We start from the raw sequence: 63523 nt of genomic DNA, 5'->3' as shown, positions 1-63523 counted from the left end.
AATAAAAAAAATAGTAATCAAATAGATATCTAAATTCAAAATAGTTAGTGTTCGTTTAGCACTGATGTTCACCTTACGAAGCCGCACTAGACTACAGGCGTCTTGTTTATCGAGACCAGACTTCCCCTTCCAAGTACTTTACAGTGTCCAGTCTATTTTCGGCTTGGGTGAAGCGCTGTCTATGGCATGTTATGAAGGACTAATATCCTCAGTAAAAAAAAGCACTTAAGAATAACAAATAGGCATTGCAACAGAGAACTGTGGATGGGAATAAATTCAGGGATCTAGATATCACGTTTAATGGACTAAACCATTTTGCTGAGCCAGTTAGGAAGGAAAACTTTGGAGGGATTCGAGAGACCGAAGTATGAAATTGGTAAACTTAACTATATCCAATGGTACAGCGTTGGATGATTCCAGCGAAATGTGCAACTGATCACTGGCTTTCTCATCGAATGAGCAATTGCACCCGTGGATGGTCGTCTTCGAACTCCCTATGACACGAGAGGTTTTAAACTTTTGCGTAAAGAGATTCTTGGACGAACGAGGTATGGTTTGGAAGTAGAGGAGAAATTAAACCACATTCTTTGATAATTACCTTTTTGAGTCTGAGAAGGTTCTACCTTTTATTTGACCGATTTGAAGGCTGTAAGAGTGATGGATTTATCAAGCAGCTTGGTGAATGAAAGGAACAAGCAAAGCTAATTGTTAGCGAAGACAAAAAAGGAGTAATGACCTTCAATGAAAAAGCTGCAGAGTGTTTGCAAGTGAAATCGACAACTATGGCTATTGGAATTCGTTTGGAATTAGCCAGCAATAAATACAGAAAGTCACCTGTTTATTTCGACAGTAACTATTGAAACTGTTTAACTGTTGTTTTTAGTTTATGCAATTGAAATGATCATCACAATTACAAATACTGCTGATAATGTAAGGAAAGAAGTATGCATCTTCAATGACATGCATGCTTATTGAATTTATTTTAAACAACAAACATTCAGGCCCAGGGAATTTGGATAATGGTGAGCTCTGTCGTCACATTTTGTTTTCTTGTTTACAAGGGTAATTGGAGGATTTTTTTTTGTATTCAGAATGCATTTAAATTGTTTTTATTTTGGTATCAATATCTCCCACTTTTATCCCGAGATACTAATATATATACTTTAATCAAAATACAGAGTCCCACTCCCTTTGGCCAAACCTGAAATTGTTGCTGTTGGATGGAAATGATGTTACCTCGACAAACACAAAATAAATAAATGGCTCAACACATCAGTCTTACCCAAGTTTTAGACACCACATTTGTAAAGTAGATATTAAATATTCTTATTCAATCAAGCAATTCATAGTGATTTAATGTTCATATTACATATAGCCTCTGGATGTTTTGCCTCCGCATTTTGTCTCGCCATTTTTGGAAATAAAAAACTAAGCAAACCACTATTGAAAGCACTGAAACTGAGCTATATGGCTATGAGCAATAGAAATGGACACAGTGGCCCAGTTGTGAGACAAAATAAATACGAGCATGTGTAAAATCACTGATATTTATGTTATGCTTTATATTTCTCTTTAGCATCTAGAGTTGAAGAAAATATAACCAAATTATCTGAAACTGTAAACATTGTAACCCAAGGTTTCTCCACATACCTCATGACAAATATTTCAGGCAGTCATTTGTGGGCTTTCTCTCCTTAACTGACTTTGACATGTCAGCCATGAATGGATGACCACACTAGTAGCACTTTACATTGCTTTCAGATTTAGGAAAACTACAGTAACAGTAATGCTCGGCTTTTTCTCTTGACAATTCACCAAGTGGAAATTGCCTTTTTGATGAACTATGAGGAGATCTCCATGTAGGTTTCTCTTTTTTGCTCTTCTTCTCCCCATACACACAGAATAAGCTGTACAGATCAGTCTCGACCCAGAATGCAGAGATTTTCTTGTTTTTAAAACAAAAATTCAAACTTGAGTGCTCCCAATTTTACGTGTGTTTTCACAAAAACAAAAGATAATAAACAATTCTAGGGAACTATGGTTTCATTGATTGGTTCATTTGATGATGGGGTCGCTGGCCGGTTACTTGAGTCTTTAGAACAGATTGGTTCATTTGAGGCAGTCGGTTCATTCCATGGATTGGGTCGTTAGAGATCGTTGGGTCACTAGAGATAACTGAGTCACTGGAACTAATTAGTTTATTTGAGACAGTCTGGTCATTTGCGTGGATTGCTTCATTAGAGATGGTGGGGTCACTAGAGATAATTGAGTCATTGGAACGGATTAGTTCATTTGAGACAATCAGGTCATTTGCGTGGATTGGTTCACAAGAAATAATTGGGTCACTGGAACAGATTGGTTCATTTGAGAGAGTCTGGTTCTTTTGCCTGGATTGGTTCATTAGGGATGGTGGGGTTACTAGAGATAATTGGGTCACTGAAACAGATTGGCTCATTTGAGAGTCCGGTCTTTTGCCTGGATTGGTTCATTAGAGATTGTGGGGTCACTAGAGATAATTGTATCATTGCAACAGATTGGTTCATTTGAGACATTTGGGTCGTTTGTGTGGATTGGGTCATCAGAGATGATGGGGTCACAAGAGATAATTGGGTCATTGAAACAAATTGTATTTGGTTCATTTGGGACAGTCGTCATTTGGGTGACAGAGTAATTATTGGAACAGATTGGTTTATTTGAGGCAGTCAGGCCATTTATGTGGGTGGGTCATTTTGTGGTAAATTAGCAGCTATAAAAAATTGGAACACATTGGGACAATGTTACACTTCAGTGACCCTATCCACCTGAGTATTACACATGAATAAAGGCTGATAGTTTCAAAAGAAACTGTTTGGGGCTGCGTCGATGGGAGTAACGAAATAATTTGGATATATCAACAAAGTTAAAATGGTAAGTTGGGCACCGTAACGATTACAAAAGCTGACATTTCGAGCGTTAGCCCTTCGTCGGAGCGAATAGAGGAGTTGTGGGTTGTGTGTGCTTTTAAAGGCAGAAAATGGAGCTATGTTATTGGTGGGAACATGGCAACGAGAAAAACACGAATAAATTAGTGGAACGAAAAGCGTTCGTTGATCCCTGTGGGATTTAGACTGCCAGTTTGAAAGATGAGCTTTTGTTAAAGAGTTTTACGGCTCTCCGTGCTACCTAAGTGTAAGGAAAGACCGCAGATTGTCATATGTTGCTTAGAATGATTGGGTAAACTAAAATGTCTAGTGACTGGTCTCGATGTGTCCTTGTCATTCTTTTCCACGTCTCGAAGGTGTAGTATTACACAGCTGCCGATTTTTCAAAAAATAATCACAACAAAGTATGATTGTTACATTTTTTCCAATGCAATTTCATTTCACTCTGTACATCACAATTTTATAGCATATCTTTTACTCTTTTGCTGTCACATGGATATTTATTGAACTTGAATAGGAGTACTTTAGCAAAAAGTGCCTAAAACAAGAAGAGAGATATCAAACAGTTTATGTTTCAGGAGCGGGAGAACCTTTATCAGATTTTAGCTATTCTGTTCAAGCTCCTATGACAGAAATTTGAAAACTGTGCCTGACTTTCTAAATATAAGATCTTAAAAGCTCCTGATGTTATCTCTTGTAGCTTTAGTACTTTTGCAGAGAAATGTTAACAAAACTGGAATTCCATTTTATAACTTTCCATTGCTTTAAACAAACCTTTAGACTCTTAAATTTCAGAAGTAAATATCCACGACGGTTTCCCTCTTAAAATTAAAGTCATAACAATAATATTTGAGAACAGGTACAAGACACCCTGTAACATAACAACATCAAACAAGTAAAATGCCACTGAACATGTACATTGTGCTTGAAAGTACAAAAGTCAAAAAGCCAACAACTTCAATTAAGAAATTAGAAATTTTTGCACTGACAGATAGCAGCCTCAAAGTGTGACCATATTAACTTTCCTAAGTATTCCCAGCATACTTAATAAAACATTATAGCAAGATTCTCCTGCAAATGGGAGACATTACAATGTACTTTTTTCCACAATAAAGTTGATTGGCATATAAAAACTTTGAGTTGATCCTCTGGACAGGCAAGAAAACTGCTGGTCCAGCATTCTCAAATTCTTTGGCAAACCAAACAGACAAGGGATTACCATAACCAAAGTCTTGCCCAGATGACTTCAACCAGTCCACAACGGCAAATGCATGAATGTTCTGCCATCCCTTGATCTCCAAACTGTGAATAATGAAATAGCGAATTATTCCAGGCCTCATCATTCCAGGGTTAATAATTCCATTGTTTTCACACCATGATGCAATTATTCAAGCATAGGGGCAAAGCCTGGAACCCGCTGTTGAACCATACCTCTCACCACCGATTGTTAAAAACTTGTACTTCTTGTAAAGCACAGACACTTTCAGTGAGGCTTCTGTCTCTTTCGGATATAAAGTGAGGTAAACTTTCAGCAATGTACTCAATTCTGATTGGCCAAGACTTGCCAGCTTGTACATGCTCTCAAAACAGATTGATGTCAAATCTGCCCATACAGATTCCTTGCCAAATAAAGGACCAGAAGATGCTAGCATTAGTTGTGGAAATAGACTAGTTTCTTCATGTCTCTCTTTGGATTCAAGCTGTGCTTTGCAGTTGGGCAGGAAGAGATCACTGTACTGTGTTGGTAAACTATATTGCATATTCGCCAGAGTTCCAGAAGTCACAAGCTTCCGCGTGATTTGTATTTCTACAGTCTTCTTGTTTGTGTGGTAAGATCCTAAAATGCCATTGTATCTTTCTAAGCTAAACAGCCAAAATCCATAAATACTGCTATAATTTTCCACACATTCCCTGAGGTGAAGGTGGAGATGCATATTGGGTGTTATGTACAGTTCTCCATTAATTTTCTCATAATCCTTGAGAAAATGTAAAAGTTTACAATCTGCTACCATCAAGTCTGTCCTATTTATGCAGGGTCTGCAGAGCAGGCGGCATGCTAATACAAAGGATTGCCAATAATGAAGGTGTTGTTCAGGAAGTACATCTTTCGAAGCATACATTGAAAATAGAACAACAAAGTTTTTCCAATGGGCAGCAGTGTAGCCTCCATAACTAGATTTGATGTTTCCAGGTAGCCTACGAATGTCTGATAAAGATGAGACTTCTTCTATCCTTGCTTCAATGGTCTGCAGTCCTTCTTTAGTGATTATGGCATCTTCAATCCATTTAGTGAAGACCCTTTTAGCTGTTCCAAGAAACAAGTTGTGCATGGGGTCAATTATACATATCTCTATACTTGCATAATAAGGGAGTTCTAACTGATTAGTGTATCTGCATCCCAGTTCGCTTGCTAGCTTATCAGAAGCATACTTAGATTTACAGTTCTTAACTCTGTTTGTATCTCTTCTGTGCTGTTCAGAAGATCTTTTTGGCCACTGATTTCGGTCGTCAAAGCCACTGTAGTTCCTCTGTTCTCCAAAACCACCTGGAAAGATCTTGTAGCAATGAGAGCAGCTCTCTTTGCACTGTGTCCAAGGAATCCACAAAGTTTCCATGCTGCTGGAATGTCAGATGCAAAACACAACACTGCTGCCTGAATTTCCACAGCAGTAGATGGACTTTGATAAGTGTTTACCTTGACTCCTTTCCAGAGGGCATTCAATTCATTAACAGCTGGCTCAAGAAAGTGATTAAGAGATTTTAGCTCATGGTCTAGGGCAGGGATGACACCAACAAGAATGACATTTTCTTTCTTAAAGGGGGGACCTCTTGGCAAATTCATTAATACCATGTAAATGACTCCAACTGAAAAGTCATTTCGATGCTTGAATGGCTGAAACAAATCTACATTCATCACCAGGCCAAATGATCAAGGCAGATTGAGGAAAGGCCTATTACCTTTCCAGTTGCCAAACTGTTTCCAGATTTTCCCATCATAAACATCTGCATACAAGTCTTCCCTGATTTTTCTTGTACGCCATTTTTCACAATCCTCCTCCATTCCTGGGCGTTTAAGTAATGACTCCAGAGAATCAATGATGCTCTTAGAGCAATATGTCCTTACAGCATAAAACTTGACACCACCATTCCTCACCACAACTTTCCGTGCAAGTTAGGAACCACAAATTCTCGGCTGTCTTGATCGTGGAAAAGCAACGTGTTCACAAGTCCTTGCAAACGTTTGGCGACCATCATTCACTACAATGTCATTCATGAGATAAAGCTTTGTACATTTTGAACACACAGCATACTGTATAAAGTTGTCCCGATCAACTTTCAACATCTTTCACGCGGAGTAGAGGGTGGTTGGCAGATTTGCTGCAAGAACTAAACACAAGTCTGTATGATCCTTGATCAGGTGACCAATGCAAAAAAATAATTGTTGTAAAAATTTCAGAACCTGCTCGATGGCATTGTCACTCACATAATTCTTGTATTGCCACACTAATACAAAATAATCAAGCCCATGTCAAAATGATCCCTGTATGCTGCTGACATGTTCTTGGTGGTAAAGGCTGTGGTAGTTCTACCTCCTCAGAATGAAGAAATTTGTTGGTATCATCACTTTGTTCTGAGTTCAAGTAATCTGTTCCACCATCTTCAAGGCAGCTACTTGGCTCATCAGAGAGGCTGTCAGACTCATCTTGCCCCTTTAAGAAAAGATGTGAGGTTTCCACTTGGTGAAGATAAAAGTAATATAAACTCAAGAAGATTCCCTAGGAACCTTTCACAAACACATACACAGTAGGAATACATCATAACAGAAATAGTGCACTGTATGACACTTAAAAGGACATTAATTTTAAATGGACAGCAGGTTTAACTTATTACAGAACTCTTGGGGGGTGCTCAATTGATGTTCTTGTTGGATACATACTCAGTGCTGTGGAAAAACGTCTGCACTCTTTACGAAATTCTCAACTTTGCAGGAAAACTCCCTAAACAGGCAGACACATGAGAAAATTATTTTTCTACATGCCCAATGTGGGCTGAATTTCCTCACTGCAAGGCTTTGTTTGTTTGACAAGGGCTCAATCTGCTGGAATTGTGTACCATAGATGTAAATTAGAAAGGGATTGATCTTCCCATGATATACTGGCTCACTCCATGGTTAAGAATGATACAGAAACGACACATGTACACTGTGCACGCAATCAAGTAAACCGTACGTGTTGACCACCATTGTGAGAGTCAGATCGACTGCAGTCATCTGCGTGTGAGGTTGAGAAAAGAAAAAGGTAAAAAAAAGTAAGTTTCTAACCCAAAAGAACACCAATGAAATGTGTAGAAAACAAAAATAAATTGTACAGAGAAAGCAGTTGAAAACAACTGTTTTTTTTTTTTATCCTGTGAGTATGAAATAATTTTAAACTGGTTTGACATAGGAAAGTAAATGAATAAGGTGAAGCATTGTTCAACACTAACCCTTGCCCACTTGCCTGGGGAAAATCAAATTATACCTTGGGCAAGTGTGTAAGCTGCACAGGTTACCCGTTTGGGCAAGTGGTTAAGGATAACACTCGAGCTGCTGGGACAAGAATAAAATCCAACAGCTGCAGTAAAATCACCTGAACCCTTTTCTTTAAATTTTAGTTAGGTGAACATAGAACGAGAATGAAAAACAAGTACAAGTATTGAAAATTCAATGAAACATCACGCAAAGTGAGCTGGTGATTTTTTTTGGGCAACCAAATAATAAACTCAGCTAGTAAAACTGGAGACATTGTTGCCTACAGGGCAAGTAAGCGGAAAAATTAGTGTCGAATACTGGTGAAGACAATCTTCACTTTCAAGAGGATGCTGAGAAATACAGGACTTGACAAAGCAAGTAGATTTTTTCGGTCAGGCCAGCAGTTAAAATTTTCTTTGCTAACTTGCCAGATGAACAGGCTGTCACTTAAGTCCAGTATACTTTCAAAACAATAATTTTGAATCACAGCTTTAAATTTTGGGCACATTTCATTTTGGTCATTAGTAATAAAATATTCAGCAAGCTTCACCAACCCTTTGGACAAGTAATCTTAAACAAATTAAATACAGTCAACATGGCTTTCAAACAGTATTAGTTTGAAAACTTTGGAACATGGAGAGAGTGCTCTGGCAAGGAAAAAATTGAGAACTACTTGCCCTGAAGGGCAAGCTGGAATTCAATAATTTAATTTTATGAAACCTGTTGATGCCAGGACATTCACATCAATTTTGTAATTATTTTTTTATGATAAAAACAAATTGATACGTGTTTATCAGAAATAAGGGTTACTATGTACGCTCAGGGACATCTTCAGTCTATTTAGAGATATAAATATTAATGCCTCAAGATGATATAGCAGATTTCTGAAACCCTATTGTCCACAAGCTGATACTTAATTTCTACTTTGACAAATCTATAATTTACTGCAGCAACGCCGTAAACTTCTGAATTGCGTATTACATGTTGTACCTCAAAGAAAATTTTAGAACTCCAGCTGTATGACACTTTCAAGAAATTTGCTCTAAGAGGCGCAAAAAACTGTGTCTGCATTCTAAATTTCCCATATATTTTTGTGTAAAAGATGAAAATATTTGAGCTTAACATCGAAATCATTTTCATGTATATGAGGAAGCTTATGAGTCTTACATTACAACAAAGTGCATAATTTGTCGTTCTCTCGGTATGCGAACGATGCAAACCTTGTATGTTAACGTACCTTCGTATTCGCTATCACTAGAACTTGATCCAGGCATGTCAGGGACACACGATCTTTTGTATCTTTTGCTGTTTTCCACTGTTCGAGAATTGAGTCATAATAAAGTCTACGGTGATGATGATACTGCGTAGTGGATAATAATTGCTGGCAATGACCACACCGCTTGCTGCCTACGTCTTTCACGCTTCTTCTTGCGATCGGTATGCAAACTTTTCCTTTTCATTCTAAATGATTCCTTTCTCTTCGTGAAGTTGGCAGACCAACAAATCGAAGCTCATCAACTAAAATGATAAGTGTCGTGTCACCACGCGCATGCGGTTAACCGACCGCTACCACTGGCAACAAATGACTCAACATCTTTTGCCAGAGAGAAATTTGTGGACAAGGAAAGTTGTCGACACGCGATCCACATCACAGTCCGTAATTTTGCTCGGATTGTTCTCCGACTGCTACGGAGCAGGGTTGACGTAGTGGTGAGAGCGCTCACCTTCTACCAATGTGTCCCGGGTTCGATTCCCGGACCCGGCGTCATAAGTGGATTGAGTTTGTTGGTTCTCTACTCTGCTCTGAGAGGTTTTCCTCCGGGTACTCCGGTTTTCCCCTCTCCTCAAAAACCACCATCAATTGAATTTATTTAATTTAGAGTTTATTTAGATTTGTACACGACCCCACGAGCCGTTCAGCTTTAAACTTTATCGTGTCTGAATAAAGGTATTATTATTATTATTATTATTATTATTATTATTATTATTATTACTATTATTATTATTATTATTATTATTATTATTATTAGCTGTCTGTCATGGATACATCAAACAGAGAATATGAAGAGATCAGAGTATTAGATTCCGAAACCCCCAGATCTTCAACGAGAAATACAGATATCGCCCCAGATATCGTGCGAAAACTACTGGCAGAAGTCTCGAATATTCGCGACGAAAATAAGCAGTTGAAGAAGGAGATGGAAGGTCTAAAGGCAAAACGAAAGAGGAGACTTTCACGGTAAGTATAGTTATTCTCTTGATTTTAGACGTATAACACAAACTCTGATTTGAATTTGCCACTCCATGAACAAACTATTATGTGTGACATTTGAGATTCGAGATTGTTGTAGTCAGATCAATCTCTAGTCTTGCCTTCCAGAGTGACTACAAACTCGTATTAAAGAAAATGTCGAGGTAATTTGAAGAGGGGCGATTTTTTAGTTCGAAAGAATTTTTATTGAAAGGAACTGCAGAATTGAACTTCAGCGTACGTGTGGTTTGCAACCCATCTCTAGAGACAGGTAACAATGGTGAAAGGAAAAATGCTGGTGGACGAACAAAAGAACCTAATGAGATATCTATTGTTTACGTCCACCAACATGGCGGCAATGACGTAACAGCTCTTTACGTTCTATCAATGTATAAGGTTTTACCGCATATAACGACGAAAAATCAATCTCTGTTGGTAAACTTTCCATACTTAGGAACGTTTTGTGGGTCAACAGCGCCAGATTTTATGGGGGCTTTCTATTTTTCTATGTAGCTAGACGAGTGCATTCTGTACAGAAAGGACGTTTACACAATAATAAGAATCTTAGTAGCCTCGATTTATATATCTTCCACAAACTCCATAGAAATAGGAGATGTAATTCAGTTTGTTTTAACACTGTCCTTCTTAATCAACCTTCAAAAAAGAACGCCGTCATGAAAGTCTACAAAGAACAGAAAATTGCTTATCAGCCACGTCAGTCTTTAATAGATCATGTTGCTCAAGATGCCTCCTTCCGATAGCAGAGTATTTGTGTTCGTTAATGTGCTGGTTTAAATGTCGGGTGCACCACCCGACATAATCTGCGTTGCACAGATTACATTCAAATTTGTAAACTACGCATATTTTCATCTTGTTATCCGTGTCTCCATCGAATTCTTTTATATTTATATTCGTTCTCATTTCACTCATTTAAGTCAAGTCAAGTCAACTTTTATTTAAACTTACACAGAAATAATAATCATTATGGACTCGATAATGACGCTAAGCGAACGTCGAAATGTCGTAGCATTTTTCTTAAACCTTTAACCAAGATGGTTTTAAATTTTTTAAACTTTTCAACTTAATCGCAATTCTTTATAGTTAAAAGTTTTCAGGGTTTTGAAGAAATTTTTCTCAACCCTAGTCTGTCTGCTTTGGGACAATTTGTTAACTGCTGCTCAAAAGCTGTCTTTATATTTTTCTTTTTTCTCTAACATGGTTGATGATTAATTTCACTCGCCTAGTTCTATGCACATGTGAATGACTGTTTCATCACGGCCTGTGCATGTTTTGGACAATCATTTCAAAAATTTATCTTTCTTGCTATCGTTTCTCTATTCTTAATCTCCTCCTTTTTTCTCTATTGTATGTGAAGTTTGGACGGTTCATCAAATCAAGCCTTGGCCAAGAAACTTTTAACTGAAGTGCGGGCAGTTTACGGCAAGAAGAAGTGGAGGAAGTCAACCATCAAAGGTAAGCCTCATAATTTCTTAACAAGAGCATTGAAACCTCCTCCAATAAGATACCAGCTGGCCATATAGAATTTATATTTATATTTTTAATTTATACTTTTACTTATTTTCTTGTTTGTTCTTATTGGCTTTCCTTAGAGCAAAAGAGAGACTGCTTGTAGGCTTACGTCAAATTAGCGTCATTACCCTACCTGTAGCGAATCTAAGTATGCTGACTAACAAGTAAAATTCATCGATTCAAATCTTGATTCGCCCCCAACTATACGTACGGTATGTCCCGGCGAGATTGCTTGTGTGATGTGTAGCTATATAAAAAAAACTTTGCATCCAAAAACGGATTTTGACGGATTGAAACGGTTGAAGCTATATTTGAACACAAGTCAATTTCTAAAGCGAATCAAAAGCTGCCAATGCTGTAATGTGCTATCGCTGAATAATGATATTGGGCGGCAACCACTTTTTCTCGGAGTAATTTCTACCAATTACTGTCGAGAGCATGCTTCGTCAACTAACATAGTCTATTTGTTTTGAATTAGCTGCGGTTCATCAGCATTGGAGATCCATAAGAGATGATAAAACAAAGAAAGCAAACAACATCTTTGAGAAGCACCGACGGCGAATCAAGCGAAGCAATCGTTTAAAGAGGGTATATAAGGCCAGATTGTTAACGTTTACTACTTTGTCTCTAATGTTTTAGGACAAGTCAGTTGAATCCATTACAACAACAGAAAATATGATTAATACCGTTATTATTTTTTCTTGGTAACAACTCTGCGCGTGTATTAAATCAGTTGCTTAATAGCAGCCTCCGCTGATTTTTAACTGCTGCAATGTCAACATGGTTTTCTTCCAAAGCTTGAGCTACTTGGCTGATTTTTGTGTCTTCTGTCTATTTCAATCTTAGCAAGCTCATAATCGAGCTTTTCGTGTCACTGAAATGGTAGTTATGGCAATTTTAGCAATTATTTGACTTCTCAAAAGTGCTCCGACAAGGTTCTCACCTGTCTCGATCTTTTATTCCCTTTAGAAACTTTCTCGACGACTGTCTACTCTGGACAACTCGACAGTGCTGTCTGATGGAGACAAGAACAGGGCACAAGAAATTCTGTCTTCCCCAGACGCATTACATTATCTGTAGTCAGAGGAAAGCTGCGAAGAAGAGGCAGTAGAACAAAGGGGTGGCCCAACACCAAGAAAAGTCAGAAAACTTTCATGGGAGAGTCAAAGTGAAACATCAAAGTGAAACTGGATGAGGCGTATTTTGCCGCACTAACTGAGAAGCAACGTCGTACAAGTGCATGTGTCAACCGGACTGAGGATGAATAATCACGCCCTCACCCAACTAACGGCCCGTGTAGGGCTGTCCGCAGCGACTAAGTCGAGACATTTTTTTCAGCACATTTGACATTCTCTATATACTAGCTACAAAATTTTTTTGATGTTCATTTGTTAAGAAAAGAATTGTAGGCATAATTTGCTCAAATAACGAGGACGACAAGCGGATATAATGTACTTTTTAAATAACAAAAATCAATTGTGCGTCACCCGTCGATCGACTGAAGAAAAGGAAAATGAAAATTGATTGTGGCTGTAAAGAAAATATAGCCCTTGTATATGTCTGATTTTGCACAGTGAAGCACACATTTCGCAAACGAACGTTAAAAGTCTGGTATGGGTTAGAGAAAAACGCACGATTTCAACATATTAACCTGTCCTGTAATAATGAAAAAGGGAGAGAAAAAACCACTACTGCACATGCTCAAACAAGAAAAAAAAGGTGTTTCTGAAACAAAACCTCGTACTTCCGTCCCCTCTAAGTCTGAGTACGTCAGCAGAAACAACTAACCTCGTATTTCCGTCGACATTCTTCCTTATTTCGTCAACGGAAACAAGAGGAAAACGTGTTTCCGAAACGTAACCTTGTATTTCCGTGAACGTTTGGTCTGACGGAAATATAAAAAATTCCTGTTTCCGGAACGTTACCTCGTGTTTCCGCACATGTAAACATGAAGTTACATATGCGGAAACATTTGTTTCCTTCAACTGAAACCTGACGGAAACATGTAAAAAAGTAGTTCGGTTCCGTTGTTACCGCAGCAACGGAAACACGAGTAAAAGTCACCAAACCGGAAGCGGAAACACGTGTTACCTGTCGTGTTTCCGCAACGGATTCACAAATTTCTTTCACGTTTCCGTTTACGGATTCTTGATATTTCGTCCTGTGTGCAGGGGGAGTAAGGGTTAAAAAAATTATGGGTTTATAAAATTCGTCACATAATACCCATGCGGTGTAAGCCGCTGGAAACATCTCACCTATGGCATGCATTATCTCGTGAATTATGGTTCCCACGAACTCACATCCCCTTGCGAGGGAGATGACTTGTTTACCCGGGGAAGCGTATCTCTTTCCCACCTTGGATGAGCATCTAAATAAAAGAGAAAGACGATAACAATGAAACTTTTTTCTTTGCATCCCCGAACATCTGATCAACCATCCAGTCATCACTTACTAAAAGTTTGAGACTCGTTGCCACCAGCCTCATTAAAAACAATAGAGACAAACAGAAAGACCTAATGATTTTACGCTTGATGTAAAGAACTCTCGGGTTAAACGTCTCATTTGTTTTTCATTTTCAGTGAGCAGTGGCTTTGTTAGGATTTTTCATAATGGGAGAGTCGTGTACAGATTTTTAGAACCTGCGCGTTTTTTCACGACCTAAATTATACGGTTTGCATGATTAAAAGGAAAAAAACAAAACAGAAAGAGGGAAGGGGGAGGAGTCAGGAATACTTCAGGATCCCCCCAGCTACGTTCCTTTTATCGTTCAATCAATCAATCCCGTCTCTTGCATCTTTCAATTAGTTAATTTGGTTAGGCAGGGGACGTTAAAGAACCCACATCACAAGATTACTGTGAGGTGGTCTGCCCTGTTTACTGGGAATTGGTGGGAGGGGGCACCTGTAAAATTTCTCCTCTGTTGATTGTAAACTGCCACTGGCAGTCTGGAAAAAGTCCCCCGCACAGTATTGCAAAGCGCATTAGATCATTACATGGTAAAAGTGCTATAGAAATTGATAAAATTGTTATTATTATTATTATTATCATCATCATCATCATCATCATCATCATCATCATCATCATTATTATTATTATTATTATTATTATTATCATCTTGAGATAACCTGGGAAAAGATTTTCATCGAGTTCGTCTATTTTTGGAAATCAATGATGCGATTATTGTGGTTAACTAATTGGTATAAGCCGTTCAAAATGAGCGTTATGCGTTACCCACCTATCTGGATTGCTATATTCAATGTAGTTTTTATGATAACCACTGATGTAATTTACAAATCGTAAACATGTCGTTCTGTGAAGCTCGTTAGTGACCTGACGGATGTTTGAAGTTATATGACCTAAAAAAAAAACAAAACAATAATAGCGGTGAAACTCTTAAAGGCTAATATTTGGTTACTGATTAGATTTCAAAAACATATCCTCTAAAACAAAGGTATCACGGATGCCGTCATTAATAAACCCGTTCACCTTCTTGGAGTAAGTTTCGCTTCATTTTTTGTTTTGCTCTCTGTTCGTTTATTTGTCTGTTATATCCATTAAAAAACAAAACAAAGCATAAAAAAAGATTAAAAGTACATTGTCATTTGCATTAATTTATCTTTGAGGTGTTTCCAGCTGGAATGGGTAAATATTCGATCTCGTGGGAACGGTATCACGACATCAGAAATTGGAACTGCGTGCATCAGTACACTGTTTCAATTAGTTCGTTGATACACATCCAATTAGCAACAGATTGGAAAGGTCATCAATCTTGTCAGCAAACTCAGTCAGTTTGCATTTGAGTCAGAAATGTCATGTAAACTTCCATGATCGAAATGAAGGGTTGCACGCCAATCAAATAGGTTTTCCAAGGCCCCCTAATAAGTTCTACTTGTCAGTCTCACCGTTCGCACGAAAAATTAAGGTTGTTCCGTTCAGTCCGTCGTTTATATATTTAGATGATGACTAATTCGTTTGAAAGGGGAAAGGAATCTGTTTTTTTTTTCCTTTTTTTTTTTTTTTTTTTTTCTCACGCAATGAAAAGTGTCAAACACTTGTGAAAGATCAGTTATAGACCACTTTCATAAATGGCTGCCGGATTAATATTCTTTTGTTTAAATTTAAATTAGCCCTACTGGCCTCGTTCTCCAGTACAAAATTCAAAAGATTACATTATCTCAAGCGAGGCCAGTAGGGCTAATTTAAATTTAAACAAAAGAATATTTATACGGCAGCCATTTATGAAAGTGGTCTATGAGAGCTGGTTTTTATACCTCCTATCGCCTTATTCAAAAAGAAAGGAGAGAGAAACCATAATATCCTTCCCCAAAACCTCCGACTTCACCCTCCTCCCTCCCTAATAAATAATAACTGCTCCCCTAGCAACATTTCCTGAATGGAAACATACTCAGGTGCGAAGCGATCCGATAAGGTATGATGCGACTGGTCCACAGCCTTTTACGACCTCTCACTGCATTTCTCGACCTGTCTCCATTTAGAATGTATTCTTTCAACTTGGGATCCACCTGAATATCACCTTGGTAGAATTGGGAAATGTTTCCTGGTGGGGTTTAAAAAGGTGTTTTGTTACTCATTAAAATTTACACTGAGTTGTTTCGAATAAGTAAATGTATGATATTGGTTTGGAATTCAATTTGCGGGCTTACTAGGTGATATGTGGAAAAACAAACACACAAACAGAAATTAAAAGAAACATAGATTGAAACAAGTGATATAAAAGAGTAAGTAAGCCATGGTGCATGGGGTAATTGCATTATAAAACAATTGGAAAAGGTAATGGAATCTTCTCCATAACAAAAAGGTCAAGGAAACCCCAACATCCTTGTGTTCCAAAGCTAATGTGTGAGTTACTTAAAAAAATTCTTGGCTAGTTTCTCGTTAATGCAAAAAAACAATTCTGCGAGCTTTCTGCGGATGTGTGACATTTAAACTTTGAAGAGATAGGAAAGATTAACTTGAGATACAATGAAATATATGAAGTTCATATATTTTGAACTATGGTATTAGATACATATGATGTACGATCCTCGCAGTAGATAGCGCTATTTAAGCAATAGCGAAAATCAGACCTGAAAAAAAAAAAAAAAATCAGGCCTGTACGGGATTCGAGCCACTGACCTCTGCGATACTAGTGCAGCGCTCTACCAATTGAGCTAACAAGCCAACTGAGAACAGGCCGTTAAGTTGATTCGTAATAAACCCGTGAAAGTGATAAATGAGATACAATGAAATATATGAAGTTCATATATTTTGAACTGCCGTATTAGATATATATCATGTACGATCCTCGCAGTAGATAGCGCTATTTAAGCAATAGCGAAAACCAGACCTGAAAAAAATGAGTTACAGGAGTGTTATTTATATAGATGTTAACTTTGGAGAGATCAATCTGTTTACGCCGTGGATGGAAGATAATGCATTTTATAGATAGCAATGACTTATCTTTGATAACTCAAAGATAAGTCATTGAGTTTTACTTTGTGGAATTCGAAAGACAATCCTGCGAGAGTAGAACCGCCGCTTTTGTCAATCAGAAATCAGGAATGGCATAAAAACACTCGCTCGCGAAGCTGGTCATATGACAATAACGACTGAGGAGGTTTATTTTTTTCTTTTGTTTTTGTAGTTTTTTACCGTTAATTACGTCACCCAATGTTGACATTGTAACTCTTTCCAGGTATGGTGTTTGTGTTATTTCCTGCCGCTGACACAGCAGCCGATGCTGTAAATAAATTCAAAAATTCCACTATGGACAACTAAGAGCTGTTTGTGAGAGTCCTACCCACTATTCATGTAAGTAGCTGCAAATTCAAGAGCAAAGGTTTTTCTCTAGAGTATTTCTGGAAGTACTTAAAAAAAAAAAGCTAAAAAAAGAAAGGATTGACCTGAATCAAAAAAGGAGTTATGCTTATCCTGTCGTTTTTGTTTCTTCCTTCTTGTAGCCTGGGCTGTTCCCCCCTGGAAGCCAACCACTTCTAGTACTTGTTAACTCCAGAAGTGGAGGTGGTCAGGGGGCCGACATGTCAGCAGCTTTCCAGAGACTGTTCAACCCTCATCAAGTGTACAGCCTCATAGAAGGAGGCCCATTATTAGGGTATGTTTAACTCCTGCCCTTCGTATCTAAAAAACTGTTTTTTGCAATTGAAGTTGAAGTTTATTCATTACTAAGTACGTAGCAGTTCGAAAACTGATTTGTGTATTTACATAACAAAAATTAAGTCACTGTGATACAAATCTAATTTTGTCGTTTAAGTTGCATCTTGATCAGTTAGAGCTATTTTATACAATGTTACGAGCCTTGTTTTCTTCTCTCATCTTTGTCCCGTGGTCTAGAATTGATTATTGTGTTTGTTTTAGATTTTACGCTTTCAGATCTATTCCTGATTTTCGTGTCTTGATCTGTGGTGGTGATGGGACAGGTGGCTGGGTGTTGTCGTGTTTGGATGATGTTGTTCAAGAGTTGAAGTGTAAGTTACCTGCATCAGCAGTACTTCCTCTTGGCACTGGTAAGTGGATTGTTACAAGTGACTCCTGTAAACTGCGAGTTGGAGAAAATTTCTTTCCAGAGTCGAACATAAAGCCTTGTGTGAAGGTGTAGTCTGATCGTCCGGGTGAGTGTAGTCCTGAGAAGGACTGTTGTCGGTGGCAGTGACTGACGTTTCGACAACCTGTGCGGAAGTCATCATCAGAGTCAAGTGAGTGATTGTTGTCAGTAGAATGTTCTTATTCCAGTTCGTGTGAAATGATCGGTTGGTTTTGCCGTGATGTTATTGGCTGTAAGACTCAAGTGACGTAAGTCGTTCGTGATTGGTCTGTTTCGGTCTGTCGGTAAAGCTAGGTTGTTCTTTTTCGGTCGTTTGTGATGTTTATGTCGTGAATGAGTCGTTTGTATGGGGCGGGTAGTTGTTGACATCTGTTTAGGGGAGTCTGTTCTAAGTTAGTAAACCAGCTTTCCAGAGTCAGTCGTTGAAAATAGTCAGTGCTGTAGGTTAGGCATTGCGCAGAGTCCCAGTCAATGTTGTGGTTGGTAAGTCGATGGTGTTCAGCAATGTGATTACCAACCACAACATTGACTGGGACTCTGCGCAATGCCTAACCTACAGCACTGACTATTTTCAACGACTGACTCTGGAAAGCTGGTTTACTAACTTAGAACAGACTCCCCTAAACAGATGTCAACAACTACCCGCCCCATACAAACGACTCATTCACGACATAAACATCACAAACGACCGAAAAAGAACAACCTAGCTTTACCGACAGACCGAAACAGACCAATCACGAACGACTTACGTCACTTGAGTCTTACAGCCAATAACATCACGGCAAAACCAACCGATCATTTCACACGAACTGGAATAAGAACATTCTACTGACAACAATCACTCACTTGACTCTGATGATGACTTCCGCACAGGTTGTCGAAACGTCAGTCACTGCCACCGACAACAGTCCTTCTCAGGACTACACTCACCCGGACGATCAGACTACACCTTCACATGTTACCCCCGGGTTCAAACCATTTACTGCATAAAGCCTTGTGTAGGTTTTGTTGTACTGGACTGTGTGATCGATCTCAAGACTCTTGCGACAAACTTGGTCAATCGGATGGAAATCTAAAACTATCCTCGACTTTGCCTCGCGTGCTTCTAAGTGCTGGACACTTCAAAAAGTCGTGCAAACTTTCCAGTTTACTTGTTTAGGCCTCAACAGCCTTTGTATTTAAAAGAAGATCAACGAACGATCATCGATAATTATTCGAAGCTTAATGCTTCATGTGACAATTAAATGAGCGTTTCCAGCACGTGGTTGACAACTAGAGGTTTACAGTGATAGACAAACCGCTATGAGGTATTTGAAAAGCTGTCGTTTCATTCGTTAGCCTTTCCTCGGAGCATGGTAGATGGAGAATAGGTTGGAAATTGCCTGAGATTCTCGACTTCGTGACAAGCCATTACTCATCGCCCAGAAGGGATTTTAATATTCTTAAGATTTCCCAGTCAATTTCTAACGTTCCCCCTTTGTACTCTGTTGGGAAGGACTGACGCCCACTCCCCTCTCGTGATTTATAATTTCTTTGTGGGGATTTCGTTAGTGGATACAGATTGAGATGGAAGTTGGATGAGATTCTCAGCTTGCATGTACTGATCTCTCTAGTGTTCTTCTTAGTGGATAGATAATGTTTGGGAAACTAAATTAGATTGTAAACGTACAGGTAATGATCTCTCTCGTATCCTCCATTGGGGAAGTGGTTACTCTGGCGGCGAGAGTCCTGTATCGCTACTCATGGCCATTGACCAGGCTCACGAAGTGTTTCTTGATAGATGGTGTGTCATGTTTGACTTCGTGGACTCTAACGTTCCTGACACACTGTCAAACGAAAGCGCACTTGGTTGGATGGGAGGAAGAGAGGACGATCCTAGTATTTTTACGATGAATAACTACTTTGGCATCGGAATTGGAGCTGAGCTTTGTTTAGATTTTCATCTTCAGAGAGAGGAAGCACCTGATAAATTCCATAGCAGGTGAGGATGCAAAAAAAGTACATCTACTTGTTACAGTAGTTTTACATCCGCTCGATTTAAGGAACAGTGTTGATTGCTAAGGCTATTGGATGGCACTTGCAATTGATAACAAATGTTTCATAGTCTTCTGAGTTGTTCTCTTTGTCGTCTGTATTTTGAATTCGTCTGTGGGAATGTGCGTGCCCGACTCTATTTATCACTTTAGATGTCTTACAGACTACCTCCCCCTTCCCACCCTCCAAAGGTTATTAACGGACACGGAGCAGTCAAACGTCCAATAGATTTTAACTTCCATCGTAAGCGCTTTTGAAAGTGGATAGGTTAGAAAACTTCGACCTTGCGTTTTATGATTTATTGTAAGTAAGAGTTCGTCGATTCTGTGATTTTTCTTTTTTCAGGCTTCATAACAAAGGAGTTTACTTTAGAGCAGGGATAAAGAAAATGGTCAAAGGCTACTCGCGGACATTTACTCACAAAGTCGAAATAGAGGTGATTAATCTGTAGAACGTAGATATTGGAATAGCTTACATGGTTGCCTTCATGGGATGAATTCGGTGTTCTTAGAAAGCGTCTCTTTACCCACTGCGAACGGCCGAATAAACCCGACAAAATCCCGCGAAAGGGGAAGGGGGAGGATGATAATCTACGATGAATTAGCATCACAATCAGGTGGAATAGCAATAGTTACAGTAGCCTCACTTTGCGAAAGCGTTAAAAGCTCCTACACTGGGAAGGTGTGTGTCTTGTTTACAAACTTAACTCATTTTATATTGAGTGTTGAACTAAAATCAACATCGTTTGTCAGTTTTATCCAACACTGAGTGATTTAACGCCAAGTAGTTGAAGACGTCTGTCTTAAAAATTTAACGCCCGAATGAGATGGTTTTTGGAGTATCCCTTGGTACTTTTTTGCCTGTTGTACTCCTTACGGTTCCAGTGATCTATCTTTCTCTCGTTTCTCAGCATTTTCATTTGTAATTTTCTGTTCGCTACAGATTGATGGCAAAAAAATTGACTTACCAACACTAGAAGGAATTGTTATTCTTAACATAGGCAGGTCAGTGAAAGCTGGAAGTTGAAGTCAGTGAAAAGAATTCGAATCAGTGTTGCAGTGGTGAAATTTCCAATTGAGGGGATTGAGAAAACAGACTAAAATCGGTTTCAAAGCGTAATTTTAAGATGCTCAGTTTTCATCCTGAAGTCAAAAGAGTACTAATTCAGGTCAACATGATGTATTTCATTTCATTAAAATCTGATTCCTTTACGGGAACGAAGAACGTACAAAAAGTGACCATTTTCGATATATCAAAATTCAAACTTGGGTGCCAGGATTGGGGGAACAAAACAAAGGAACAACATCGAGGTTGAGGGATGAATAATAAATTTCTTTAGTTGTATACCTCCAAGCCTCAGAGCCATGTTAGAATTTTAATAAATCGAAAATGGCCTAATTGTCTCGCGCCCGTCATGTGACTTTGCAGCCCGGTCGGATGTAGCACCCAGACTGTATCTTGCTGGAAGGCATGGGTTCGAATCTAGTTAAAGTTGAACTTTAAAGTTTTCTTCTCTGATTTTTCATTGGTAGCAGTTCAGGTGCGAGTATCGCTTCTATACACGTGAGGGATTTTGTTCTCATTTTTATTTAGTTTTCCCTTTAATTTTTTATAATTTGTTTTAACCGACTAGTTGGGGAGCAGGTACGGATGCATGGGGACCAGACAAAGAAGATGTATGTAATACGACTTGAATTTAGCATTGATCTCTGTCCTTTTTGTCCCAGGCAAGTGAGGTCTTTAAAAACACGCAGTCGAGTCAATCGCTATATCGGCCGATATATCAATCAAGTCTCGACCGAGTCTCGACCGAGTCTCAAATGAGTATCGGTCGAGTATCGACCGACTCTCGCCCGATATACTGACCGAGATATCGTTTGAGAACACCTACAGTAAACATGATCAACACAGAAGTAATCACAAGGGCCAACCAGAAAAGACAAAATTGCAAGTACATGTAGCCAACGAGAACGCCATCATTTGTGAGTACGAATGTTGCAAATGACCAAAACACGGTGGTTTTGGTTTTGCTCCTGATTAGTTCAGATGGTGACTTGAGATATCTGGACTCATCACAAAGCAAAGTTAATCAAAACAGATGCGATCCCGGATTCCTCTTCGACTCTTAATTGAGAATTGCTGACTCTGTTTGCAGGGTTATGCCTCAGCTTGTCACTGTGACGGTTTTGTAGAGGTAGTTGGACTTCAGGGAGTCATGCGCATGGTAAGTCAGTATCACTACCGGCTTTGCCTTTTATGCCCTAACATCAGCAGGTGGATTCTCTCTACAGTTCTCTCCCCTGAGAATAAAGAGTGTGGTCTCTGGTTTTCGAACATCGGCTAGGGAAATATAGGGTATTTTTCCCAAGTAACTAATAAGTCTAGGCAATGACACGATTTCGAGTGCAGTTGGGTGTTAATGAGCCTGAGTAAATTTCTCAAAGACAGCAAAATTGCCCCAATAGCGTAGTTCCATACACAACTCACAATTCCACCATTCGCTCTAACGGGGGACTAACGCTCGAAACGTCAGCTTCAAACACCCTCCATGGTGGTCAATTTATAATATCAACCCAGCTGATAAAACCAAATTATGTTGTAATATCTCCACCGACGCAGCAGCACAGTTTTTTTAGAAACTGACCCTCTTTATTCACGCACTTCGATAATTTTTTTATCCATTATTATGATTTTTATTTCAGATAAATATCAAATTAAAAAATCAGAGATGCCTCTACAAATAGATGGTGAACCTTGGATGCAGCCTCCGGGTAATGCGATCGTACGGCCCATACTAACACAGGTATTGTACAGAAAACCGTGTAATAACTTTGTTAAAGACTACTGGCCGGAGAAAATGAAAGGCTCGGATCTCAGTGATAAAGTTGCACGTGGGACATCCCGAAAACCAATTTAATCTTATCTTTTTTTTTAGCTAAGAAGCATATGTGTCTTTTTTCAACATTGACATCCAAGAATTCAGTTAAAGTTTATAACAGGACTACTTTAGTCAGAGTTCTTACTAAGAGATTTAAATATATATATTGGTAGAGCAAAAACGGCTAACGAACACTTCTCGAAATTTCCTCTCTAGTTCATTTTACTTCTTGTTTCTTTAGGCACTGATGCTTTCAAAGAGGAAAGTTAAAGTGAAAAACCTAAGAAGACCTTCAAGCTCGTCTCGTCGTCCTTCAAGTCCCAGCGCAACGAGAACTATTTTTTATGACGATTAAACAGAGTTTTCCCGGGCCTTTTCTCACAGAAGAAAATAATCTTACATATAAAAGTGACTCACAATTATAGCCGCTTCATTAGAAACTATACTGAAGACTTGTACCAGTTCTGATTTATATTTAACTTGTTTATCTTGCAAAGTTTATCTAGTAAGGTATTGTTTCAGCCGAGAAAATGTAATTTTAAATTTTGAAGAAAACTATTGTCATTTGTATAATTCTGGGTGTACGCTGTCTTGCTGACGTCTGTAAATATAAATAGTTCAGACTAAAATACGTCTTCATCAGGCGTTACCACTCGAACCTCTTCGATGTAACTTACCTTTCATGACAGAGCTTAATAACGAAATGTTACGTCAAAGGTACGCGGTCAACAACGCGGGCTCAAGCATACGTGGTTTAAAATTTAGCGAAATTTGCGGAAAGAAAAAGGAGCTAACATTTGAAACCAAGGCATTTTGTTGTCGTCGAAGACATTTTCCTATTTCCAAAGTTTTAAACGAGAAAATATATTTTGGAAAATATTTAAGGGGTGTACAAAGTTTTTGAAGTTTCCTTTAAAACAAAAGCGGCAAGGAAAACGACGCCTAGAAGCAACAGAATTCAAAATCAACAAGGCAAACGACTCAAAATCAGTTTTCCTGCGGGAAAATCTGGCGCGTGCGCACACGTTCTTCAGCTCTGTTACCATTTTTGCTGTTGGACTCCTTTTCTAGCAACGGCCACAATACTTTCATTGAAGTGGTATAAAGTAATTCAGAAACTGCGTCTCAGCCACACTCGGTCTTTCTGTACTCGCTAGTAAAAGCGCACAGGCGTCGTAGTCGACAATACGCGCTAAAGAACCAAACTCATACCATGCTATTCTACAGTCATGTCAAAAGTACAAATTAAAGTGATAAAACCTCTGTCTTGAGGTGGAGTTCAAAGCTTAGCTTGCCCCACCAATTTATACAGAAAAGAACTGAGAATTTGAAGAGAATTTATGTTCGAATATGTTTTTAAATGAATGTTGTACTTGTAATTATGTGTACAAAAGCAGGTTAGCCGCTGAAGTATCCATTTTCAAACAAATAAACATTTGCGCCTTTAAATTTATTGGAATGTGTCATTATAAAAAAATAGATTGATGTAGTTGTGTTCTGAAGGAATTAAATTTGTGAAATAACCTTTTCATGGCATTTTTTTCTCTTTAGAGGCAAAGTGGTTGTTGGGCTCGGAGAAGAGAGGTGACGCCTTTCTTCGAATTAAGAAACATTCAAACTGAATAATTTATCAAAACGAATGTTCGACATAATGAGTAATTCAAGGCCATTTACCTACCCCCTCACCCGGTGCGATCACGGCTCGCTTAGTACAAGAGATACAGAAATCATTTTTGTATCAGTTCACTTTAACACAGGCCATTGTTACACATAATCCATACTGTGGATGAAATTGAAGCGAGACTTCGAAACTTCCGAAAGGGTAAACCATGAACGGACTCATGTGTAAGGTCTCCCAGATGTTTTATTGAAGGCTTCGTTTTACAATAAATCTTAACTTGGTGTCATTTTCCTCTAAATGCCACTTTTGCTTCAAAGATATTCTTACAGTAAACTAGTCATGTTTGATGAACACGTTTGAACAAAGCTTTCGAACAGTTTGAATACCTCATAATACAATGAATTCTCGATATGAGTTAAAAAAATCTAAAAGTGAACTACAAAATTAGACTTCAAAACGCTACCAAATACCTATTTTTGTGGTATCCAAAGACCTTTTTTCTTTCTTTTTTTTTTGTGTTATGGTTAATATCAATAACAATGACGAATAATGTTAAAAAAGTGGCAGACGTCACTGCAACTCCCAATGATTATATTGTTTGTAAACGAGTTATAAAGATTCTAGAAATGAGCTATTTAGATCATTTGTATTCTATAAAAAGTCTGTAACAACGACATCTTACCCGTTATATTTTCCTGTTGTTCTCTTCCTTTTTTGTCTACTTTCATCGGTTTTATTCATTTAGTTTAATTTAATTTAAATGGCGTAAAACTCTCTCATGCCAGTTGTGGGAATGAACTATTCTAATTGCTGTTGTTACTCGTTACTCAAACATCTTTCTAATTTTTTTTTTTTTTTATAATCTGCGCTCATGAAAAACGTCGAAACATAGCAGAAATTACGTCACTCTACCTTTAACTACCATAATGTCCTCATGAGAGTTACAAAAATTCAAGAAATTAGCTACTTAGATCATATTATATCTACCAAATATTTCATAAGTAACGTCTTTACAGTAAGTTTTTCAATTTTTTCTGCATTTTTACCTTAGTTTGTAATTTTTAACTAAAGATACTCGTGAAATGAAACAATTTGACACGTAATCTGTAAGTAATGAACTATTTAGATTACCAGCCTGCTACCAAATATCTAGTGAATGATGTTTTGACCGGTACACTTGTCTAAGTCTTTCTTGTCAAATGTTAGATGCTTCATCGTTCTCAACGATTAAAACGCAATCTGAGAGGGAATTACTCTTAAACGAGTTAAACAAAATTCTAGATATGAGCTATCTAAATCTTTGTTTTACTTAGAAATCTCTGATAATTCTTATAAAGCGCGTTGATGTTTTACTATTGTGATCGCATCATCAGCCTGTTTGTATTCTTTCAATATTAGATGTACTGATCTGAATTTGGTATCAAGCAGAAAAATTTAGAAAAACTTCTGATAATACTTATTAAAGGGCGTTGATGTTCTACTATTGTGATCGCATTATTAACCCTTTTTGTTCTTTTCAATATTACATGTATTGATCTAAATTTGGTATCAAGCAGAAAAATTCGGAAAAGAGAAAAGTAAAATTCTGAGATAGTCTTGACCCGTACATGTGTCTGAGTTGTTCTTGTCATAGATGATTTTTCCTTTTCCTTTCCAGTGAAAAGCAATTATAGGGCGAGTGATTCTCTCAAACGAGTAAAAAAACATTCTTAAAACGAGCTTTTAGATCATTGGTATACGGCCGCTAAAAATTTTTGATAATTGATTTAACGGATTTCCCCCAATTAAATTCTAGGTGTTTGTTCAATATTTGCCTCTCTGTTTTCTAAACTAGAGATACTATTGAAACTGAACTTTCGAAAGTTAATTTAAGCGTTAATTAAACATTTGCTTTGGTCAGCTATCATGATTCATGTCCTATTATGAAATCGCAGTTTTGGGAAAAACTGAGATAGAAGTGTGGAAGGAAAGTAATCAGGTCATCGAATCCCTTTTAAACTGAGAACAAGCTCTGAACAAGCTAAAAACTTACCATGGTAGTGAGCCAAACATTAGTTCTAAAACCGGTGGAGCATTTCGAACCAAAATATTTACTCAGCTATATTATCACTGATAAGAGGGATTAACTTCAATGGATAGATCAGCATGCAGACTGAAATGTCTTATTATATTGGGAGCGTAGCCAGCTTTTCGACTTGTTGCAGGCCTGTACCATGAGAAATTTCAAATTTTGTTTCAAAATTTGCAAGAGTTATGTTTTAAGAGTCAAACAGGCGAAAGACAAATTGTAGAACCAGCTGTACAGGATTTCAGGCTGGCTTCACCCGTGATATCGTTGTGTTTCCCTTTATCCATTAGGTTTGAATGTGGTCTAAGAACTATGGTCTATAGAAACATGCTGAGAGTAATAGACTTGAATATTAGGTGGACATACATGTTACAAGTGACAAAAAACTAACAAAAAATCAAACAAAAAATATACATAACAAAATGTTACAATTGACAAAAACAAACAAACACAAAATACAGACAAACAAAAAACAAACACAACAAAACGAAACGAAGATAGACTGCCACTATACGCCTACTTAGATATCCTACCTATGTAACCATATAAGGAAGATATCAGACAACAAGCTTACTAGTTAACTAATGTAAACATTAAACTGATTAAAAAAAAGAGATTAAAAACAGATTTTCTGATTGAGATATTGCCACAGACAGTACATATAGATTCCTACTCAAGAACTACTTTTCCTTTTCCTTGAATCTTTGAATTATTCTGTAGCCCTCGAGGTGTCCATACTAATGGTAATGCTTTTGGCTCTTGTTAAATGTCTGAGACAAAGGGAAAAAGCACACTAATTATTGAAAACAAAACCAGTTGGTTGCTTGATCTACCGAGCCGGCAGTCCGTTAATCGGTTTAATAACCAACTTGGTCCAGGAAGCCATAATATAAATCAGTTAGTCTATAACCATGCCCACTGGTCAGGCGGACAATCTGCCAGATAGTCAGCCTTTGTCACTCAGCTACAGCTCAGCTAGTTAATTTAATCTCACAGCTTATTGGTCAGCTAGCCAGTTAGTCAGTTGACCAGATTGTCAATCAGTAAGCTGGTTAGTAAATTAAGGACCACACGCAAGTATGAACTTATAACCATATGGAACGAGAGAACTCCTCAGTGCAGCCCAATAGCCATCTAGCAGTTTTTTTTTTTATTTTACGTCACCTTATGAAGCATTGTGTAGACCACAATTAGTACATGGTGGTTAATTTATAAGGAGAGTTACCTTTCTCTGCGACGTCCAAGCTAGGCTCAGGCGCATTCTCTTCTTCTTCATCTTCAGAATTGATGTAATAGAAAAAATTTACTTTAGTACTCAATCGTTCAATATTGTCTCTATTTAAGTTTCTTAAATAATTATTAGACCTTTGACCAATTTTCCACCAGAATTTATCCAGTGATTACCAAGTTAAAAAAGATGCTTCAAGAACTCACAAAATGTTTTAATATCTTAAATACCTAATCAAAACCGCAATCACCTTTACCTTTGTCACTGGGCACTGGGATCTCTTCTCTTGTTACTTGCTCCTCAGACTCACCAGCTGTGTGAAAGGAAAGTTATCAATTACAAGTTTGCATAATTACAGTCACGGTTTTTCTGTGCGCTTGAAAATGAATGTAAATAAGTGGTCTGCAGAATAAACCCGGCCCATGGCCTGCTATTAAGCCAGCAAAATGACCCAATTACTTGTGAAGCTCATAACACATGTTATACAGAGTATTAAAATGTGTTTCTAAAACTCGCAAATCATTGTCTTTACCTTCCTCAGTTGGTCCTTTGTGTTCAGGTTTACGTTCACCTTCTTGACCTGCATGAATACGATTGAAAAAGAAATTGTACTTATTGAATTATGTTCATTTGAATACTTGTAATGTTGCAAAGTGAGCGAGAATTGTGGATGGATCACAAGGGACAGCACATAACCTGAACATTCGATAATATTAAGATAGCGCCTTAACCTCCTAAGGACTAATCAATAACCACTCTCTCTGTCTCCTTTACCTTGGTCACTAGACACTGGAATCTCTTCACTCTCCATTTGCTCCTCACGTTCACCAGCTGCGTGAAAGCAAAGTTGTTCATTAGAATGAATTATGAGTTCCTTTAAGGGTTTCATAGAGAATTACAGTCATTGTTACTGCGTTGGCTAACACAAATGCCTTCATATAGATACGGGAGCCTTGATATACATCAGACTCACTGCCCGCTATCAAGCCAGAAAATTGGCTCAGCTGGATGTTAAGTTACGAAAAAGCTTGTCCTGTAGGCGGGAATAAATGCAAGATATGTTGGACAGTGTAAAGTTCCTGAAAAGCGACTAATTTTTTTTACCTTTTCCAGTGGGCTCTTTAGGCTCAGGCTTACTTTCTCCATCACCTGCGCAAATAGATTTAGAATAGATTGTGTTAATTCAATTATATAGATTTGATTAGAACCTTCGAAACTTTTACATAAGTGGTCAACTATTACCTACTTTTCTTCTTAAACTTCTTTCAAGAAAATTCTTCATTTGATGAAAAGGACATGAGCCCTCAGTCGTTCAGTCTTGTGTTACCCAATCTTTAACCAATTCTTTTGTTTTACGAATGTGTTTGGAAAATTCTCCACTATAGCTTTTCCTGTGACTTATAAGTAAAAAGAGATTCTTCAATAACAGGTTGCCTTGGCATATCGAGTAACTTATCAAAACTATTCTCTCCTTTACCTTTGTCGCTAGGCCCTGGAATCTCTTCTTTCTCCACCTGCTCCTCAGATTCACTAGCTGTGTGAAAGTAAAGTTGTTATAAAGTTGCATAGGATTTCATCGAGAACCGCTGTCACTGTCACTGCGTAGGCTAACACGTCTTCAACTAGTTACTAGGGTGTTTATAGATGACCCGGCCCACTGCCCGCTATCAAATTGAAAACTAACAAACTGGTTTATGCAGTGATGACTCTGATCTCCACCACAAATCAGAGTCAATGTGCCAGTTTTTCGATAAACGTGGTTACCCTGTTTCTGTACTTCAAGCGGGTTACCACCGCGCCCAACCTATTGATCGACTTTCAGCACTACAAACGTCGCATAAGGAAGATTCCGACCGCATTCCATTCACTCTCACGTTTCACCCTCACAACCACTCGGGTAAATCCATCATTCTTAAAAAAATTAAATTACTTTAAAACGATTGAAGGACCACCAATTTTCTTCATAACTTTTGTCTTTGTTACCTCTCGTCCTGCGGGATAAGTGCGATGAGTGCATACCCTTGACCTACTTGTAACTGCCCCGTTAACATTTCCAAAGCGTTAACAAACAAAAAAGTAGAAATCATAAAAAATAACTAAAGACCAAGCTGGTGTTAGCTTTCCCTCAGATATTTTTTTCTAACAGCCTTGAACCTCATGTTATCGATGTAAATCGATATCATGATATCGTGTAAATCAGGGTTCTACCGATAAAACGCCTTATAATCGCGATATATTTTGAATGTTGCATCAGTAGCTATAGGTTATACCTACAGCTCCTGTCCGTCATAAAAAAGGGTATTTAACTCGATGTAAACAAGCACTTTCATAGAACTAGGTAAGTTATCAACATCAGAGCCTTGAATTGGTCTGTAGACACTCCTACTTACATAAATAGTGAACAATTAATTACCTTCTTTTTGTCTTCTTCGTCGGTACTGGCTTTCTCCATGGTGAACAGTAACTGCAGCAATACAAAGAGCACCTTTCATTTGACTGAACTGCTGGTTGTTTCGTAGAGGCTCAAAAGTTAATTACTCAACTTATTCGAGTCTTGCTAACAAGTAGATATAAACATAACTACGTACCAATACAAGGTAATTTGTTACGAGAGCAAGAACAGCTCTATGCAACATGCACTGACGAGCCTCAGATATAACAACATACTCATACAATTATCTTACTTTAATTCAGCCAAACTAAAATTGATCCTTTGAAGGTTTTAACCAAGTGTTGCTGATTTTCTAGTTAGACATCTATTTACGAGCACCTTTGACATGCATGCTACTAGTTTTGTGCAATTTCCTTTTATTCGTCAGTTTAACCGGCAATTTTCTCTGACAACCGCAAACTTGCCAATAAGAGGTTTTTCGATTGCGCTGCTCCGTTAGGTTCAGTAAGAAAGGAAGGAAATACCAACCTACTCTCATGAACTCATTCATAAGACAGACTTAGAATCTGTGATTTGATTAGTGATTATGACGTTAAAAATACGTAATACCGATCTTATTTGTATGACAGAAAAGAAACAGTACAGTCAAAGATTCCATGCACCAGCTTGGAAGTACCATTCAATACTTTGGGTGGTACAAAGCATTCCTTAATTTAATGTTCTTTAAAATAGTGTACTTTCCTTCAAAATAAATGAAAATTAAAATGACCTTATACCTTTTACAGTCTTTTTAGTGGCTGGTCGGATGTCAAAATCATCGTCATAATCTGTTTCAAGGAACAAGTGGAGTAAACCATTACATGATGCTTTTGGTTCGTGTTTTCTACTTAGATATATTACTATACTAATGCATTATACATGCGGTAATATTCTTGTTTATTATCCAACTACACTCCGTAGAGTAGAAATAACGCCCAAGACGAATACAAATATCACACGTTATTTGTATTTCAGAGAACCGGTTAGACAGGTTTTCTCGAATCGGGCAAGCAACGAAGTGAATTGAAGTTACAATTTATTTTTCTGACGATGAAGAGTCGGAATAGCTAGCAAATATTGATTCAAGTTTATTAGATAAATCGAACGAAGAAAAGCAGCTAGACGACAATGGTATTTCAGCATTTATGGAAGAAAATATAAACAGCAAAACGACAAAGCGCCAACTCCGTTCCGCGGCTAGGCATACTTCTGTCACGCACTCCCCATAAATAAATATCCGAAAAATTCGCCTGCACTGAAATAAAAATTTGGCTTGTTGGATTATAAATAACATATTAGACGTTTTTGTGTGTCGTATCGCTCAGTATTTTTACTCGTTATTTAAATTTTGACTCGCCCGTAGGGCGAGTCAAAATACGACACAACCCGCAAAAATACTCAACCCTACTACACAGCGAAACGTCTAATAAGATATATGTATTCTATTATTTATGGATTGATGATTGTATACTAAGTAATCCAGTTATTAAAAAGAAGACCTTACATACTTTTGTTCAAGTTTACTGTTCGCTTTACATTCAGAACTGGACGCACGCAAGCGTAAAAAACTTGCACCAAAGCTTAGAAATCGCGTCAAATTAGCTGAGTTCTCGATGGATACAAGCTTATGTTACACAGCCTATATTTACATCTGCAAGATTGTGAGTTTTATTTCAATTAACAAGTAATAATACCTGAGGAAGATGTACTTTCATCCCCTCTACAGGCTTGTTCCATCGCTGTCGACAAAGTTAAGGAATATTTTTAAGTTGGAGTTATTTATCATATAATAAAACCAAAAACTTAAAACAGAAAAATTATAAACAATTATTGGATGAGGTTTTAGTGATATCCGGAATAACCAAGGTAGAGGTAAGTGTTATTAGCCGAGGCCCAAGGCTGAGGCTGATAACACTAACCGAGAACTTGACTGTTCCGGATAGCACAAACACCTCATCCAATAATTGTTTTATTACACATTCGCCACTTTTGTCGATCTGTTAGTCTTTTCCGAATCTTTATCTTCAAGTAATTTCTCAATTTCTAGCTGGGTCGATGATGCGAATCGAGAAGCCATTCCTACTTCGCTGTCCGTGAACTAGACATTGCTCCACCGGAAATCATACATTACGCGCGCAACCTACAGATTATTTACTAATCTGTAGGTACAGATTAGTGAATAATCTGTAGGTTGTGCTGTTTCCCAGAATTAACTGTGGGCATTTAGCCAATGAGAAGACAGATGGTGACAGCAATGTATAATAATGATCAATATCGACGTATCATTCGTTTACTACGGCTGTCTCGTATATGGGTTCGAAGGTATCTTTCCTACTATAATAAACTATGCAGGTTACTGATGGAAAGGGGGAGATCTCAAGGGTAGGGGGGTAGAAAGTCCTTAGGAAGACTGTCACCAGAATTTTTAGTGTTATCTAAAGAAAAATATAAAGCTAGGTGAACTTGGTTTTCTCCATGCAGTTATCAACCAAAAGTGATAACACCAAAGCTCATCACATTTATAACAGGTGGGAAAACCCTTCGTCGATCTTTTCTCTGTTCAAACCCACATAAAGAATGTATCAGAGCAGGAAAGGAATGTCGTGGTTTCGCCCTAGGTATTTCAAATTGAATTTGCAAATATTCTGGTAAATTTAGTTAATTAGGCTACATATACCTGCCAAGGAAGTTGAGCTACAAAGTCAATCCCGGCATAACCATCGACATCAGTATTATGGTTGCAAATTTTTCGAGTGGAATAATTTCCTTGGTATTTTTCCCATTTGATTGTTTTAATTTAATTTTTGCAAAGTGCTGTTTTAATATAAGTACACAGACGGAGTACTGACCTAGTTGCGGATCAGGCAATTCAGGGACTTCCTCTACTGGGATTTCATGGTATTCTATTTCTTGCATTTCAATATGTTTTCCTATGGGCAAAAAAATAGGCGAAAAAAAAAAGATTATAAAAGGGAAGAAAAGAAAGTATAGATAAGTGACATTACAAAAGGTTGCTGAAGAAGACAGGGGATATTTCATAGGTAATTACATTGAGAAGAACTATATCTTTACCCTCCTCGTTGTTAGCATGTGCACCTTCATTTCCAAAATGTCCCTGCTGATCATTTTCTGCTTCTTCTATTTCATAAAACAACAACAATAAATCTGTCTTGATCTTCTATGATCCAAACAGAGAATAAGCCACTGCCAGGCTTATCCAAACAGTTATTTCAATGAAAAACATTCTACTAGTCAGATTTGTATCTTTACCTTGAAACTGAAGACAGAGATTTATCGCTTTATATTTTGATAGTAACTTAAAAATGTCCGCTCATATTTTTATTAAAATGGGTTTGGTAAATGGCACCAATTTGTTTCAACATTCCAAGAACATGGTTTTGGAGATACCAATCTCCATAAATTGAATTGAAATAAGGATTTCTACCACCGAAGCCCCCCTTCCCCCATGAAACTTCTTTAGCCCCTATTTCTACCCTTGAATTCAGAGTCACTCCCTTGCCTGTTCGTGCTTTAGCTCCTCGTGTTCTTCATTACAATCCCATTTTGCTCATTTCAATAATTTTCTCAGTTAATCACAATAAAAAATGAAAAAATACAGATCACTTTTTACCATTTCAAAGCATTTTCACTCTTATCCCCCTTGAAAGCCCTAAACGCAAAACAATTTGAACCAAGGCACTAACAGAAAACTTGCACAAAAATTGTTAAACCTTAAAGTTTGTTTATTTCGAGGTGTGGAACACCATTATTGTTATCATGGTATTTTAAAATAGAACATAAAACTGTACCTTCTTGATTTTGCCCTCTGTTGAAGAAAGATCGAACATTGGACCACAGCTTCCTCAGTTTTGGTTTCAGTATAGCTTGCACCTACACATCAGAAATTTATGGGATAGTTAGTGTGAGACTCTTGAATAATTAACAACTATTCACCGAAGTGGAGGTGGTTAGTGGTGGATATTTACCAAGCCGCGAAGCGGCGAGGTAAATATCCACCGCTAACGACCGACACTGAGGTAAATAGTTGTTTTAGTATACACTAAAACAGTGAGATAATATACACCACCAAAAATTTATTTTAATTCATACATTCCAGCAACGATTCCAACATTTTCCCGCGCGTAACGATCCAACGCGGCTCGGATCGCGGTAAGTGATTTTTTGTTGTAAAAACTGCCGTCACGTTTCTTCGCTGACAGATAAAATTTCCTAAGAAATTTGTTTAGCTCTGGTGGCGACATTTCTTCAAATGGTGTTGCAAACTCTTTCTGTATTTGAAACTATTCTGTAAAAACTACCATTAAACTTTGATTTTCAAGTGAACAAGTGAGGTTACGCAAGATTAATTTGCATTTGTAAACAAAACCTTTTTCTCATTGGTTTTTATCGATAAACTACCGGTTACCTTCAAACACGGCCAAACCAAATTTAGTCGCTTTCTCTGTGTTTTCAGGGACTGCTTCGTCGTTATTTGAGTGATTTATTCGCTTGTCACGGATGCAAACCAGCACGCCATTTTTTCCCAAGTTCCTCGGAGGTTAATAGCAAAGGATATTCGGAGTTTGACTAGCCAATCAGAGCGCGCCTTCAACGCTATCCACTGTTTTAGTATATACTAATCTCTATTATATTTAAAGTGCCCATAATATCAAAAAAAATGTTTTTCGCTCATCTAATTCTACATTTCACCAGATGAACTTCTGAGAAAAAAAATGTTCGATTTGGATAAAACGCAATTTTTTGCTTATTTCTTAAAGACATTCAAATTTACCGCCATTTTGTTCCACCATTCGCACCAGTCTTCCTCGGTTTAAAGTGAGTCGTGACGTAGGTTCAGGAACACGTGATTTTGGGTTCTGACTTATCTCACTTGAAAACAGGTTGGAATTTGCTTCAGAGTAGTCTCCATTTAGTTTACAATGCCCGAAAGGTGCGTTGCCGCTCTTTGTGACAACGTTGGTTTTAAACTTAAGGTCAAGTGAGGTTCCTGAACCTACGTCACAGGCATCAGTCACGTGGTCATTTTGAGCTCGTTACTCTTGTAATCAGCGGTAGGGGTCGACCGCAAGAAAATAGAATTTTGAACTTTGTAAAAATTCGTAAAAAGATTGCGTTTTATCCAAATCGAAAACTTTTTCACATAAGTTCATTTGGTGAAATGTAGAATTAGATAAGCGAAAAACGTTTTTTGACATTATGGGCACTTTAAGTTGGTCTCCGTGGTCAAAATCAACTCTTTTTCATTTTTTTTTTATGTCAACCGTCACAGTTACAAAATTAAGTTGTCAGCCTGCTCTGACACGAAAGCAGACTTAAACATGGCAGTATGCCCTATTCAAAAGTAATAAAAAATAAACCTGTTACCTGTGGAGTAGAAAGCGTATACAGCAATGGGTTGACAGCTGAATTGATCGGCAGAGCAAACACTGCAATCCATACTGCCAGATCTCCAGGTGGATCAAATGTTTTCTCGACGTGCGACTTGACGCCGATAGCAATGATTGGTATCCAACACAGGAAATCGGTCAGAATAATGAAGAAGACTCTTTTGGCAAGAGCCCTTTCTCTTTTGGCTTGGGAACTTTGTGCTCTTGCTCGTATTTCACGAATAGTTCCATGCGCTCCGAGCTGTTTGCTTGACGACCATGATTTCAACAAGATGGTAATGTAAGCCACCATTATGAAGATAAAAAGAGAAAAATTCAAAACGATAAAGATGGAAGTGGAGTATTCCCAGCCTTCTTGTAATTGCGGGGAAAGCTGAAGGGGCAGGCACACTACGTTCTTGCCATAATACCAGTCACCGAAATAGCGCATTCCAGACAAGGGAAGGAATGCCATAACGCCTCCCACCAACCAGATGACTGCACACATTATACGAGTCTGCCTTGGTGTAACTTTTGCAAAAGTGTAGGGAAACACAATGTTCTTGAGTCGGTCCCATGCAATCAAAGAAATCATCATAACTGACACCTCACTTGAAAGGATAGACATGGCGCCATTGAAATGACAAAACCAGCCAGTGCGCCACTCATAGTCGTGCAGGTAGTATTCCCCCGACCATTGTAGGTCTTTTATAGCTATAATGATAAGGTAAATACCCATGATGCCGTCTGAGATACCCAGATTCACCAACATGATAGACTGGACCACATTGTTATCAGGGAAAAAATACTGCCACCCAACAACAAACAAAGACCCAAACAACGACAGAAGACCGACAACCCAAAGACTTCTCCTTGGAGCAAGGTTACGGAACATAGAGTGACAGCTTGCGAAGTTGTCATTGAAAGAATAGTCGCAATCGGCATCCTGCCTGGAAAGATCGAGGTGGCAGCACATTAGGTTGGTGTCCAAAGTCCTGGATTTGGAAAAAAAAGAGAAGAAATATTTAGCATTAATAACAACCTTACATGGATAGAAAACAATGGGCATTCAGTGATTTAGATACATTAAAGGTTAATGATCTGCAAACGCTTAATAATTGGTGATTGATTGATAACATACACTCTTATTAAAACAATTTTTTTAGAGGGGTGATTGAAGTAATTGCTTATTATGGAAGGAGTCTTACACTCTGATAATGTGCTTCAACTGCTGGGTGAAAAGTCCTCTAGGGAGCTCAGCCATCAGGTTGTAGTGCATAAACCTGCAATTTTGAAAAATAATCAGAAAAACAATAAGTTGGATTGTATAGAAATTAAACCAAAAAATTTAATTTGGCTTACTCCAAAAAATGTATTTGAATTGAAAGAATGAGACTCATTTATTATTGTTAAAGAAAAACAGAAAGCACAAAAAAGAGGGAAAGAAAAAATAGAAAAAACCCAAGAACCCTAAATATTTCATAAGAAAGCCCAGCTTTGTAGTTAATTTTATGCAACAAGGTTTACTTGCTTAGATGAAAATCTCTAATTTGCCGTACACTTACAAAAATCGCAATTCGTGGGCATAGGTAAAAGTCGTGCTGGAAACGTTTTGTATCTTATTGCCGAAGATATCTCTGAAACGAATAACATAATAACTCACAATTAGTAAGTAGACAGGGTCTCACGATTGTCTGTTTCCTCATCAATTTACATGGAACTGCAGTGAAACTATCTGGCTCTCAACCATGGGTGTTTGCGTTTTTCTTATAGCTCACCTTGCTTGCTGAAAGTATGTTCACAAAAGACTATATTTTTAGTCAAACATAAATCACTAGAGCAGTACTTTGTTAATCAGCTTATTTTTATTTATTTGATATTAGAATTTGTGAACTTAAAGATCAGATTTTAAATGCTTCTGTTATATTCTTTCCATTGCTTCAAGTATTCTAATTTTTTTTCTGTTTGTGATTAACTGTACTCACAGAGCTTTGAGGTTTCCGACGCCTTTAAAAATTTTGTCAGGCAAAGTCTCGATTTTGTTCTCCGAGAGATATCTTAAACAGGCGAAAGGAATAGAAGATAAATAATATAATTGTAACATATTATCGCAATCGGGTGTGACACATTAAATTTAATCGATGACAGAGTTAACATTACAATCTTGTAATTTTGCTGTTATCAACTGAGTTGATAAATGTAAAATGGCCTTCGTAAAAAATTTATAAAAGCTGACGTTTTGAGCGTTAGCCCCTCGCCAGAGCTGTATATGGTTTGCGAGTCCACTCATCTTGGGAAAAGGTTTCAACTGTGAGTGTACTTACAATTCGATCAACTTTACCAAGCCCTGGAACTGATCTTCATGAAGCCTCTCAATTTTATTGTAGTCCAATTTCCTAAAGAAAGCACCGTGGAAAGTTTAGACTACATATGCAGATGTAGCTGTGGAGTAATATCTTTAACACTGTTTTTTTTTTTTTTTTTCATTTTTTAGGCCACTACAGTAGTTCAGGTAAGGCAGTGACAATGCTTTCTCCAATAAAATAGCTCTCAGTTTTCATTTCTTACTCTTCAAAGAAAAACATCAGACATGAGAATAATACTTTCAAGGTTGAGCTAAAAAAATCCCAAGTTTATTCCCAAGCGCCTTCAAGAAGTCTATTGTTTAAAGCTGAATTTTAAAAACTATTTATCATCCATTTCCTTTTACAATTTACGAACTTATTGGGTAGTTTGATCCTCCAATACAATATTATTATATATAATATTTCAAAGGAAACTAATGTTTGCCTCCTGAAAGTACATTATAATTTGAATTGTCAATTAATCTAGGAAGCTGTTGTATTTACCACATTCTAAAATTTTCAATACAATCTTTAATGTCGATAAGAATTTTACTCACAGAAATTCTACTGCTGTAATGTTTCTGAAGATGTGCGGTGGCAGATTTCTAAGCTCGTTGTTTGACAAATCCCTACAAGAGATCACCACAGTTACAAGGGATTTGCTAATGATAGAATTACCATCTAAACTGATTCATAGAATAATAACTATTGGCAGTTTGTCTTGAAAAACTTTCAAAAGGTGTGTTATTACTTGTGTAGTGGCCTCCCCTTTTCAGTTTAATTCCCCCAAATCTTTAGCACATATTCCCAGGAAGAAGTCATATGTCTTTAAATCCAGCCCAAGAAGACCCTAGCATATTAAACTTGCTAAGAACACAATAATAAAGAATAACTAGAACTTGAGAACATCTGTCAACATCTTTTGAGAAAAAATGACAGGAAATATGTTTCCCTTATAAAAAATGAAAGAAGAAGCCAATCAAGGAAATATGCACTTTGGACTTTTTTTTTGGGGGGGGGGGGAAACTCCTCACAGCAGTGAAATAATTATAAAATAAAACAAAACAAAGAAACAAAAACCAAAACAAAGAAATAGGTGCAAAAAAAATAACCTTACCTGTAGAAGAAAGATAATATCCAAATGCAAGCTATTTCTTTTGTCACAACTATTATTATTGTCATCATCATTATCATCATTATCACTACTATTATTATTGCTATTACTTTTATTACTGTTACTATTTAATCATCATTACTACAATTATTACTATTAGTATTATTACTAGCATTAGCAACATTATTACTGGCACAGCTGTAGCTTAATGGTTTATCCAGCAGAAAGAAATCGAGGCGTTGCTGACGCTGCTATTAGAGAGAAGCATTTAAACTTTTAAACCTCCAAGTACCTTAGCATTACTTAACAAAGCACATCAACTGCATGAAATAGCATTCTGTTATTCATCTAATCAGATTTACAAAATCAAGCTGTTAACACTCCATGATGTTTGAGATGCTACGGCTGTGCCTTTGTAAACAATATAAAAAAAAAATGATCATTTGGTTCAAACCAATTATCTCCTTTGTTAAATAACCATTTCACTCACAGATGTATCAGCTTGGAAAGGCTGCTAAAAAGTCGGTGTGGTAGACTCTTCAACTTGTTATTCGACAGATAGCTGGTAGGAATGATGAAACAAAAAATGCCTTTTCATTACGACTGTTGCTCATAATTCATAAGCAAAAATCATACAAACAGATGCTGGTCATCAAAAATTATAAAAAAATAAATCGTAGTCAAATCTGGGCATTATGCTAATTTTAGAGAAATGAATGTTTAATCTTGTCTCACAATTTGTCAAACAATTTAACGTTCATTTATCTATAAAAACCAGGATCAACAGCACCATTTTGTTCATTGCTTATCATGGTTACTGTCGAGTATATACATATTGCGCATTCATTTTGGTAAGGTCAATAATTCTAGCAAAAGGAGAAACTCGTAGCTGACAGTTTTACATTAACTAACACACCAAACTCTCTTCTCTTATGTTGGAAGAGGTACGCTGGTTCCCCTTTCATTTAAAATCATTTCTAAGGTAGAAATAATTAAAGAAATTATCGAGCTCTTGATCTCAGCAGATATGAAAATAGGTGAAAAAAGGTAAAAATATCCCATAGTGACTGGAAACTTTATGGCACGCATGATTTCATTGTTGCATGACTGCAGATCTTACACTCTGATTATTAGAAAAACAAAGATCAAAATTTGGTTAAATTGATTGATTACATTTTGGTTCTTATTGAAATATTGCAAGTGGCTAATATTTCTTTCAGTCTTTAATAAATGATTGGAACAGTGACAAAGAGATGAGCAGTCAGTAAGCTAATTTCTGAGGAAAGGATATGCAAAAAAACTTACAGTTCCCGCAGGTTTTCTAGATCTTGAAATAATTCAGGATGTAGTTCAGTGATGTTGTTGTCTTGCAACCATCTATGTTGAAGTAGAGAAACATGATTTGTTGTATCACATCCAGCAATTTCTATCAAAATTGCTTCTAACTGACCTGTCTTTTTTCATTGAAGAGAAAGAGAGATTATGAAAAAAAAAAGAAAAAGAATGGGCAAAATGAATGACAAATGGGTGGTTGGGAAGTGTAATGCTCTTACTTTATGAAACATTTATTCTAACACTGAGCTGCATCATTTAATTCACAACTTAACAAATAACCATATTATGGCTCTGACCACACAATACAACACCACAATGCAAAGCAATACCGTCATGGCTTTTTCGTAAAGTTTAGATTAGAAACTATTTTCTTTGTATTAATAATTTCATAGGTAACTTTTTTTCTTATTAGATTAAAAATGTGATTATCTGTTTTCTTGATAGTGTTTTTGTTGCACTTCACAGCACAAGTCATAATGCAGATCTTGAAACACTTTGATCTAGCAAAGGGAAATGATAAACTGATACGATGCAAAGTTCTGTTTTGAGGTCAAGGAGTTTCTTCTTCAATAGCATTTGATATTTACTCACAGTTCTTTTAATTCTTTCAATTGTTTGAAAGCGCTTCCCTTTATTCTTTCCAGGTCGTTGTCATTCAGGCGTCTACGTTATTTACCATGAAAAATCGATTATTAGTTCATCTGTCTGGTTAGTGCGATTAGTGTCGGTGTTATCAATTACTGATGTTTTGACAAGTAACCAAAAGTGACATCAGTGACATCGAGTGAGGAGTGGCTCCCACCAACTTTACCCAAAAAAGATACGCTTAGTTTTGTAATGAAACTACGTTCATAATGAAAATTTTAAGGGAAATCTTTTAATAAGGACGCCTGGTGATGACTGTTCTACAATGAATGAATACCTCACTTAAAGGGTAAATCATAGCAAGATATCTGATATGTGAAGCTTTTAAAGTTGTTGTGGAGCAAAGGAGGCACATCTTTCCTGCTCTATCAGAAATATAGGACAATACAGTGTCTATCTCTGAATCTGTAAATTCCTGTTCTTCTGTACATTAGGAATTGATGAACAGGTGATAATTAGTCTGAAATCTGAGTTTTTAATCCACAGGTGCGAGAGTTGGCCCCTGGTATTAGTTGTATGATTTGGCTCTTTACTCAGGAGGACTGTCCACCTGTTTTCACTTGTTTGATGGCTATACCAAAACATTTTCCCATATCTGCCAGAAACCATTGCAGCTGGTAAAAATCCTGATGAGATCAAACCAGCAACTGGTTTTGTTTTGATTCCTTACATCTAAGGTGTTACGGAAACCCATCGAGAGAATTTTGAATAGCCACAATGTTTAAGGTTCTCTAAAACCTTTTCAGACTTTGAGGATGTTTTTGCCAAACTTAAGGATCCTGTCACACAAGAACAATAAACCGATGCTATTTATACTATTCCGTGCAATGACTGTGAACACGAGTATATTGGACAGACCAAACGTCAGTTTAGTAATCGGTTGAGAGAATTACGGTCTTTTCATCCAGAAGTCTTTTCATCCGAGTCTTTTCATCCAAAAGTCTTTTCGTCCAAGTCTTCTCGTCCAAAAGTACTTTTACCTAAGTCTGTTCGTTTACTTGATAAGTCTTTTCTCGAAGCAAATATATAACTTTTAGAAGGCTACATAAGGCTGTATAAAGAACTGCAGCAACTACAGAATACAGGGCCATTGAGGTCCACCTTGTCGGCATGCTTTGAAGAGCGAGGCAGATATATTATATTATAGATAAGGCTATAAAGAGCTTATCAGTGGGAGCCGTTGCCCATTTGGTTCCCCAATTTTCATTTACGAATTCAATGTCATGAATTTAATTCACAGGGAATGAATGAGGTTTTAACGCAATATATTTTATTAAATAGTGGCAAAAATGAAGACTTGCTTGCCGTTCAATTATTTCAAGCGAAAGAAATGGGAATATTAGGCTCATTGTTAAGCGTCTATTGAGCGTAAAAGACAACGAAGTGTAACATCACTACGTGTCCGACATACCCAAATGGCGGCGGCTCCCAACAAATAGTTATTTATTTGCTTCGCAGAAAGACTTAAAGACTTAAGATGAAAATACTTTAGGAGGAAAAGACTTGGACGAAAAGACTCTCGGACCAGACCGGACACTATCAAAAAGCGGTCTTCTTTTGCAGAAAAGAAAACTCAGCTTTGTCGGAGCACACATGCCTGACTAATCATACAATTGGGTGGGATAATTCTAAAATGATCACCAATAATCGACGTTACCACCAGTGCCCTTATGTGGCATATCAACTCCGCCCACGTGACTATAACCAGAAATCCTATACAAGATGGCTACCAAAATGGCCGCGAGCATGCGCAAAGTGCGGAAATGCGGAATAAATATGGCTGCGAAGTAAAAAAGAAATAATGGGAAAATGAAAATATTTTGCATTTTGTACCATTACTGCTAGAAACTCAACGTTCCCCATCATCAAAATGGAGTTAAGTTCGAACCGCATTTCAATCGAAAGAACAGTGAGAAAAAAATGATTTTAGACGGTACGTTTTCATTCCAATAACATAAAAGCCACATAAAAGTCACACTCCCTCTTTCTTTTATCCCTTGTAGATGGGCTCACCTTCAAGGTTTCTTTAGTCTGCTAAGAGTAAACGGTTGAATTGACTCGGTTCCCCATCATCTTATATCCGAAAGATAAGAAGTTTAACTCGCCAAGCAAACATTGTTTCGCTCCAAAAGCATCCCAAACATGGTGCCCTTTCGATTTGTAAATTGGCATTTTGCAGGAATGCGAGAAGCGAGGAAATGAAGCCATTACTTCGGCAAAAATGCTCCTTCGAGCAGTTCGTTTTTGTACTTCTAGTGCCATTTTGTTTAAATACATTCTAATTATCGTACATGAAGTACCTAAAGGTAAAAAAACCGCCGTACAACGTATTTGTATCGTCTAAAACCATTTTTTTTTCTCACTTTTCTTTCGATTGTACGTAATTGTCCACGAGAAACCCGGGCAGAACCGGGCAGGGGTGATAAACCGCAATTAAACGATTTGGCTCAAACTTGGCTAAGTGTCAGAGTTAACAAATGTGTGAAAATAATACGTCAAAATATCTAATTCCCGGGGAGCGCTGGGAAAACTCTCATTTCCTGCATTTTTTGCATAATTAACTAACTAACTTTGCATTGCTGCTGTATCAAACTGAAAATCCATCAGCAGATTCAATCAACAGGATTATATTTTATATCTATCAGACTTCTAGAAAATTGAGTTGTTTTAACTTTTTCATTTCATTTCTTTCCTTACCTCTCGCTTAAGTAAAGGCGACGTTTTCTGGTTTTAAAAAAGTCAAAAAATAAGGGTATTTTAAGGCCCAATATCTCCAATGAGCAACCACTTCTGATCATTATTCATATATGAACAGTAAAAGCTATCACTTTACTTCCAAAATTAGTAATAACATTTTTGGGCAATCTATTTCACAACCCATGCTGACGTGAGGTTTACATATGCCTCCCGCTTTTTCGTCTATATCATCAAAATTCCGTACACCTCACCTTTGTTTTATTAACTTAAAATAGCTTGAAATTTACAAGAAATTTCCCACAGTATCGTTTAAACATGAACGAGGAGAGAATATTCAAAGAGCGCAGGTTGAGCCATTTTTGAGAACTTTCTTCGCAGCTATATTTGGATCATTCTCGAGGAAACGCAGCAGTTGATGATGAACATCAACGGCGCATGTAGTCGAACTTTCTGGCTTAAGAAATCTAGGAAGAAACTTGATAGTACATAAATGTCTCTGTGGTGCACATGATATGTGTTGGTGTCAAAAAGATAATTTGATGCCCTAAAAGCTGATGTTAATCAAAAGGACAATCCGCCATCTTTGAGCAGCTCGCGCCTGCAATTTTGTTCAGCGGTCAACTTTGACATTCATTTGGCATATTTTGTTTCTAGTCTACAAAGTTTAAAACGTAATAAAGATTTACGGCTACCAAGATATTTGACCGAAAAACAAATAAGCACGTGATATATTGGTCTCTTATCAGCACAGGGAAAAAAAAGAAAATGGTTGAAAGACTGACACGTATATGGAAATCAGTTACAAATGTTATCCGAGGTTTACTGCATACATTTGATATGTAATCTCTTTGGGTGTACTGTCATATCATATCTGGCCTCGGTGTGCACAATATATTTTGGCAGCCTCTTTGCCCCAGCCACATCGTAACAGATTATATTACATTCACGCTCGACTGCTGAATAATATTGCCGGCTTGGTAAAGGATGGCGCAGCGTTGATCACGTAGACGGAGGAACTAGGGGAATTAGTTTACAACGAGATCTAGTGATCCCTTTGCAACCTTCCAACATTGTATGTGTTTGGAAATCAGCGACGTTTATTTTTAGTAAAGGACAAGGATGCAGCAATGTCAAAGTTATCCAATTCAGTTAACTTGATGGTAATGGATCAGTTTGAAAGAAGATGTCTATGAGACTTTAATGCCACAGTGCTAGTCACACTACCACCGACTTTCTGTGGTCGAATATCCTATCCAAGACGTAAGATTTTTTCCCGCCTTTGCGGGTGTCCTTAGGAAAGAATTCGTACGCGCGCTACTTTCATTAAATCCTGGCCTTACAAGCTATACATCAGAAGAAAGCTTGATAAATACAAATTACGATAAAAATATAATTTAAGTCAATGAGTTTTCACTTTAGGAAATTTCAGGAGTCGGTAGGACGTGAATCGATCGAGGGTTCTTCTACTGAATTTATCTGTTATCGGATGCCACATGCAGCACAAGCAAAATATCTACGCAGTCTCAAGGCAACAATCAACAAAAGTATGTCAGGCTATTTCGATATTCTGATTGGTTGTCTGGATATTACCATCTAAAGTTGAAGTAGTTAAAAATATGCAAGGCGTGTTGCGTAAATGAACGCAAAAAAACTTACATTTTCCTCATATAAATAATCATTGGCTGAATTAATTCCTGTAAAAACAGCGCCAAAAAAGCGATCACGTCTCTTCAAAGTCGTTTTCTTGGACGTCGAAACAACCTTTTGCCATAATCTTTCTTGTAGTAACTTGCTATGTTTGCCCCCTGACAACCTCAGAGACGTTTGCGAAAACACAAGGATCCGCGAAATGTGAAAGAGAGGATTCTAGTTGCCTTTCATATCACTTTATGCCTGGGATGTTTGCAAATACACGAGAGTTGGTGTCGCAAAATCCTGCTCTCATGTACTCACCGTCTGACAATGAAGCTGAGTCTGACACTCCCACAATCTCGAAATGCATGCCGACGTCCTTGGTACACAGTTTCTCTTATCAATTGCTTTGCCAACTGTGCATTTTAAAATTTTCGGACCTAAAGGTGTTCGGGGAAGCATAGTCTCTGGCCTGCTTGCGTCACTCTGAAAAGTTGAAGCGTCTGCGCATGAAGGAGGTTTTCTTCCGGGTTTTGATGTTAACATTGGTGGATTGTCGGTTATTATTTGCAACCTTTAAGAGCGGGTCACTTTTGTCTGATACTTACTTCGAAATCGATTGTTGATCCCCCCCCCTTTCCTCGCCCCACCTTTCAGCACTTTTGCAATTGACCAATTTCTAAGGTACCTCTAGATGAAGAGCCAGATGTTACAATAGACAGCTGCAAGAGATTATATATCAAATGTATTCAGCAAACCTCGGATAAAATATGTACATGATTTCTATATGCGTGTCAGGTTTTTAACCTTTTTTCACTCCTTCTGCTACCAGGAGACCAATATATCACCAGCTTATTTGTTTTTCGGTGAACCAGCAACTATCTCAAGCTTATCAAGTAATTAACAAGTCAAATATTTTGGCAGCTGTTAATCTTTGTTACATTTTAAACTTTGTAGAATAGAAATACAACATGCCAAATAAATGTCAAAGTTGAGTGCTGAACAAAATTGCAGACGCGATCTTATCAAAGATGGTGGATTGTCCTTTTGATTAACATCAGCATTTAGGGCATCAAATTATCTTTTTGCCACCTATATATATCATGTAAGTCGATACGTATCACGCCGTAAAAGACCAATCATTCTGGTGGATCTTCCCACGAGCTCTGTCTCCGTTTAAAATTTCAACGAGGCAACGAAGCAAATCGAATTTGGTACATTGTGGACACAATGGCTACTGATCTAACAAATGATATCAAGCCAAAAGTTGCAACTGTGGCACCGCAGAGACATGTATGTACCTTCAATTTTCTTCCTAGATTTCTTAAGTCAGAAAGTTCGACTACATGCGCCATTGATGTTCATAATCAACTGCTGCGTCTCCTCGAGAATAATCCAATTATGGCTGTGAAAAAAGTTCTCAAAAATGGCTCAACTTGCACTATTCAAAGATTCTTTCCTCGTTGATGTTTAAACGATAATCTCTGGGAAATTTATTGTAAATTTCAAGTTATTTTAAGTCAATAAAACAAAGATGTGGTGTACGAAATGTTGATGATATAAACTAAAAAGCGGGAGTTGGATGTAAATTTCACGTCAGCATGGTCTAAGAAAAAAACATTGCCCAAAAAATTTTATTACTGATTTTGGAAGTCCAGTAATGGCTTTCATTGCCCATATAAAAATAATGATCGGAAGTGGTTGCTCATCGGAGTTATTGAGCCTTAAAATACCCTTATTTTTGGACTTTGTAAACACCCGAAAAAGTCGCCTTTACTTAAGCGAGAGGCAAGGGAAGAAATGAAATTAAAAAGTTAAAACAATTCAATTTTCTAGAAGTGTCATAAATATAAAATACAATCCAGTCAATTTAATTTGCAGATAGATTTTCAGTTTGCCACAGCAGCAATGCCAAGTCAGCTAATTAATTATGCAAAAAATGCATGGAGTATGGGTTTTCCCAGGGGTACACTCTATCTCCCCGAGAATTAAATATTTTGACGCATTATTTTCACAAATTTGTTTACTCATGATACTTAGCGTCTGTGCCAAGTTTAAGCCAAATCAGTGATTTGAGGTTTATCGCCCTTTCCCCGGTTTTCTCGTGGACACGCTCTTAAAAATCGAAAAAAAGCAGGAATTTGAAGAAAACGATAGCTGACTGACAGGGCTGAATGATGAAATGCTAAGTCAAGGGGTATGCGGTCATCAACGTGGGCTCGATTTTTTTAGATCTAAAATTTAGCGAAATTATCGGAAATGATGAGGGCTGACATTTAAAACAGAGGAACTTTGTTTTCGTCCAAGGGTATTTTCTTATTTCTAGAGGTTTCAAGGAGAAAATTAATTTTCGAAAATTTTTTAGGGGGGTGTACCAAGTTTTTAAAGGCTGTTTTTTTTTAAAGAAAAGCGGCAAGGAAACGACGCCTCGAAGCAATAGAATAGGAAGTCAACTCTGCAAACTACTCAATACGCCGCCAAGACGAAATGTCTCTTAGTGACCGGGAAACGCCTTTCAAATAAGATCGTCGATAGTTCTTTATCTTCCTCCGTGGTAACTCAAATACAGAGCAGGTGGATAGTCAGAAACTCCTTGGAATTATCATTGACCGACACTTAAACTTTAATAATCACGTTTCAATCGCGAAACCGAGGGAGGAAGGACCCTCAGCGTATCTGCGACAAGGCTGTGGAACTAGCTACCTTCTAACCTCAGTAGAAAAAGAGGTGACAACAGTTGCTTCTTTCAGATAGGCCCTTCACAGACATTTCCTAACGAGCTACGATGAAGTAGAACATTTTAGTCCGAGTGCGATAGTAAATTAAATCTCGCCTACCCTCGTTTCAATCGCGAAATCGAGACGACTCAAGCAGCATATTATATTTAACCCGACCAATGTGGCAAATACTATTTTATTTAGTTTTTAGCTTGCATTCTTACAGACCTGTTTATAATCCTCGAATTCATTTTACATACATCTTAACTCTAATTATGGTAATTTTAGGATCGAGGGCCACTAACTAGTTCATCAGTTGAACTAGTCATGTACCCTCCTTAAATAAAGTTACTATTATCGTTATTATTATTGCTCAAAAATCCGTTTCTCGCGACAAAAACCGAGCGCATGCGCATGCGTTATTCAGCTCTCTCACGGTAGCTAATATTAAGTGCCATGTCTGATGTTCCTCTCAGAACTTCCTTTCAACCTTGAAAATTTTTTAGTGGAGACCTCATTGAAAGTAAGGGCTTTCCCTTATTTTCGATCTATTCTCCAGGAAATCTGCAAAACTTAGAGCATTTAAGCTGCAGTAATAGCCTTTCGAATGATTTTTCCTTCGTCCGTCCGCCACATTGAATACCGAAATTTACACGCCCGTCGTCAAAGTCGTTGACTGTCTACGATTTCTGCTTATGTTTAAATCGTGATGATGGTGGCTTACTACCTGAAGCCTATTTGCACCTCGTCAGAAAAAAGGGCAGCTAATTAGTGAGCGTATTCAAGGACCTCTTATCGTAGCGAACAGGTCATCACTGAAGAAGGCACTAGACAGGAGTGTCGAAACGTTCGCTCTATGAATGGTAATTTCCTGGTTGCATTTCTTAAATTCTTAAATCCAGAGTAGCATCAAACCATGTCTGATTTGCTTCTTTTGGAGCACATTATGAGATCAAAAGGGCAGGATCTTTTTCCATCTTTGAAACCTGATCTCGAGATGTCTTTATGTACACAAGTAAAAGACTCACTTGTCGGTAGTCTTGAGTAAGAAGATCGTGGAGACGAAAAAAAGTTACTTACAAAAATCTCAACTTTGTGTTGCTGTCAAAGATTCCCTGGGAAAGGTTGTGCAATTGCATTTCAGACAAGTACCTATGGATATTGTACACTTAGATAAGTATTCTATAGCGTATAACACAGCAGAAATACATTAGCAAATCACTTATTAGTTAGTTAAGTAAACCCAAACATGTCTTGAATTTGTCGTTGACATTTTCGTTACGTAGAAACTTGACAAATTTAATTCTAGTCATTAATTTATACCCAGACAGAGTAGTACCCAGTTTTATAACTGCATTACAGTCAGTAAATCGATGTTTATGTTTTTTTCCTAATCTGTACATGTGATTTAACGCCCCTTGAATTATCAAAAACTTTGGTTGGCTCTAAATCTTACAGGATATTCCAAGATGTCTTTTGACATGCTAATTGCACAGGGGGCACCCACAAGTTTAGATGCAACTGGTTTCTTTTTGGAATAATAGAAAACTTGCGAGTGGAAAATTGCTCTCGCATTACTTTGGTTCTTTTAGTTAGTTCTCATTAATTTTTAAAAAATATGCTTGGTGATCAGTGGCGGATCCAGGCCTTAAGCTAACAGGGGGGAGGGTGGTACTGTGTGTTTAAACCTGCAAGCTCTTCTTCCTTCTACGATGTTTTTACCAAAAATGAAGAGGAAGGAAGAAAGCTGGCCCCCAGCCCGTCTCCTAGATCTGCCGCTAGTACTGAATTCATTATCATATTCGTTCCTTTCTGAGAATGTTCAAATGGTTCTTAAAATTGATTATTAACGGATCTTAACACAAATTTTCTAACACAATTATTCTGGAATTTGTGTTTACTAATTGTTAAACGCCATTAGACATCATTGCCTATTTCAATAAATTAGTTACTTGCTCATGTTTTAACTTATCTCAAAAGTTATAAACGTGAGCAAGTTATAAACAACAACAATTAATACTCTTAGTAATGTCTTAAACTAGGGAAAATTAAACTCCACTTACAGCCACTCCAAGCGAGTATTTCTCTTGAAAACATCTGACGGCAATTTAGTCAACGGGTTACCGGACAAGACACTAAAAGAAAAAGAACAACGTTACGAGATTGACAGTAACAAATCAATCGCGCTTCTTCTGCTTTAATTAAGATTTCTAGTACATGATGCTGCAATAAAGTGAATACTCTGAATAGTTTGAAGATACTTTGAGATATTTTAAATTTAAAAAAATGCCACTGAATCAAAATTGTTATCCACGCCCTCTTTTAAAAACTTAGATCACCGCTACATGTGATATAAATCTCTTTATTGATCCTGTAGCTTACAGATCTTGTCGATGCTACGTCTAGAAAATTTCGAACTCGCGCTCGGTTGAAGAGACTCGAGAAGCTGATTGAGGTTTTGTGATCGAGCGAGTGAGCGAGCGAGGTTCGAAAATGTTTTCCTAGCTGTAGCGATGGCACTGAAACTTATGTTAAGAGTCTAAGATCGGCAGCGAAATCTTCGGGATAGATATTACGTCGAAAAATTCGCGCGCTAACAAGCCGTAGCGTTTAATTAGCTCTGAGAGTCATGCATAATGATAAGGTACCAAAAAAATCGCACGTGGAATCCTACCTCCCGGCCCGTAATGGCGCTACACAAGCATTAACATTGACCTATAGAGGATTACAACGCAATGTTAACGTTAATTGTTCCTAGTGCAACGTCACTGGGTGACGAAACGTACAGGCAAGTCCACAATTAAGCCTCATGAGAAACTTCAGCTTCTCTTTCGAGTAAGACTACATTGTCTATAGGACGTTCGAGTGTGTTTGATTTGGTTTTCAGCGTGACACTTCTAACAAGACGTACAGTCTCGTTGGTTCGCCTTAACGCCTGTTAAGCGTGCAAGTGGCCAGAGACCTCTGGGGGACTTCTCATCTGTGACCAGTACGATGTCTCCAATTTTAAAATTCCGACGCGGTCTGAACCTTTTTTCGTCTCTCTAGCAAAGTTGGGAGGTATTCCTTCACCCATCGGAGTGGCGACAGCCGAGATTTCCCCATGACGAATGAACAATAAACGAGACCTCGCGCGTTGGTAATGCGAAGGTAGGATACGGCGCCATAAGCGATCTAACTGCCATGAGCAAAGTGGTGGATCTGACAAGTTGTGACCTGGCCGAAGTCAGGCGGCTTGAAACATCGATGAACTTTGAGTGACTCCAGCTTAGGGAGATCTCCGAACCATCTCTGCCAGGTATTGGTGTCCTCGTTTGAAGCTATGTCGTCCCTACCTAAGCCATTTCGACACAACTTCTACAATAAACGCTTAGCTGGGAGGATGAAGGGCGCGACGAACCCCAGAGGGTCATTGAGGGAACTCACGAAGGAGAGGATTTCGCGTCTAGTGAAAGGCTTGTTCTTTAAGGATATCTTAAAGCCAAGGGTGTCCGTTTCGACATCCCATCGGGTTCCCAGAAGACGTTCACAGGGAAATTTGTCGAGTAGATGATCCTTCACTGAGACTGCTCTCTCTGATGTAGGTACAGACGCAATGACTTTTCTGAAGTTAGATATCCATTTGGTTAACCGAAATCCCCCTTTGGCTAACAGTACATGTAGTTCTGATACCAATGATATTGCCTTGGCTTCGCCTTTGATGGACTTAAAACAATCGTCCACGTAGAAATTGCGCCTTAAACTCCTCACGGCCTCTTCGCAGAACATTTCTTGTTTATCGTCTGCCGTTCGCTTTAAGCTAAAATTAGCGCAACTCGGGGACGAAGTGGCGCCTAATAAATGAACCAGCCTTTGGTAATCTTCTGGGTCCTTGTTGGGGTCGTTTCTTTGCCACCATAGGAAACGAAGTGAATCGCAATCCTTAGGGATGAAACGCACCTTGTGGAACATTCCTTCGATGTCAGCCATTATGCCAATGAGCTCTTCACGAAAGCGAATCAGAACTCCCACGAAGTTGTTGGTTAGGTCTGGACCCTGCAAAAGCTGATAGCTTAAAGACACCTCGTTGTATCGCGCGGCACAGTCGAATACCACACAAGCATTGTCTGGCTTGTTCGGGTTCACGACAGGGGGGTGAGGTAAGTACCATATTACACCAGCGTGTGTTCCAATGGAACCTTGGGTAGCATTTAAGCTTGCCTGTTAATTCTCCAAGAGGCTGCCTATAAATGCTGAATACCTCGAATACAGGTTTGGATTCTTAAGGAATCTTTTGCGCAGTAACCTCACACGGTGTTCTACCATTGTGCGGTTGTTTGGTAAACAGGGCACACCATGTTTCCAGGTTAATTCTATCTAGTAGTGACCCTCCTTCAAGAAGATCGACTGCCTCATAATGAATAGTGCACGCTTGTCCTCTTTTGAACATTGCTGGTTCACTGATGCATATGGAATCCGAGAATTCCCAGCTGCAGAACTGCGAAACTGCTGGCTAAGTCCCTCGTCGGCCCTTACAAAGTTGTACACTGGCTGTGGCTGACCCATTGTCACCAAAGGCCCATTTACCGTCTAACCAAACATAGTTGGAGCCGCGAATGGGCCTTCGCCTTAACTAACACCAATTCCTTGAGGTTCCGAGGCCTTTGGAACGTCGCATCCTCTAAGCAAGCCAATATCCGCATTGATCGTTCAGATTTGAATATTTCTGAGGTAAGGGAAGCTGACCACATCCTCTTGAGTCGGAATACTGTCATTACTCACAAGTTGTTTCGGTACTGAAAACACGGACGGAAGATCTACGAAGTGATTTTCATCCAGATCAAATGCTTCTAAACTTAAGAGATTGCATTTCACTATACATGCACAGTTCTGCTTGGTGGGGGTAGTAAGGGAAAGTCGCGTCTTGACCCCTTCGATGCCCAAAGTGTCCACGAGCTTCTTGGAACATAATGTGGTATTGGAGCCGCTATCGAGAAAGGTTACGGTTGATCTATTTTTTTCTTTAGCCTTGACCCTTACAGGAACTATCGGTAGCGCAGTAGCTGATTTGCTGGCCCAATGGAAGCACACTGACCATCGGCGCTGATAAAGCTGCTTTGGGCGTTGCTTGCAGCATCGCTGTCTGGTATTAAAACCTCATACTCATTAGTATTCTCACGACGCGATGTCTCCATAGGTTCTTGTGCATCTCTCTGTGGATGGAGATACGTGGAATGGTTGGATTAACATCCAGAAACCTCACAGAAACTTGACTTGGGGCACTCACTCGGAAAGGGGCTAGGAAGAAGGCAGTTAGCACAGAGATCCTGTGAACGAACGAACTCAAGTCTCCGCTCCACGCGAAGGTTCTTGAAGTTTTTGCAGCAGACTAAGACGTGCTGAATATTGCAAAAGGTACACTTGGCAGGTAGCCATTGTCACAGATGAGCCATTGGATGAATCTGGCTGCTTATAGTTAACATCAACGTGGTGTGCATCATTCCCGGAAGTAGAAAAATTGGCACCTCTTCTATTGAATGACCCTTTTCAATCCTTTGCGCGAACCCTTGGATTATCTTTAATGTCTCCAATGCCGGATGGGCCATTGCTCGAGCTTTCGCGTCCAAAAATTTTACAAGCGTCGTGGAAAGTGATCTCTCTTTGCTCATTATTCGTAATGTCATCTGCCTTGTCGAGCCAACCTCGTCTCAGGGGGGAGTGGCAACCTTCTCACAATTTTCTTTAGACTGTCGGTATTGTCAACCTTGTTGAGGTAACCAACAGCTTGCAAAGTATTTATACAATCTGTAAGTGCAACTGAAAGCTTCTGGAGAGCGTTACAACTTCCAATCTTTACGGGGAGCCTGTTTATTAAACGTTCTACCAGTGCTTGTTGCGATTTTATATCCTTGTCCTTACCTTTCCTTCAAAAGCCGGAGCGCATCGATGTATTCCCTATCTGCAGGTTCCATCGCTAGGCACCTTTTTCTTAAATCATGGACATCACCATGAGTGTACTGTACAAGGTAGTGTAGGTGCATCTTGCTGTCAGTGGTCTTCGCCTCGATGAGATTCGTAAACGACCGCACGAAGTTGTAGTAGTTGGTGGGGTCTCCGTCAAACACTTGCACCTCCCTGTTTGGTAATGTGAGTGACAAGGAAAGCTTGTTTTGCAGAGCAAGTAGTTCTTGGAACTGTAAATCACGAGACTTTTGAAGATGAAAAAGACTCTTGTTATGCCTTTGCTGCTCTCTCTCTGAATCTCTATTAGTTCTTGTAGTAATCTCTCTCCGGTAGATGAGCCATGTGATGATGACCTATCTTTTACACCCCCTTCATAATGACCAACGAGGCGAACTCTTCAAATTATTTGTTCTCTATAGGCTTGGCATCCCGTAGAGCTGTGGGAGGGCGTGGCTTCATAGGAGTAAATGACTGTAGATCTAACGGAAGAGGAAACACTTGAGCAGGAATTCCAGATAGCTGTTTGACACTGGCAGTTTCTAGCTCGGCATTCGCGTACGTTTGCTCCTCGGCCTGTGCTCTAGAAATTTTCCTTTCCAGATCCAGCTCACACTTTCTTTGATCGAAGCGCAACTTGGCTTCTTCTTGAAGTTGTTGCTGCTTAATAACTTCCTGTCGAAGACGTAACTCTTCTCGCCGTATAGCTTGCTGTTTATGAAGGGTTGGAGCATCTGCTTGTAGAGCTGCCCTTTTTGCAGCAGCGGCCAATCTTGGGCTATGCACATGGGCCAAAGAGCCACCACCCGATTTCCGAGATGACGCGTGCGATCGCGCGTATGTTCTCCAATCGACGTTGCTAATTGAATCTTCCCGTCGAATCTCGCTCTCGTGGTTATTTGCACTGGCCGTTATGTTGCGGTAAACTGATGTAATGTCTCTTGAAAATTAGCAATCCTTATACATTCGGATTCGTAATAATCTTGAGAGTCTTGAATCTCTTCTTCGTCACTTAACACTGGGTGATAATTTGCATGAGCAGTTTCGAAAGCCTTTATTGTCTTGTTAAACTCTTGTGCCTCGGATAAAAATTCCTCCGCTGAAGGTGATTGCGACATACACATAGTGATTTCAGTAGTTTTTTTCGAAACGTTGCCCTTTGCTGTTCGCCTGCTTCTGCGAAGACAGATTAAATTGAATCACCGTGTTCTGTTTATTCATTTACGCGTCCAGAGGAAAGTTCACGGAACTATGTCTTACCGAGAGGAGTAGAAGAAGCCATGATTTTTTCATCTATTTTGTGAAGACACAGAAAAAGTTTTTGTGAGAGTTGAAGTTGAGGCGCAATTCTTGAAATAAATTCATTTTGGTCAATGTTGTATACTTGTGATTTTTCAAGTATTGCCCCGGGGGCGGGGTATAAAAATGTGGTTTTGATAAAAGACATTGCCCTGCATAGAGAGGAATTTGCTTCCTTTAGTTGGGGGGCTTGGTCTAATGCCCCGCTATTCCCCGGGTATGGGGGTGTGGGGCTTTCCACTGACTAGTGCATTACAGTTCTAGTCTATGCTATGTCTAGAAAATTTGGAACTCGCGCTCGGTTGAAGATACTCGAGGAGCCAATTGAGGTTTTTGTGATCGAGCGAGTGAGGTTCGAAAATGTTTTCCTGACTGTAGCGATGGCGCTGAAGCTTAAGTTAAGAGTCTAAGATCGGCTGCGAGAACTTCGGGCTAGAGAATACGTTGGAAAATTTGCGCGCTAACAAGGCGTAGCGTTTAAATAGCTCTATAAGGCATGCATAAATGATAACTGTTAACACAAAAATTCGCACGTGGAATCCTACATATCCTTCTGTTCATTTAGCCCTCATTTATCTTGTATTATACGGTGAGCAAATACAATATCATCTTCCACTTATAGAAAGCGTAAAGCACAGATATTTGTTGTTTCCAAAAATGCTTCAGAGCAAATTCCACAGCTTGTTTTCGTCCAGAGTACTTTCAAAAACTAAATTGAAAAAAATTTTTCAGAGCTTTATTAAATACATAATTATATCTTATTAGAAGTTTTGTTGCGTAGCATCGCTGAGTATTTTTACGAGTTGTGCACTATTTTGACGAGCCCGTAGGGAGAGTGAAATTATAAACAACGAGTTAAAATGCTCAGCGATTCTTAACAACAAAACGTTTGATAAGAGATTTATCATCCAAAACGCCAGATTATTTTAGTGCGAGCGAATCTTGCGGATATTTCCAGAGTACAAATGTCGCTAGATATTTGTACTCGTCTCGCGTGATGATTGTACGTACACATGCTTACTATTTTAGCGCTAAGCCATCAAAATAATTTTATAAAAACACTTGAAACCCAGAGATTGGTAATGAGATCTTTCTTAGTAAATGAAAAAAATATCTTTTGATTAATTATGGGCCAATTGGAAAATCTATAATTAACAAAAATAGCACAGGTTTCCCATTTTCCAAGAGGAAGTTCAATGGGAAAACATAAAGATAATTTTAGTTCTGTTGACCTTTAATCAAACTTCACGAAAAAATGGATTTTCAACATATTTGCTCAGTGCAAACCAAAAAAAATTTGGTGCAAACATAGAGTAAATATAAAGCAAGGGTGGCAAATGCCACATTTGCTCATACATTTGCACCGGGTAACAAAATGTATGAGCAAATGTGGCATTTAATTTATCAACATTGCTCTGCATTTACTATGTTTCCACCAAATTTGCTTATATTTGCACTGCGCAAATATGCTGTAGATCCGTTTTATCGTGCAATAATTAGTTCAGCTTCAATGTGTCATTAGTTGAGGCATATTCATTATTTCAATATAACTTTCTACTCAGGAAATCAGAGGACGGAAACGTCTCCCTCCTCAGCCAACACAAGAGGCAAAGAGAATCGCTGTTTGCTGTTGGTATGGGATGGTCCCTTCCACTGCCTCGTGTTGAATTGTCATGGAATCTTGTGAGCTGGTGTGTTTGAGATAAGGTATGCTTAAAAAGGGGTGTTGTCACTTTGACTGACAAAGTGTACTTCCGACTTGGTTCCTGACTTAGGTTTCCATGGCACAAGCCTTCAAGGCGGACCGGGAGCTCAAGGATGTCCTAATTTAAGGGATTACACTTGTGTCCCGTTATCATAAGAATAAGTACCTAAGATATTGCATTCTCCAATGGCTCTTGTAGATCCTGGGTGTCGGGTAGTGTTCCTTGGAAGTAAATCACCGATGTGAAAGCAGCATAGCATCGGTAAAGCGAGCAAAAGGACTTAGAATTGGACTTGGGATCTGACGGTCTTGTGTTTCTTTTCCATTTCATGTGCAGCCGTTGGAATTCAGTTTCCCACAGTTACTTGCATTTTTTCCTCCATGGTGGAATTGATGATTTCTTTAGTTTTCTCTCCTTTTCCCTGCTTGCCTTCACGGGACTCTTTCCGTGGCGGCTTTAAGTTTCTTGGTGAAGGAACGTTTTTGCGTAGTGATAAAACTACTTCAGTTTGATGGTGCTTTTAATAGGTGTTGACCTCGTCTTCAAGAAATCTCACACCTTCGTCGATTTCTTGAAGGAATTTGTTATTGACTTCTTCTTTCTTTTTTAGAGTAACGACGTAAAGTGCGAGCTTATTTACAGCAGTTTTATGGCTCTTGAGCGATTCTCGAGCTTCGTCGATTGAGTCAAGCTTTTTTAGGCGTGTTAATATTTTACTACGTGGTGGCGGCTAACGGTTTCGTCCTCACTCTTGTTCACCATATGTCGAAGCTTGAAGTGTCGTTGCCTTCGTTCACCTCCAACAGCCTTTTTTTCTTTTTTTTTTTTTTTTTTTGCATTTCTTCATTTGGGGATGAGCTATCTTTACTGGGACGCTTTTTCTCCTCGCTTTTCTGTTGATTGGCTTTCCGATATATTCAAATTCCATGACTTTCAATAATTTTTGGGGGAGCGTCAACACGTACTTTTACATCCCTTAGTTGCTAGCTTTAATTATCCAGTCACGCATAAATGCGAGCGTTGATTGCATTTCAGTAACAAGAAAGCCGGTGAAGAGTACGTCATTAAGTTTTAAGGATACCAAACAAAGGCTAAACACACCTTAAAAGTTCTCGTAATTTCACACATGCGCTGTTATGGCTTTCCTCAAGGATGGGAATTCGTACAAAACATTCCACTTATCGATAAAACTGTTTCAGTGCTGTCCAGTCATATCTTTTTTATGAGAGAATATGCAATGATTTCGAATTCATTTTGACTTATTAAGATGGTGGTAGGATAGGATAGGTCCTAAAAGATACCCACTAACATACCAATTTTGTTTAGGTTTCGATGCTTTCTCTTTTCGGTGTTCCATATAAATGCCTAATAAAAATTAATGAGCTACCCAACAATACGTGTAAGGGGTAATTGTGGTGTAACCTTCATAATAGGTCAGATGACATTGATATTTCATATAGGTACAACCGCTAAAAACCGTTGCATAACTAGTATTTGTCTTGTTTGAAATAAGTAGTGATCTTATCGCATAGTTTAAAATTACAGCCTTCCTTCAAAAGTGATGATCACAACCTCTGCCCAAAGGAGATTGCGGTTTTCGTGGAGAGGAATTCAAGACAGCTCTATTGAAAGCTTCCAGAAAACGATATCGTTTCTTAGTACTATTCAAAAAAACGAGTGCGAGGTTTTCATTAAGTTTCCAAACGCGAAAAAACATTTGAAACCACGAGGCCTCAGGCTGAGTGGTTTATTTGTTTTGAAGAGTTTGGAAACCCGATGAAACCCGAAGTACGAGTTTTTGAAATTACTTCTTCAAAGAAACAATACAAATTTATGCAGTGTTGTATCTTTTCCATTTTTCTTTAAAATGCCTCGTAAGTGTGATTTGTTGTATTCAGTCGGAATTCACTGTATTTGTGAGCTTTTGTTTTTAATTCTCCAAAAGTTTCGCGTTGCACCAAATTTGTATTCCAAAGGCTTTGTGAACTTGAAGTGATTTACATATTGTTTTTGCCATGGCCGAAGGAGGGTTTTGCTACCCAAAAACAATCAATGAAGAAGAACCTTGCGCAGAGAGAGCAGTAACGATATCTACCAGATATAAAAATAAGTAGGCAGTAGGCCTTTTTAAGGATTGTCAACGAGTGCGAAGTGTCAAGTTTCAAATAGTCGAGGTTGATGGGGCTTTTTTAAAGCGTATGAAGCTGTTTCAGTTACATGAATATGCAGATTAAAAACAATTTCATCACTAGTGATGAAAACGTGATGAAACACTAGTTAGTTTCAAATGGTGTTTCATTGAGTTTCAAAATCATCCACCTGACCCAAATGGGGCGCTCGGGTTGGCTCATAGCGTCATGAATTATTAATGAGTTTGAGAAGCCATATCAAAAACGAGTGCGAGTGTTTGACTGGGGTTTCCAGACATCGAGAAACAATAAAAGCACTCGGCCTACGGCCTCCTGCTTTCGACTGTTTCACGGTATCTGGAAACCCCGGTCAAACACTCGCACTCGTTTTTAATATGTTACTTCTTATCCCTTCAATTCACTTCGAACATTCAGCAAAAAAAAAACATTTACTGCATCATAATATCCTGTCCTCAAGCTCATTTCTTTTTCCGCGAGTTGACGATGATGAGTGCTAGTGCTTTCACTCTTATACCACAAATTTGCATAAAGGGATGAATTAATTAGTGCTGCACTGTACTCATTTTCGATTTATTGCACTGCGTTTGGAGATCAATGTTTTTTTATGGTTCACTTGATTTTTTTTTAATAAGCAGACAATACAAATTTTGAGCAAGGAAACTTATCACGAAAAACTTTTTCAAGAAAACTAGGATGGGTCAACGGAATCCGAAATTCTCTCCACCAAGTTTTCTTTGATAATTTTTTTTTAAAACCTTTTTTTCGATGTTAAATATACCGAGCTAGGATTCCAAGGGTGCATGTGAACTATCAATCCCGTTCTCCTACCTTCCTTTACATTTGCATCGGAAAATTTGTACCCCGTGGCTGTTTTTATTGGGCGATAGCACATCGTTGCTCTGATCTGAGATATTCTCACCAATGCGAGATGGATTTCATGCGTTCCTTACACAAGTAAGACAGGTTCCTTATTTACAGCCATCTTAGGAGGATATTGTTACTGAAAATGTCTGATAGTATTTTCTTAATCTGATCGATTAATAATTGAATTTCATTTCTTTTTTGGGAACGTACGAAATAACTCTATGAAAATTTAAAGAACATTTTTTAACTTAAAACCTAAAATCAAAAATTTCACGATCGAATCGCTAACTCTGTGTAAAAAGCATCGCTGGGGACTCTCCTTGCCACTTTAAGCATGTTTTTTTTTTTTCCCAATCCGAGAGACTGTCTTTGCATATTGCCTTTCCTTCTTTAAAGCTATCAGCTCCACGAGGCTAATTTCGCCGGTTGTGGTATATACTAGGGTTGCGAATGCTTAGTGCTCAGTGTCGAGAACTATCCTTGAGCACTGGCTCTCCTTTTCATTCTCGTGCATTCTAATGATCTGTTTTGGCTCTATGTTAATTCTTTCAGGACTAGGCATTTGGGTGGCATGCCCAGACATCAGGGAATGCCGATCGTTGCTGTTTGTAGAATTCACGTGCGTGAAGGTTCAATCTAGCACCTTGTGCTTCGTCAGCTCCTCTTTACAGCTGTTCAACACTGATGTCTTGAAATAAGGGATTGACTTCAACATCGCCGCATACCATACTCAAGAGTTTAGCTGCCAGGTCTCTTGGATCATTATTTCTTTGTATGAAAAATCCTTCTCGTTTACAAATCATGGCGTAGTCTAGCGTAAAAAAATCTCACAACATACACTGGGGGGGGGGGAATATTTATTTAAGCTGCAGCCCAACTATTTGCTGTGACTATTTGCCAGCATATGGAAAAGTTACTCCTATGTTCCATGAAAACTGTTAGTCCGCCCGTTGATAAACTGGGCACTGTAAGTACATGTCGCGGAAGACAGTAGCATTCTGCGGGGTGCCTGATCTCTGATGGTACCCTAATCTTCGCAGTTCTCTCTTTAAGTTCTTCTGCTTTTTTCGTGATTGAAAGCTGCAAGACTCGTAGCTGGTGTGTTTGCGATGTGGTTTCCTGAACAAGGGGCGTTGTCACTTTGACGGATGAAGCGTTCTCTACACTTGCTTCCCGGCCTGAATTTCCATGGCACAGGCCTCCAAGGCGGACTTAGATCGCAACCTGTTTCCACCCTTGTCTTTCTATATTGTCGGCCAGAGAACCGGGACGCGGACAGTTGACGTGACGTTGAAGATCGCATTTGAACTCAAGTCAATTTATTTCAACAGAACTAGTTTGCCTTGATTTCGTAACAACGTCAACATCCAGTCTCACGCAATGCAGTAACTCGTATTTTCTTTTGCCAAGAAAAAGAAGAAAGGACTAGGAACATGGGCTGCGAAAAAGAAAAACAAAAAAGGGACCCTCAACTAATTAACCTCGAGTTGTATTGTCATGGAATCTTGTGAAGAGATACGGAGATCCCACGGGCGTTCAATCGGAAGAAGGACTCATCTGTGATCTACACGTAAGTTTACTTTTGCTGGCTCTTGTCAACGTTTGATTAAAAAATCTGAACGACCGCTTAACCGCTCGCTCTTTGTCTCTCGTCTTTTAAATTCAAACGGCACGTTGAATACGAGATGTTGCATTCTCCACTTTTACTATGTAAGTTTACCGAATTTGTTTTCACACTCAATATTTTCGTAATCAAAACGACCGGATGTGTATACTACTTCCAACCGCCAAAGCAGCAAAAATGAAAATCTAGCGCTAAACATTTTATAAAGAGGAGAATAAATACTTTCGCAATTGACTGTGTGCGTTTTGTGCTGACTTTATTAAAGACTCGTCATGTCGCTAGTGTGTTTGAGATAAGATATGCTTAAAAATGGGGTGTTGTCACTTTAACTGACACAGTGTACTTCCGAATTGGTTCCCGACTTAGGTTTCCATGGCACAAGCCTCCAAGGCGGACCGGGAGCACAAGGATGTCCTAATTTAGGGGATTACACTTATGTAGATCCTGGATGTCGTGTAGTGTTCCTTGGAAGTAAATCACCGAAGTGAAAGTGGCATAGCTTCGGTAAAGCGAGCAAAAGGACTTAGAATTGGGCTTGGGATATGACGGTTTTGTGTTGCTTTTCCGTCTCATGTGCAGCCATTGGAATTCAGTTTTCCACCGTTACTTGCAGTTTTTCTTCCATGGTGGAATTGATGATTTCTTCAGTTTTCTCTCGTTTCCCCAGCTTGCCTTCACAGGACTCTTTCCGCGGTGGCTTTAAGTTTCTTGGTAAAGCAGCTTTTTCGTGTAATGATAAAACTTCTTCAGTTTGTTTGTGTTTTTAATAGGTGTCGACCTCGTCTTCAAGAAAGTTCACATCTTCGTCGATTTCTTGAATCAATTTGTTATTGGCTTCTTATTTCTTTTGTAGAGTAACGACGTAAAGTGCAAGCTTATTCACAGCAGTTCTAAGGCTCTTAAGCGATTTTTGAGCTTCGTCGATTGATTCAAGCTCTTTTAGGCGTGTTAATATTTTACTAGGTGGTGGGCTAACGGTTTCATCCTCATTCTTGCTCACCATGTCGAAGCTTGAAGTGTCGTTGCCGTCGTACACTTCCAACAAGCTTTTTTTTTTTTGCGTCTTTTCATCTGGGGATGCACTATCTTTACGGGAACACTTTGTCTCTTCGCTTTTCTGTTGACTGACTTGCCCATATATTAAAATTCCATGATTTTCAATAATTTTTGGAGGAGCGTGTTTCGTTGATCAAAAGTCAATAATATTTTAGTTTATTAATCCATTTATTAACATTTAATTAGTAGTTAACCACGTGATTTACAGCCCATTGCGTAATCGCTTAAGGCTGACCTTTGAGTTAATGTGACATTTTGCCGTGACACGCGCTCGATAGCGATCAGTCCCTTTTCTACCTCGCTACCTGAAGTGTCCTGCGAGAATTTTGCTAACCTGTTTCTTGGTACTGGAGTTTTGATTGGATGGCGCCACAGAAGTGAGTAGTGTGTTTGTAATCAGTTGGCATTTTAGTATCAACATTCCGTTTCCCAGCATGAAATTGTCAGGAATCGCTTGCTGTTAGATCGCTCAGAAATTATGTATTATTTTTTGTAGATCGAATAAAAACCAATTAAAAGGATTATACGATTCCGTGTCCAATCAATTACTCGCGGGCCATTTTCCTCCACGATCCAGAGTGTCAACATTTACGTCTACATCCCTTAGTTGCTAGCTTCAATCTTCCAATCTCGCATAAATGCACTGAAGTTTTTTTTATTTGTCTCATAGTGGCTGGTGCCTTTGTGATATTTCTTCAATCATGGCCTATGTTTCATCTTCCGGCGTAACTAATGAACTCGTCTTTAAAATGGAGGACGATTAAACGAGAAAGAAAACACCTTTCCCTTCGGGAAGCAAAAATAGTTCTCTAGTTCTCTATTGGCCATTCCCTTCCCCACCCTCCCCCCTCCTTTCCCCCTTTCACACCCTCATGCTCCGAAGAACATTAGGCTATATCTCGATTATTAATGATTAAACTTATTTTATGAAGATAAATAGTCACTAAGAGTATAAACTATATTCCTTTTGTAAGTAAG

The 63523-nt window shown here is 38.4% G+C and overlaps 2 protein-coding genes, 2 long non-coding RNA genes and 3 pseudogenes across 5 annotated transcripts; 3 read left to right on the top strand and 4 right to left on the bottom strand.

Annotated features, from left to right (window-relative positions):
• Positions 1–3976: 3976 nt before the first annotated feature.
• LOC148739617 (uncharacterized) lies at positions 3977–8906 on the bottom strand (annotated as a pseudogene).
• A 446-nt stretch (positions 8907–9352) lies between these two features.
• On the top strand, positions 9353–12531 carry LOC148739616 (uncharacterized; annotated as a pseudogene). The gene is made up of 4 exons (XR_015996821.1): positions 9353–9673; positions 11058–11155; positions 11691–11800; positions 12182–12531. The product of XR_015996821.1 is annotated as an uncharacterized LOC148739616 (transcript).
• A 6699-nt stretch (positions 12532–19230) lies between these two features.
• LOC148739615 (diacylglycerol kinase theta-like) lies at positions 19231–21587 on the top strand. The gene is made up of 4 exons (XM_088749872.1): positions 19231–19755; positions 20154–20244; positions 20751–20812; positions 21442–21587. Exons 1-4 carry the CDS (start codon positions 19517–19519, stop codon positions 21500–21502), a joined length of 453 nt encoding a protein of 150 aa, XP_088605998.1. The 5' UTR covers positions 19231–19516; the 3' UTR covers positions 21503–21587.
• Positions 21588–22524: 937 nt separating this feature from the next.
• Positions 22525–24139, top strand: LOC148739614 (uncharacterized). The gene is made up of 2 exons (XR_015996902.1): positions 22525–22579; positions 22928–24139. It is a non-coding gene; the product is annotated as an uncharacterized LOC148739614 (long non-coding RNA).
• Positions 24140–27853: 3714 nt separating this feature from the next.
• On the bottom strand, positions 27854–29137 carry LOC148739613 (uncharacterized). Its single transcript, XR_015996900.1, has 5 exons — positions 29081–29137; positions 28708–28752; positions 28378–28434; positions 28136–28183; positions 27854–27916 (listed from the first exon to the last, which is right to left on the bottom strand). It is a non-coding gene; the product is annotated as an uncharacterized LOC148739613 (long non-coding RNA).
• A 3706-nt stretch (positions 29138–32843) lies between these two features.
• Positions 32844–51875, bottom strand: LOC148739612 (uncharacterized). The gene is made up of 11 exons (XM_088749514.1): positions 51333–51875; positions 50581–50621; positions 49970–50041; positions 38324–38395; positions 37746–37817; positions 37407–37478; positions 36987–37058; positions 36630–36704; positions 35420–36416; positions 33844–33925; positions 32844–33172 (listed from the first exon to the last, which is right to left on the bottom strand). Exons 1-11 carry the CDS (start codon positions 51873–51875, stop codon positions 33036–33038), a joined length of 2235 nt encoding a protein of 744 aa, XP_088605640.1. The 3' UTR covers positions 32844–33035.
• A 1690-nt stretch (positions 51876–53565) lies between these two features.
• Positions 53566–55036, bottom strand: LOC148739611 (uncharacterized; annotated as a pseudogene).
• Positions 55037–63523: the final 8487 nt, after the last annotated feature.

The sequence above is a fragment of the Stylophora pistillata genome, chromosome 2, assembly GCF_964205215.1.
Source record: "Stylophora pistillata chromosome 2, jaStyPist1.2, whole genome shotgun sequence".
NCBI lineage: Eukaryota > Metazoa > Cnidaria > Anthozoa > Scleractinia > Pocilloporidae > Stylophora > Stylophora pistillata.
Note: the sequence above shows the minus strand (reverse complement) of the source record. Positions and strands in the feature narration are given on the sequence as shown.

Coding starts and splice junctions, on each gene's coding strand:
- LOC148739615 (XM_088749872.1), top strand. CDS start 19,517: ATGGCCATTGACCAGGCTCACGAAGTGTTTCTTGATAGATGGTGTGTC. Junction 19,756..20,153: donor CCTGATAAATTCCATAGCAG/GTGAGGATGCAA, acceptor TTCTTTTTTCAG/GCTTCATAACAAAGGAGTTT. Junction 20,245..20,750: donor CTCACAAAGTCGAAATAGAG/GTGATTAATCTG, acceptor TGTTCGCTACAG/ATTGATGGCAAAAAAATTGA.
- LOC148739612 (XM_088749514.1), bottom strand. CDS start 51,875: ATGGCTGACATCGAAGGAATGTTCCACAAGGTGCGTTTCATCCCTAAG. Junction 38,396..49,969: donor AATACTCGCTTGGAGTGGCT/GTAAGTGGAGTT, acceptor GATCTCTTGTAG/GGATTTGTCAAACAACGAGC. Junction 37,059..37,406: donor GTCGGAAACCTCAAAGCTCT/GTGAGTACAGTT, acceptor TATTCGTTTCAG/AGATATCTTCGGCAATAAGA.